This window comes from Thalia democratica, chromosome 9 (assembly GCF_965202585.1).
Source record: "Thalia democratica chromosome 9, ktThaDemo2.hap1.1, whole genome shotgun sequence".
NCBI lineage: Eukaryota > Metazoa > Chordata > Thaliacea > Salpida > Salpidae > Thalia > Thalia democratica.
In genome coordinates, this window is record NC_139173.1 from 19,051,199 (window position 1) to 19,123,287 (window position 72,089).

Below are 72,089 nucleotides of genomic sequence, written 5' to 3' on the forward strand. Positions count from 1 at the left end.
CCACAAACTATAAAATTAATATTTTATTTTTTTAAAACGTTTTTGCAAATGAAAACCAAAATTTATCCAGTCTTAGAACTTGAGGTTAATTAAATATAAGGTTAAATGAAGTTTAAGTTTATGAGAATAGTAAAAAACTTTTACTTAACAGCGTTTAGAGTTGTTCATAAAAGCAAAATTATGAATAAGTCTTAGGCTAAAAAGTCATTAATTTTTGTAAAATATAAATAGTTTAAAGCTTACTAAACATTAATAAATTTTACATAAAATAGTACATAAATAATTTATGTAAACACTTTTACATGTATTAGTAATAAAGCTACAATATTTTATCAATACAATTTAAGATAGTTTATAAATAATCTTTAAAAACCTATTGAAGTAACTTTAAAAACCTGCAAAGGTTTAACATTTAAAAACTTTTATCTAAACAACTTTTAGTAACCCATCATATTAAAGGTTTTATCTTAAATACAGAGTTCTAGTTTACAGTAGTTATAGTTACAAAGTGACCATTATTTACTTTTAATTTATAAACCAGACTATAATCATGTAAGTTTCGACAATTTATGGTTAAGCAGACCAGATGTACATGCTCGCTGGTCGCACTTGGGTAGTTTACCGACCCTTGATTTAGTAACAACACGTCCACAAGTTTTAATACTTTAAAAATTGCAGTTCATGTATACTTTAAGTTTAAAGAAATTTATAAATATTTATTCGTTGATATAAAACTAAAAACGGTTAATGAAAAGTTCTAAGGTAATTTTTTAACTGGGACTTTATTGGAATATATACTCTTATTTTGGATTTATAAAAGTATAGAAGCAGAACTTGGGCGCGTAAGCTTATTCAAAACAACTAAGATTAAGCTTGTAGATACAAATGGTTTTAAATGTTCTAGCAATATAGTTTGCCGTACACCCTAATGCATACAAAGTAATAACTTAAATACAACTCAACGTTTTAAGATCTAAAATAATTTTGTAGTATGATTTTTAGAAATTACTCAGTCCGCCCGGATTTAAGTTATAAAATTTCCGTCCCACAAACCACTTTTCTGGTAAATCAGGCCAATTGGCTTGAAAAATTGCTTTCCTCTTTTATAGGTTGCAAACGAATAAAAAACTGTACTTTAATATGTAATTTAGCATTAGTAGGTTATATTTTTAAACTGACTGGTGTAAAAATAATCGATTTTTTAAGGGTGATCTGTATTTCTACAGATTTTTATTTTATATGATATAAGTTACAAATTCTAAATAAAAGCTGTTAACTATATAAATAGCTATTTTATCATTCAAATAAAATGTTTGTTGTGATTTTTTGTAAATTCTTTTAGTATTAAATTACTCTTGATGCTGTTTATATGAAAGACATAAAAAGAAAATTCTTTTTTTTTTTGTGTTTTTAAATTATTGTTTAAGATTATATAGTGTAAACTAAATAATGAAAGAAAATATCGGTGAAAGTCTACAAAGCCTTAGCCTTGAATTTCTTATGCAGTGAGACAAGCTCAACATTAACATATAGTTTGATCTAACAATTCTATCATCAGACCACAAGCTTTCGGAAGACTGAGGACCAAGGTCTCAGTCTACTGCAGGGTTTCCCAAACTCATTTTCTAAATCGCCCCCTTTTTAGAAATTTGAAAAATAATCGCCCCCCAATTTTACAAAGTAGTTTTTCTCTTGAGTACAAACTTTTGAGCCGAAAAAGTTGTGTTCAAAATGTTATTTAGTCTGGTACTTCTTATGCACGAACTTTTGGGCTGTGTTCAAAGTAGTTTACAGGGCTTGAGAAAATAAGTTACATTTGTTTTCTTATAAGCCAAGTAAAGTGTATTAAAATACTTAATTTTTAAAAAGCCTTGTGTAATCTGTAATCAATTTAGTTTAGATATGAATTGTTTTGAAACTAATGAAACTTTTAGGGTAGTCGTGGACAAATTTTGTAGTCAGCAATTCATGTTTACTAAAAAATATTTTCTAATTTCAACTCGTTAAAAAAATGTAATTGCGGGCTGTATAATAACATATAAGAAAACTAAAAAACTCGAGCAAAATTATTATAAAATGATTTAGTATTATTGTGATCTAGGAAATACTATTGTCAACTGAAAACCAAATTAAAAGTGTATTTCAAAATATTAAGTATCAAAAACCTAAATTTGTTCATTTTGCACAAATAGTTTTCAAGTTTTTTAGCGGGTCGAAATGTGACTGGATCTTAACCGTACGTTACCCATCTGAAATCTTAACTGAAACCTGAAATTATAATAATATCTCATATAACGAATTTCGGACATTTAGAAGTTAATACTAAGTAACTTTTTTAAGCCGCAAAAAATACTTAGATTATTTTATAAATAGGCATATTCTAAAACTACTATATTAGTGATTTGAAAACTATAAAAGAATGAACAGTTTATTTTATACATAATAAAATGAATATTAAAAAACAATTTCTGATCTAGTTTGAAAAGTTTGACCGACTGGTTGATTATATCACATGAAAAGCTGTTTCATCAACAGCTTCAGTTAATGCAGTAAAATTATTAATTTCAATGCTAAGATATATTATAAGCAAGTTAGTTGTGAAGTTAAAAACTTAATCTTAAACTTTTTAAACCATAACAATAGTAGTTAAAAAAGACTACAAAAATACAATACAAACCAGGTTAAATGAGAAGTATTTTAAAAGATCAAATAAAATAAAAATACTTTCATAAAATAATGTCTGCTACTGAAGTCTAATATAATGTGAAGGATGAGGTTCATGTCTGCTTGCAATTTTTTCTGATCTGATTCTTAATCAGTAAAATAAAGCCTCCTTTACAAATATATAGATTAGATCTTTTGCTCAAGATGTTTATAACTGAACTAAAAGCTTTCTCAACAACATAGCTAGAAGGAAAAACTATAAACAACAATCTAAATTCCTCTTAAATGATTGGATTCTTTTGCCTTAGTTTTTGTTGAGTCCAAAAGCTCTCATATCGTTCTTTGGATTTAAAAAAAAATTACTTTAAGTTTAAGGCCAGTTTGTAAGTCTGAGAAGGTTTCCTGTAAGTCGTTTACTTCAAAAAGATCTGCCTCGAAGGAATCCATATTTTTACCTATATGATAGCTTTTTTGTGTCAAATCGAAGTTTTACTACTTAATATGTTGAAATTGTTAAAAATTCCAGATTTTTTAGGTTTGTTTTTGCCTAAATTGTCAAATTCCAGGTTTATCCAGGTTTCTAGGTAAATTGGCAACCCTGTATAGTTTTATTTCTTAGTCTAACTTAGTGACTTTTCAAAAGACAATTTGAAATATCATGAGGTGATGGTTAATAATATATAACATATATTTTTACAAACCATTTATGATCCCAAATAACAAATATGTCAGGTTATAAAATGGTGAGAGGGATTCCGATCGTCTATTAGCTATGTAGTTGTAAAAAAAGAAAATATGTAAATGAAAATATGTAATTTACTTGAAAGTAGAAGTCATAAGTACTTGATTTTTTTCTCTATATTTTACATAAACAAAATAAAAATTTTTTTGTTTAAGTTTTACCTCAGGGTAAAACATTTAATAGCAAGCTAAAATTAGTAAAATAGCAAGATAAAAAACCAAATTTTTTTGACAGCTCAAAATTTTAAAATCGCCCCCTTTTCGCCCTCTTACTAGTTATAGCCCACCCTTTCGCCCCCTTACTAATTATCGCCCCCCGACTTACTAAAATCGCCCCCAGGGAGCGATATCGCCTACTTTGGGAAACCCTGGTCTACTGAATGCTCATGTTCTAATGATTGAATTGGTATGATCAAACTATATGTAAATCATGTAGTAAGCTTTTTATTTTATTTATTCTATAGATAAAATTTTATGCAAAAGCACAACAGTGGTTAAATATGATCTATGAGTTAAATATTTTATTACTAACCATATGAAAAAATATAAACACTGTTGATTTTAAATACGTTTTTCAAGTTTAGTAAACTTATTTAGAACTTTAAAAAGTTTTAAATCATAAAAAGTATTTTAAAAGTAAACTTGAATACTTGTAAACTGTAGAAATAAAAAAAGTAAGTTTACTAAAAATAGATAACATGAACGCGCTTAAAATAATTAAAACATTTAGTTGTATATATTGTAAAATATCAAACAAGAAATATTTAGATTACTTAAGAAAACCTAAAACACTTTAAAAATGGAAAAATCCTTTTTTTTTCTATATATTTTTGTTTGGAAATAATTTCGTAATTAAAAAAAATCTCAAGTATAAAACTACTATTTTTTATGACCATCTTTCTTATTTTCATTTATCAAAGGGTGGTAAACTTTTTTAGTCGATGGGCAAAATTTACAAGAAAAGCCTTTTGATTGTTCGAAAAATTTGTCACTACGCGCAACTTTTGAAAATTGTCAATTAGCTTTTTAAAGTCTTTAACTACAAAATTGTATTAAAATAATTGTTTTTAAGTACCACAGTATCTGGAAAACAAAAAATTTATATGACATTTGAAAACCATTTTTGTTACAAAAATCTCAGTGTTAGTTTGTGTATTTAACGACAAAAAGTGCGCTCGAAATATTTGGTCTCAGGACCTGGTGCACGAAAAAACCTTTTGCTTATCGAGTCGTACACTACGGATACCTTTTAACGTCTTGCCCAGGACAAGTAGTAGTTGTTTTGCACAAGTATTTTTCGAGCTAAAAAGTTTGTCGCACGCCATATGTTTCTACTTGGCGGGCAAGATCTAGTCTACAAGCCAAACTACCGATTTCTAACTAATGACATGTTCTAGTTAAAAATTTAATTATTTAGAAAAATTACTTCTAGTTTATTAATTATAAAGTAAGCGCAGAAACTTTGAAAATTTTTATGTGAAATTATATTTATAATTTGCTATTAAGTATATTATCTATATTTTTTTCTATCTTTAAGACACTTATGTACATAGTTTGTATATGTTTTAAACAATTTTGCTTATTTTTATCTGTAACAGTATATGATTTCAAAATAAATTTATAAATTTTTTGATATCTGAATAAGAAAAGCCCTACTCATCATCCATTCTAATACAAGCTGTATTAACAAAAAACTAAACTAATGAATTCATGAAGAAACCTTGTTCAGTGTTCTACATTATCTGTCCTTGACAAGACGTTAAAACGATCTTGGGTATGCGACTCGATAAACAAAAGGTTTATCGTGCACCAGATCCTAGAACCATATACTTTGAGCGTTTTTTTTTTGTCTTTAAATTAATTATATATGTTAATATACATTTGAACTAAAATTAGATGTGATTTAAACTCATTTGGTTTTTGAACTTCTGTGATGTGTGATTGTTGCTTTGATATGGCGTGCTTTCTGAATTCAAATTTCAAATACAAAACACATAATTTAGAAACATGTACTTTTTAGAAACAAAGTCTAACTTATAAGTCTAACTTATTAGTCTAACTTGAAGTATACTTAATATATACGCAATATATATTGTTTACTGAACAAAACAAACGCTCAAAATATTTGGTCCTAAGACCTGGTGTATGAAAAACCTTTCGGTTATCGAGTCGCACACCATTTGGACACCTTTTAACGTCTTGTCTAGAACAAAGTACTTTTGTAAGTGTATACTTTGGCTAAAGTTTATACTTTTGTCAAAGTTTTTATTTTTAAGCAGAATAACATCTACATTAAGTAACATTATTTTTTATGCGTATTTTGTAATGTTTTGTTTGTATTTTGGTTGTATACTTTTACTTCCTTTGAAATTAAAGTTATTCAATATTAAAAATTTCTTTAGTTTATATATTTTAAAATAGATCAATTTAGTAAGTAGTATTTAGATTAATGACCTAAATATTTCAAAATATAAAATCAAAATATGTACTCAACTATTTATAAATTTTAATATATGGTCTATTAAACAAAAAATAATATCGCTAAAATCTTTGGTTCAAAGAACTGATGTACGAAAAAACCTTTTAGGTATCGAATCATATACCACGGACACATTTTTTTGCCCTGTCTAGGACAATATATGTTGTAGGTTTTAAAATAGTTTCTATTTTTTAATTATTGCTTACTTACTGAATACAAGCATCAATCACATAAAAAATTAGTAGTAATTTTTTATGCATTAATAAATTTGAAGCATGACTTTTTATAAGGCCTCCTTTCAAGAAATTAAATATACTATGGTGTCCTTCAATACTATTTCTAAAATAGGCATTAGACCTTTTTTTTGCTCTTCACCATGAGCTACAGATTAACTAAGTTTCCATGTAGCCCACTTTTGGAAACCCTGGTTTTAAGCACATATAAGTGGTATTGTTTATGTGCACCATAAGTGCTTTATTTTTGTTTTAAAGGTCAGTTTATCAAATGGGAACCAGATAACAAAATAAAACAAAAAAAAATTGATAAAGTTTTATTTGAATTCTAAATTGAAGTCTTTAAATGTAAATAGCTGTCCATTAAGTTTTGTAAAATTTTTCATTTTAAACATTGCCTAAGCGAAAAATGATGAGTGTTATTATAAACTCTAAGTTTAGTTGTTCTTTTTTTGGGTTCTTATTTGTAGAGTTTTTTTGCACATAATTTACTTAAAAAGTTACTTAGTAAAAGCAAAGCGTTCCGCAAAAGTCTATGTCAAATAAATCCTGCCTATAGTCTACAAAACGCTGCCATTTCAGGTCCACCAACTATAGAAGTTAATATGGTCCAAAAATACCAGCCTACACATTTAAAAAACCTTGTTCTATTTTTATATAAACTTTTGTATAATAAAAATTGTAGACTAATAAACTTCAAGTTTAAAAAAGGACTTTGTTAAACTTAAAGTTTGTATAAACTTTATAATGTTATAATATAACTTCATTGCTCTTATAGTAAATTATATATTCTCTTAGCTCTAAAGCAAACATAAAGATTTTTTAAACACAAAAAATGCAGTTTTTCTTTAGTTTCATTTTAACAGTGTGTAAAATATGCAGTGATGGTTAACTTATTCTAAAAGAATCTAAAAACTTCTAAAATACTAAAATCTATTTCTAAATGTTTTAAAATACTTCATGAGCAAAAACAACATTTGTGAATAGTGCTACAATAGGGGTGGGCAACGTACGGCCCACGGGCCGGATCCGGCCCCCGGAGTCAAAATGACCGGTTCCCAAACCTTTTTTTAGTTTAAATGGAATCCGGCCCGCGGACAAAATTTATCCGGCCCGCTAGGCATTTTCAAAATTTATATGAAATCCTACAAGCCAATGTAAATATTACAAAATTTGTACAAAACCTTTTTTAAATTAGTTTCACAAAACAAACTGTAAAACTTTAATCTGAAAACGTTTTTAAAAATGGCTTTAAATTTTTGTAGTAATAAAAACACTCTTTTTTTATAGTACCTTGTTCTTTTTTAAGTCAGTTGAATTAATTCTTTCTCAAATTATCCAAAAAAATTGTTTGCTTAACTTACTTTGATGATCTTACCTATCATAATGATTTTCATAAAAAATAACATGTAAAAAATTGATGTCTTTCCCAGATGTGTAGTGAGTTGTTCTTATAAATGTTAAGAAAAGTAGTTTTTTATAAGATTGACACCTACCTTGAGTAAAACTGCTCAACTTTTCAGTTTAGTAGAACATTCTAAGTTGAGACTACAGTTTGCACTCTTTTCTGCTATTGATATTTTAATTAAGGATTTTTTGATTAATTAAATGGTTAAGTTTAATGATGACCAACTGATGACAATATTTCAAAACAATATCTCAATAACTTTAAGTATGATTTGTTTAAGAAACTTGTTTGTGTATGTTTGTAATAACAGTTTATAATCTAATAAAATTTTAAATGAATTTTTATAAGTTTTTTAAACTAAAAGATAGTAGTTTAATATTGTAATGTTAGTTAACTTCTGAATAATAATATTAATGTAGCCTCGAGCCAAGGATTACCAAAATTAGATTATTTCGAATAGTTAAATTTTTTTATGTTTTTGTTTGAAATCTTAGGCTCGAGTAACTTGAAGTAAGTAAATTATTGTTTTTATAAAACGAACTAGTATTAATTCGGTCCAGAGTTGTAATAAATATAGAATTATGAGCAAATAAAAATTAACTTAAAATTTTGTACTTGAAAACCTTGGTATTTAATAAATTGATTCAAAATTTTAAAACACCAGATCAATTAGCATCCAGCCGGATCCAAGTCTTTTGAAATTAGTTTCAATTCGGGTACGAAACCTTGTCTAAAACTAGTATTAGCCGGATCCGGATAACATTTTTGAATAAAGATCCGGACCTAAAAAAGGATCACTTACACGAAATACTCCGGCCCGCTGAGGACTAATTTTTTTTTGGATCCGGCCCGTCAATTATTTACGTTGCCCACCTCTATGCTACAACTTACCAAGTAATTGCTCGGCTGAAATTAAAAATTTGCTTAAAATAATCTCGATTTTTTAAAGGGAAATTAAGAGTTTTTTGCAATGAAAGCTGCAACAAAAAGTTCATTATTTTTAATAAAATCTTCGAAATTTTGACACTGATTAGAATAAGCAAAACATGAATTAACTTTCCGCTTGTAAATCAGGTTGGTCGTTATACACTAATATTTATATCTTCAGTTTATACAATACGTAGCTTACTTTTATATAAAACTAAAATTTACTTTACTCAAAAACAGCGGTGATAAAATTTAGCCTGTTCAAAAAATACATTTATTTTTAGTATAACGCAATTAATTCATCAAATTTTGAAAAATGGTTAAATTTAAAAAAGCCTACTAAGTAATATAGAAATTAAATGTAAAATTTACTTATTTTTTGAAGTAAATTGAAATTATTCTAAAAGTGTTTAAATATGTACTTGTTTTTACTTTATAGACAATTTGTCTTAAATGTATGAACCTTTGTAAAATATTTAAAGATTAAACTAATCTTATTTTTTCTGAATTAAAGATTAGCTTTATTACACAAAAAATTGTATCAAACAGCTTTTTACTCAAACGATTTCATTTCTATTTAATCTAAATAAGTCAACGTAAAACATCGAAAAACTTTTTTTAATTGTTTCTAGTTTATAAATTGTAACAGCAACAATATAAAATATACATCAATTTAATAAACTGAATTCAATATAAATGATAATGTGACACAGTTTTTCAGAATTTTTTTTACAGGATTTAAAGGTTAAGTGCTATATTAAAAAGCAAAATATAAAATTAGCTATACTTGAATCAAATAGATTTTTGCACATTTATAAATATTACATTATTATATAATTTACATTTTCCTTTTAAAAACACAAGTTATGCTACAATTCATAATTACAACAAGGGCTCAACAAAATAAAACGCGTACACACGCGATAATTTGAAAACACAAAGTGATATTTCAGATAAAAATACTTTCTAGTTGTTTTCAAAAGGCTTTATTATAAAAATTGATAAAAAGCATAGTAATACAACGAAGAAATATTAAAATTATTAATTATTAAAAAGTTTAAGTTCTGTCTAAATTGCGTAAGTCGAAAAATAAAACGGTTCTAATATTACTTATAATATCACAATAAGTTTAACAGTAACATAAAAATATTATAATACTGCTCATACAATTAAACCAACATAATATACTTTGGGTAATAAAACATTTTCCTTTAATAAAACAGAATTAAAACATTTAAAAAACAAGAAGTTAATAATAAACTAGATATAATAAAAACTAAATTTATATGACATCAATTACAAAATGTAAAATGTTGGCGATTTGAATACATATTTCAATTGATTTTTTATGGAAACAGAAATTTATGTATAAATCCAAACATCTTCAATGCGTAACAAAAAACGATGTTTAAAACTGGACCAGCTGGACACTAATCTGAAATTTAAATTTTTCAGTTTTAAATTTGAAAATTACGTATCAATTTAAACTAAAAAAAATTAACTGCTCATACATTAATAAGTATTTTATTATGTGAAAAACATCTTAAAAAAAAAAAAACTATTTGGTTTAAGTATTATTGATTACGTTAGTACATCTTATAAACTTCATCAGAGTGACACAACAACATACTGTTTTTTCACCTTAAAATTTTAATCATGAAACAATTAATTTTATCAACCACCTTGACCCAGCGATGACGTGGCACTTGCGAAGGGGTCGATCGATGACGAGTTGTTGTTGTTCGTGTTGCTGTTCTGCTTCAACTTGCCTATGACGTCACTGAGCGATGATTTGCGCGAGTTCTTGTTCATGTTGAGGTTCTTGCTCTGCTGCTGCTGCGACATGCCGTTCACCATTTGAGAGCTTTTCTGAAAAATTTCAATTGTTGAGCGAGCCGATCAACGTTCGTTGCAAAATTATAACTAATTTAAAATGTTCTAAAAAAATGCTTACATAGTTTATATATATTTTAGTTAAATTAGGCAACTTCACTATTTTTTCTATATGCTTTCAAACTAAAAGAAAGCCTCGCTCGACAAGTTTAAAAGAAGCACAAGGTATTTTACAAAGTTTTTTCCAAACTATCACGATCATGAACAAAAAATGAATGACAAATATTGACAGTTAGACATTTTGCCTTAACAAAAAAACAGGTTATTTGAACTTTTCTTTATAACAAAGCTCTTATGTCTTATTTTTCTCACTTACTATAGAAGTGGAAAATTCGCTTCATCTCCATAAACACTTGTAAAAAACGCAATTGAAAATTTCGCCGATTTTTTTCCTAAAACACTAACATTCAGTTGACTTCCGGCGTAGCTCTTGCTGTTCTTCTGGTTGACTCCGATCTGGTTGTTGGAAATCTTCTTCTTGTTGTTCATCTCGTTCTGCTGGTTGATGTAGTTGCTGAACCACGTGTTGCTGTTGGCGTTCCCGCCGCCAGGCATGAAGTTCATCTGGTTGGGCATTGAGGCGTTTCCTGTTGAAACAAAGATATTTAAAATATGATACTTAAATCTGTCCAGCACACAGCCAATGTTGTTTTGTGTTTTTTTTTCACTGGCACCAAATAGAAAGTTTAGTCTGTTCAGGTTTATTGATAATGATAGTTAAGCTTTTCAAACTTATAATGTTATAAAAATTTGTAGATATTTTTAATTTAGAATCATTAAACTAGTTATCTGTTGAAATATAGAGTTTTTGATGGTTGATAAAGAAATAAAAATCAGTTTAAACTACCTTGGGACTTCATGGACAGGTTCATGTCCTGCTGCTGGTGATTTTGCTGCGAGGATTTCTTTCCCACCGCCCAAGAGTCTTCGATCTTGCGGATGACCAGCCTGCTGCCCTCAGATTCTTGCAGCGTCGGCGCCTCTTTTTTGCGTTTCGCTGTTGAAGCAAGGTTAATAGTTGTGTTTGTAACACAGGGTGAACGGCTAATAAAATTCTGATGATGTTAAGTTATTATTTTGAATTACTTTTTTTCATGACTGTCATAATTTGTTTTTATTGGAACATCTGATACATTATTTGTATTTTTCGATTTTAAAATATTTTTTAGCAAGGAGTAAAATAAAATCTTAAAATATGAAAAATTTTAACAATTATCAGTTATCTATTTTAGTAACTATTCTTTAAAATAACTTATACCTTCATAAGCTTTATTTATAAGCCCTTCTGGTAAGTTTTAACTTTCTTAAGTTCAAGTTAAATTTTTAAGGTTTTCAATTTGGTAAAAACATGTGATTTGTTAGAATTTAAACTGTTTAAATTTGAAATGCCATGTAACCATAAACACATTAGAACAAAATCAATAAAAATTCTAACCGCCATAATCTTTTTTAGTATCAGTTGAAGGAGGTCTTCCCCGCTTTCTTACTGGTTGTGCTTCTCCCTTCTTTGAAGCTTTTCCTTTTTTCGAGTCTTGCTTACTCTAAAAAAGCGTAACATGAAGAACACATTTAAATAAGGTAAACAAAACGTGTTTTGTATTATGTATAATATTCGTTTAATTTTTATGTACAACAGTTTACATTCTTGAGAAGCAGTGTGAAGAATTGAAATTTATTATTTGTATAATTAAAATAGTTCTCGCATATTTATACAAAATTCATTTTATTTTGAGAATTTACTTTAGTTTTTACTGTAACGGATACTACTGAATTCTGTTTGAAGATAAAAGAAAACACGAATGTATAAGAGTTTGAGCTACTACATTTTGAATGAAATTTATCTACAACTATTTAAAGTGTACGATCAAGTTTATTAATAAAGTTAGCATTGCATTATTAAAACCTATATCGTTTTTTAACTTTATTATAACTTTTGATAGGTTAATAAATTTACAATAGTACTTACACAAACTATAATTAAAATCTTATTTGCTTAGGTTAGTAAAATTTCGTGAATAAGTTAAAATAACAAAGTTTTATTCACAAAGTGGTTACCAACCAGTGTGTTGCTTTTCCCTCCAGAGCTGCCACTCAAGCTCTTGCTGTGCCCGAATGAAGTTTGCCTGCTCAGCAACTTCGAACTTTGACCTTCCTGCGATGAAGTGGAACTTTTTCGGGAGCCTGTAAATCATCCATGTTTAATATACTTGGTATAACAATTTTATTGTAATAAACATTTTCTTACTGTATCAAAAGTTTACTGAAATTTTAACAATCACGGTTTTCTCATTTTTTATTAAAGATGTATTATAGTAACACGTTAAAATATTTACTTATTATTATAGCTATTATAGTTACACCCCTTTTGTTAGATATTATGAAATATTAGATAATAATGAAAATAAATTTTAATTCATATGATATTTAATGTTGTTTTATTTATTATAGTATGATATTTTAGATATTACAAACCTTAAAGTTCATTTTACTTAAAAAAGGTACCTTATATAAAAGTTAACTGTTTGAAAATTACTTAACTTATTGTTTTTACAAACATACGTTTTAGTATCTTTCCTGAAAAAGTATAACTAGCTACCTATATTTAAGAAAATAAAAAATATATATTTAAATAAGATCAAGGATATTCAAGGACGTTTATAATCAAAAAATTAAAAAAACTATCCATTTTAGAATCATTAAACAGTTGAGATTTAGAGTTACACATGATTACAATTACAAGGAAAAAAACTTTACTAATTGACTTTGTAGTACAAATAACCAACTTTTAAAACTGTAAGTTAACACTAAAAAATTTTATATACTTTATTAGATAGAATAAGATGCATAAATTTTTCTATAATATTTGAAAAAAAATGTAAATAACACATATTACCGGCCAGATATTTATGAAAACATATTAGTAAAATTTAAGTTAAAAAAACAAATATAATAAAACACGTTATTATCTAACGTACTTTCTACTGAATAAATCTAAAAATAAAACACCATACAAAAAACACGAAATGTTAGTATAAAACAAGCAAATGGCACAAGCAACTAAAAAAGCTCACTAGTGTTCGAGTTAATAGCGCTACTTTGCATTTTGCTTTGCTTTTGCAGCTTGCTGTAGTTGGGCGAATCCCTGGTGAGCACGCTCATCAGGCTGGGGCTGGACTGAAACAAACCCTTTAAGGTGCTGTCCGAAGCCGAAGAGCTGCCCGACGCTGAAAAGTTTCAAGCAGTTAGATGAGGCGCAGCGCGTATGACTACGGCAGGGTTGCCGCCCTTGAAAGCGAAATCACCGAAACTAACCTGTGAGTCACTGTTAAGTAGGCCTCAGAAGTTGTAAGCACTGAGAAGTTCGACTATTCGGGTTATGACTTTCAAAGACATTTGATTTTATGGTGTATTAGTAAAGGTGCTTGTTGTTTTTTGTTACATATTATATAAAATGATTAAAACTTTTATTAAATTAAATTATTAACGACTGTTGTTTAGAGAGTTATTAAAGTTAACGAAAACTTTTTACTTGTAACACTCCAAATATGTAAAAAGAAATTATTACGGTTCAGTACTACAAAATGAACAGAAACAAAATAGTAGACTTTGGTTGGTTAGAAATTTTAAAACTTTTTCAAAGAAAGATTCTTAATGTAGATGAAACAAAAATAAACCTGACTTTGATCAAAAATTAGTAAAACTAGCTTTAGTCATACATATTTAAATAACTTGAGTTCAAAATAAAAAAACTACTTTTAATGAGTGGCAACCATGTAATAAACTGTGAAATGTTTTTGGATGTTATATGACTTTCCTAAAAGGTTTATTTATTCAACTCTACACTAAAATTATAACAGCTACTAAGATCCTTTATATCTCCAAAGACTTAAAATATGTCTTTAGTTTTATAAAAAGCAGCACTTTTAAATTAGTTTTGTTAGTTTGTAGTTAGCTTATAAATGACTATGGTAAAACATATACTATAATTTTTGTAACAACTTTTAAAAACTATGAACATATATTTTAAAATCAACATTTATCTGTTTATCTTGCAAGTCAACTTTATCAAAATCACATTTTTATAGTTATAAAGCATACTCAAAAAAGAATAAGAGACTTAAAAACGGAATTTAAGAAACAATCACACCAACTCACAAACTTTAAAATATAAAAGAACACAATACTTTCAGTTTACAAATATATTTTTAAACAGTAAACAGTTTTTATTGACTGAATAAAACATTTATATACAACAACTTTGCAACATAGTCCTACTTTAACAAAAAGACCCTTTTCACCTTTAAAAAGTTTAATACAAAAATTCTCAATGTGTTTTATTGATACGTTGTAGCCAAACTTAAGTTTTAGTAATAATAAAACATATTTTTCAAACTTTTTCAAAGACAAATAAACTTATAAATCTGATTTAAAAAATAAACATTTTCAAAAAAAAAACTTTATAAAAACAAGTTGTTTTTGCTAAAAAAGTCTAGCCTTTTTTTTTCATTTATTTTAAATATACTTGTTTAACAAACTCCTTATTAGTTAGTTACTAAAATCACTAGACATAAAAATATATTTTACAAATACAAAAGTATAGAAAACAACAAGAAGAAGTAATTATTAATAAAAATAAAGCAAAAACTATTATATTTATTTTTAATTAGTAAAAACAAACATTTATATTCTTAAAACTTATTGAAGTATTAAAATGTCTTATACCAGATAAAAACTGTATACGCTTATCATTAGGTTTTTAAAAATCGCTTGATGATATCTTTTTCTAGTGTGATTTGTTTTGAAAAATTTTAGTTTTAATAGTTAGGATAAATAAGTAGATTTATACTATTCGAAATTTAAAAAAGCTAATGGTGTAGCAAGTTTGGAAATTATTTACTGAAATGTCTTAATGGTTATAATCTTCAGAAAACCATAACTTAAAATAAACTTCCACATTTGAAATACATTTACAAACTAAATTTACTTATAGAAGGCGCATTCACAAAACTCAGATAATCATTAGTTCTTAATCTATTTAATTTTTCCAATTTTTCATTGTTGTACCCGTGTTGTTTCTAAATAGTCAACCGATGTCGAAACTTCTAATCTATTAAGCACTAGAAGCATTACAAAACAAAATCATACACTTTTTGATTAGAATGGACAAAATAGGTTTTAAGATCTATACTAAATAATAAATATTTTAAATCAAACTTGTATTAATGAAACCTCAAGGTAAAACCATAAAGAAAATCAAAGAATAATAAAGTATTAATAAAAATTATAAGTTTTATATTAAAAAAAATTAAAGTATTTGATAAAATAGTAAGGATTATAATACGAAAACCTATAAGCTCTATTAAGAAAGTATACTAGTAACTATCATTTTAAAAACAAGCGTGAATAAAAACAAAACGACTGATTTTTCTTTTAATTTCAAGGGAAATATTTTGAAAACAAAGCGACGACAAGTACACACTAAAATTTCTTAACATTTAATTATCCTGTTAGTAAAATTCATACAAACATGAAAATTCACAGCCAATAAGTTAACTTGCACGATAAATCTAATGCCCAATAATTCCGTAAAAATAAAAACAAACCACCACCTTTTCAAATAACTATATTAATAATTCTAAGTTACCATGCACTTTAGTTTTTCTAAATATATGAAAACAGCTAAAACTACCTTGAAATTTATTTTGTCCACTATTTTGTTGCATGAGCTTCGTTCTACTATTCAACGATATTTTTCCTGAGGAGTCGACACTTTCTCTAATAAAAAAAAAATTACAAAAAGTAGAGTTTATTTGAAATACCCAAACTAAAAAGCGCTTAAACAATAAACATGAAAGTAACAATTTTTAAATTAAAGAACAAATTCTTTAAGAAAAATATTGTTTGTAAAAAAACAAGTTTCACAACTTGTACCTGGACTCTTCGATAAAATCGTATATTCCGTTTCGATCAGTTTGTATATTGTTGTTTGACGAGTTGACACCGCTTTGGTTTGGCTGTTCATCCAAGTATGGTGGCAACTGACCCTACGATGTAGTTTATTAGGTATGTTTTATAAAATATTAGGCTTTTAGGTATTTTGAACTGATAATAAATTTAAATAAAAAAGAAGTATAGTCTAACTTGATTGTCAGGAAATCCTTTGCCTTGACTTTGGGGCACGTTAGCTTGGTGTGGATTGTTTCTAAAATGATGTTCCACACTTTGTAAAAACTTTTAGAGTAAATTGTAATAAGTATGAATATAAATTTAAATTAAAAACTAGACTCAAGTTAAAAACTAGGTTAATTGCTTTTTATCATCAACTAAAACAACTGACTTCATGTAACTTTTAGATGTTTTTTTACTAATCAGTCACGAAAAAATGCTTAATAAACTATAATCTAAGAGGGAAGGCCTGTATTATTAAACATGCAGGCAAAAAATTAATAAGTTCAATCTTATAAAACTGTCTATAACTTTTAAATATTTATGCTTTGAATACTTTTTATGTTTCCAAACTATGAAAACATTTTTTAACTTTCAAAAAATAAGTACAACCACTGCGTTTAATACTAGGTTTTATGTTGAAGTAAAAAAAAAACCTGTCAAAAACCTATACTTTTTATTATTTTTAAAATACCTATAAACTTTATCTTAACAAACTTTTGAGCAGATGGATTGTTGTTCATGTTTTGAAAATGTTTCATTTTATTATTATCATGCTGCATCGAGCCGTATACTGGCATCGAACTTTGTTGGTGGGTCTTCATTTGCTGCACGTCATTTTGCATCAGCCTATTTACACCTGAGTCATGAAGAATAGTATATTTTAAAAATATCAGGTTCATCTTTTTGATGATATACTGGTATACTTTAGCATTTTAAGTAAAAATACTTCGAGCTAGGTAAAAATATGTTTTATTTAGTTGTTTAAAATGTTTTGTTATAAAATATGTTAATAGAATTTGTTCATAAAAATAACTTACTTCTTTAATATCAGATAATAAGTAGTTCTTTAGTATGCAATTTTTATTAATTAAAAATACAACTGTTATTATCCAATTAACTAGTGTAATTGATGATAAAAAAAAATAGTTAAAAATCATTGAAAAAATACTAGATAAAATATTAAACAAAGAGTACAAGTTATAAAATTGATTAAACAACTTTACGTGTTATTTAAAAATTTTCAGTACAGTATGAATCAAATAGCTTGAAACACAAATTACAAAAAAAAAAAGCAACTACTTTATAAAATGAAAAATTTTAAACTTTTGTATATTTATTTTTCATGTTTTCACACTAAAATTACAATTTATTACATTTACATATTACAAACATTTAAATGATAAGAGTTTTTTTTTAATGTCATAAAGTTTTAGTTAAGTTTTTTGTGCCAAAGAAAATATTAGCATGATTAATCCCTAATATGTTTTCAGTTTGTACAAGACGTTCTTCCTATTTTTCATTTCTATCAAGTTATACTTATCACGGTCAGGTTAAATTTTAAAAAAAAACTAAAATATTAGTTATAAATAAACAACAATTTGTATACTATAAGGACCTAAAAAAGCTTTTTTGTAACTACAATTAAGGGAGAAGGGTCATTTTTGCACGAAGGGTCACTTTTACACGAGTGACAATTTCGCACAAGAGTAAAAAAAAAGTTAAATAAAATTAAATTTTATAAAAAATAGCAATAATAATGATAACAAAATTACCGACCTAGGGTAAGGAGTAATAGAAAAAGTAAAAAAAAAAGTAAACAAACGCTAATAAGAAAAAAACGACCAAAGGTAAGGTTTAGGGGTAGCAGTGATAGCATAAAAAAAAGAAGAAAATAGTTACCGAACAAGGGTAACAGTAAAAGTGAAAAATTTATTGTAATAATAAAATTTCTTAATAAAAATAATAATTTGAAAAAAAAAGTAACCGACCAATGGTAAGTGTTATGGGTAACAATAATAGTAAAAAAAAGAAAACTAGTAAAATAAAGTAATTTTAACACAAGTAAAAGTGTCTTGGTGCAAAAGTGACCTCTCGTGAAAAGTGTCCCTTTGTGCATTTAAAACACCAACCCACAATTAAGAACCTTAAAATTTTTATACTTAAATGGTAATCAAAAGTGAACGAGAAAGACTGCTAGGTTATTTTGTGTTTTTGAATACACATTCGAGAAACAGCTTCCCATGTGGTTTCGCTGACTTAAAAACATGAACAAACGAGTATTAAAATATGTTTTAAAAAATCCATGCACTCTAAATACTTGATTTTGTGAAGGCACGATGCATTGACAAAACAATCACAAAATTAAATTGGCCGGTTTTAATTTGACAAAAAAACGATGACATGAAATCTTTTATAAAAGTGCTTACAATTCAGCTTTTAACAAAAATTAATATAATTTTTAAACTGCTATTTATCAAAAATTTCATTGTGAGATACAAAAGTTATTGTTTAGTCAGACTAGGGAGTAATAAAAATAATACATTATGCTTTTCTAAAACATTTATTATAAAATGTGTTCTTAGTTTAATTTTTAGTACTAAGTATTTCTTAAAGATTGATATTTCATTACAGATTTGCTTTAATTTTTTTTTAGTATAACTTTTCAAAATTACGCGGCCAAGAAAGTTATATTTTAACAAGTCGGGTCCGCAAACATTTTACTAGAAACCTGTCCCACTGATAAGCATCGTTAAAATTTATTTTAATTCAAAATTAATACTTTTAAGAGGCCATCTACTACAATGTCTAAAGCAGCGCTCTTAACCTGGGGTAAGTTCCTTTGTTTTAAGGGTAAATTTTATTGAATACAAGTTATGTAAATTACGTTTCTTTTTTTTCATTCATTTATGACTTAGTAGTTAACTGAAATTTTTTAGCTAAATAAAAACTTTATCTTTTTATATTTTGTGACCTAAATATTTAAAGATCTAGCTTTTTCTTCTTAAAATTAATTAAAATATGTTTGTTGGGTGTAAATCTGAAAAAAAACATGAAAAATAATGGTCACGAATCGCTGGTCTAAAGTTATAAAGATTATGATTATAAAATAAAATTTAACTAAAAGAGATTATTTTAAACTGCTTATTAAGTTTGAAAGTTCATTTTGGGTATATCTCAAAAATAAGTATAAAAGCACAAGAAAGTTTAACGAAAAAAGATCATGATGGTAAAAAAATGGTAATAATATCTTTAAAAATATAGTTCACAACCGCTGAGAATTTTAAATATCGTGAATGTGGTTGTAGCACACAAGGTATGCCCTTAAAACCCATTTTATTTTTTTATGCATTTTAAATATATTCTTTCTTTACTATAAATATTTTCGATAAAAAAATTATGAGAGTCGGGCCGGACTTGCTGAAAATAGTTGTTTCTGGACCACATATAAAGTAAAATTTCTTTGCAGGTGAGTATTTTTGAAAGACTTGACTTAGAAAAGGTACATAATAGCACATGTGTAAAAAATAAAATAAGCAGCAATTTATTCACCACAAATAAAAATATCATACTTTATTTTTGTAAATTTTTATTATAAAAAATTCTGAACTTATTTCTACTTCATTAGTTATTTCTTAGCTTAAAACAATGTGACCCGCAGTTTGCTTACCCCAGACTGTTGTAAATAAGTATTTTTATGTTATTCTATTTTTTATACCTCGTTTACTATATTTTGAATTTAAAATAATTTCATAGAGTAAATACACTACTTTTAAGTATAAAATAATACATTTAAATAATTCGGATTTTTTAATAAAACAAACATTTTCACAGATTGTTATTCCTAAACGTAAACGAGCCCGTTTTTAACGACCGAAATTTATCACAGAATATGCGTTTTTATCGAACTAAAACAATTTCAGAAAGCTAGCATAGTTTTTTAGTTTAGTATTTTAGGTGTGCCTTAAAATAATAGTTAATTTTATTTTTATCTTTGCTGATCATTTTGAAAAATAACTTCACTAAATCTTTATGGTAGGTAAAAAGTAGGAGTAAGCCCGCAAAGTTTGCTATAGGTTTTTTTTGGAAGTTAAAGCAGATTTTTTTAACAATATGTAACCGATTAACATAGAAGAAAGAAAATACTCGTAATGATTTCGATTGTACAAAACACTAAATGAAAAATGATTGTCAGTAAAAGAGAATAGTCTTTTTTAGAACTTATTTTATCATATTAAAGTCATGCATTTATTATTAAATTTCAGTTAATTCAAAATGTTATCTATTTATTTCAATTAGATGTTTTGTTAATTTTTTTTATGTTACAAAGTTTTACTTAGTCTTTACCTTGTGATAATAACTTTAGGAAACGATAATCCGATTTTATTTTTAGTAAATATATCTAAAACATAAGTTGCTTTAGCATTTAAAACGCTTTTTACTATTAACTCATAAACATCAATAAAACTTTCTATCTTTCATTAGAAACAAGTTTTTTTAAAAATGTTTTTTTAATTTAGAACTAAAGTTGACAATTATTAGCTTATAACTAAAATCAAATTTGTTAATGATTGCAAAATATGATTCAAATTAGACACCGTAAAGTGAAATCATGCAGTTAGCAAGTTAGTTTTATGCAAACTTTACACTTTCTAACAATCTATTGCTACAACACCCATGCGGCTAAGAAACCTGTTATTTGTTGCGGTTTATTGATAAAGTAGCTTGGATGGCTCGGATCCGTGGCAACCTTTTTGTAAAAACAAGTTTTAATAAATTTAGTATAAAAAAAAAGTTTTAAGTATCTTAAAATGGTTACACATCACAGCTAAAAAATAGCAAATATAAATATGTATTATGTTTAAAAGTATCATTTACAATAAGTTTCAAAATAATTTTTTATCATCTAATAAAGCTACGCCACGAGTTGATTGGATAATATTTGAGTGTTTACGCACAATAAATAAAAAACAATTGCTTTGTGTAAAATAAGTAACAACCAATTATGTATCATTAATAGTTTATTATATAATAAATTTGTTGTGATTATAAATACTCATTCTTATTACTTTACATTTTTACGTAGTTTTTCAATTAAAACACTATAAGCAGCTTAAATAAACTAGCTACAAACTTTCAAAGCTAAGTGAGCCTACAACAAAATAAATGCAAATAAAATTCTTAGCATTGTTTGAAAAAATTAGAGTTAAAACTTTTATTTAGATCATGTTTTTTCAATAATTAAAATCACTGTTTTAATCGTTTATTTGAACTAACTTGTATTATTACATAAGCAAAAATTGGTCCTTATCATTCGGATAGACAAAAAAAAAATCAATAACAATTTTTTAAAAGGTTAGCTCACGTTTAATAACCTAGTTTACTAACTATAGTTTATATTTTTTAAGAAAGTACTAGGGATAATCAATTTTAATTGGTACAAATAAATTTATGCTTAAAACAAAAGTTAAGAAAAAAATGTTTATTAAGACAGGGTTGCCCACTAGTTTTTGATAAATTTCTTCTAGGCTTTCTGAGTTTCTTCCAGGTTTATGAAAGTACACGTTTTTAGTCTATATTTAATTTTAAGTTAAGTTTATTTTTCAAAACTGAGTTAAATAATTTAACAAATTTGAAAAGATATTGTATAGCTACTTTAAATGCTTTTTTAATAATAACAATATTTAATGATGCCAAATTTTTCTATCTATATGAGACATTTTTCGTGTCAAATCTAAATTTTACTACTTAACATGTAAAAATTATTTTTAATTCCAGGTATTTTAGCGATTTTTGTTGAAAATTCCAGGTTATCCGGATTTTTTAGCCTAAATTGTCAAATTCCAGGTTTTGTGGCAACCCTGTTAAGACCAAGTAAAATTACTTTTAAGTTTTTTAAACAAATTGTTCGAAGGAAAATTAAGATTATTTAAACATTTTCTAGCATTTTTTTTAAAGCAATACATAATAGTAGGGTTGAAATTAAATTGATCAAGTTGTAGGTTAACCCTTTATTTTATGTTTTTATCTACCGTTTTCCATTTATTCGAATAGAGAACTAAGCGTCTACTTATCAAATTTTAGATCAATTTTAGATAATTAAGTTCTTAACTAATTTGCTGCCCAAGATTATATCTTAACCAGACTAAGCATTTAAATATTAATTCATATGACTGTATTTCGAATTACTTCTTTAAATAAGTTGCCTTCTCAAATATAGTTTTATCAGTTTGTTTACCAAACTTTAGCTAATTGTTAGAAAAATTTAATATAAACTATACTACTAAAATATAAAAATACATTAAACAATGATAAAGAATTTACATACACTGTTTTAAAACCAAGTCTAACTACAGCATGAGTGTTTATCATAAACTTGATGATTCTTTTAAGTATAAAAGGTATAATAATTTATATACAACTCTAATAAATCTAATACTTACAGTAAAAATGAAGCATAAACTACTTATTGGTAGACTTTAAATAACTTTAAATGAATAAAAATATAAAATTTATAAGCACATTTTGCATAGACTTTTATTTACTATCGATATTTAAACGTACTATAAAACTTAAACAAGAGGTGAACAGAATTCAAAAAGTACAAACTAGAAACTAAGAACAAAAAAATTACAAACATAAAAACACTAATTTACTTAACCAGGGTTTTTTGACTTTGGAGTCTGGTTTCTTTGCATAGTATTTAAAACATAAGTCTACTTATAAATATAAAACTAAATGATCAGTCGATGTTTGGATTTGATGATATTTAGAGTTTTATTGGATAACCTTTACAGTCTAGACTCTAGAAGAACAACACTTATACATTTTACATTGTTTAACTATTTCCTGGACATCATCCAAAATTTTTGAGAAACAGAACGATTTTACAGCTTTGTTTTTCAACAAATTTCTATAAAAAAAGTTGAGAGCAGCTAAACACAATTGTCTTGATAAGAATGCTACTTGCATCTTGTTTGTTCAACGACCTCACAAAATATTCCGGTGCAAATAGAGTTATAAAACTTTGTATTCTTTTAAAACAAGTAACTTAGATTTTAACCGAAGCGATATTTCGGAAAGAATGTACTGGGTTGACGGTTAATTTTCAGGATATTATGTAGAACGACTTCTAATGGGTTTGTTATGAATCGGGTGCACTTGGGTGGCGACGGTTGCTGAGAGTGCGAATGCATCGGCTTGTGGGAATTTCGAGGGTTGTTATAAACAAATTGCGGCAATAACTTTTTTACACTCTAATTGCTGATGTCGTTTAGCTTGCTTGTTCGGTTTTAATACTTATGAGTGCCAGAAATTTCTTCTTTGCCGCTTTTCTGGAAAAGTTTGATGTCGTAATATTTGGTTGTTGAAGTTGTATATATCTAGGTCACTTATTGATCTCCTTTTTATCCCTCTTTGTCCTATCAATCGCTAACATATGCGTACAAAAATATTTGATTAAATAACGATTTCTTTAACTAATTTATTAAAATATTTTGAATTACATAACGCTGAGTAGGGTTTTATTTAACTGCATGCTTTAAAACTAAACTAAACTTAGCATTATATTATGATAGTTTAAGATAAGCTTATTTTATAAATGTTTACAGTTTTACCTAATGTCTTTTTTTAATTTTTTTATAAGCTTTTACAAATTAAGCTTTCAAAATTTCAACACAAACCTTAAATTATTAATCAAAAACTTTTCTAAGATAGTTCCATACAGTATATAAACTTACCTAATGGTTTATACTCTCTAAAGCAAAATTAATAATTTGTAGTATCAAACACTACCTCGAGCCAGCCTAAGCTAAGAAAAAACTTTTAAAGCGTTATATACTTCATTTTAAGCATCTATAAAATTACAAAAAATAGTTATTAAGTATAATGTTTAATTAATATACTAAGTACAGGTTACACTTGACTTACTTTAAAAAAAAGCTATTAAACCTTAACGCTAATAAAAAGGACTAATTTCACGATTATAAAAATGGATTTAAAAAATAACAAATATATTTAACTGCAGGATTTAAAAGTAAACACTTGGTAGATTTTTATGTATAGCATAAATTTTTTTAGGAATTTAAATTAATTAATAACTGTATCCTAACTGAGTTAATTGTATTGAGCTCATGGAATCTCGTCTTGTTTGATATAATCATTAAAATTTATTTAAAAAATTATAAGTGCAATTCATTAGTAGTGGCTTAAAAGTAAAAACGCTAACGATTATTAACCTCACTTATATCAAACAAACAGACATTTAATAATTGACTTATTTTCACTGAAACTAAATAAGGTCAGCTTAAGTTAGCCTGAGCGAATTTTAACCTTGTTACAGATATATTCCAAAACTAAACTCATAGAACAAATTACCTTTCAAAGTACAAACTTCAAAAACTATTTATGATCAAAAAAAGTTTACAAATCCACTCTACGCAACAAAATAAAAATCGACTCACAATCGGTTCTATGTGGTCCGACTGGCTGAAATCGAACTGGTCCGGCTGCTGATTGGGCATCTGGCGACCCGGGACCCTGGCAGCGTTTCTCGGGTTGGGGGACATTCCTATGTGGGGCGGAATGTGGTGGGGCGAAGGCTGGATCTGGGGGTGGACGGGCGATTGGTGGCTGAGCGGCTGGTACTTGGGCGAGTTGCTGTACATGGGCGACTGCTGCGGGGCGAACTGTTGGTATGGCGACGGTTGCTGGGCGGGCGAGTGCATCATGGCGGCGGCGGGGGAATTTTGCTGGTTGTAGAACTGCTGCTGGTGGTGCGGGGAGAAGTTGCTGATAAGCTGCTTCTGATTGGTCATGCGCTGCGACATGGCCGCGTCGTAGCTGGGCGGAGGTGGCATCGCCTGGTCCGAGTTCTGCTGGGGAGGGTAATCCCCTTGCTGGGGTTGAATCATCTGCTGGCTACTGTAAGGCGAGTTCATTATCTTGTTGCCACCCTGCAAGTTTTAATATGACAAATGTTATGATAGTCAAAACTTTTTTTAAAGGGTTTGACTTTAAAATTATAATCACTGTTTTAAAACTTTAAATCTACTTCTTTTAATTTAATACGTTAGTTTTTTTTTTGGGTACAAGTCATTTTATATATGTATATTTTTTCTGTTACGCTTTTCTCTTTCTAAAGTAATTAAACTAAATCATCGGTGAGTATTATTTTTTGATTTTAAGATCACAAAGCTTACTGAAAACATATCTTCAGCAGAATATTTTTAACTTCACAACCTAATTTGTTTGTAAACATATATTCAGTTTAATGTTTAATACGTGTTATTTAAATATTGCCACCGAAAATGATGTTTAAATGTAAGGCTGCAGCTAAAAATTCTAAATCTATAAAACCATTTCACCTGCGGGTTCATCATCATGTGATTTGGCTTTTTAATATTCGAAGGTTTGGACGCGGCGGGATGCATGTTTTGCATGGTAGCCGGCAGTATCTTGGGGTTAGTCCCTTGCTGCTTTCCGATGACCGGTGACGTCACGTTCAGCAAATCCACAAGCATGGGGTGTTTCTGTTGAATATTTAAAAAAATTTAAAAGAAATAAAATTTTGCAAACTAGACTATAAGAAAATTAAATTATTATTTGAACACATCATTTATTTTTTTATAAACAATGTGTTAAGAAATGTTAATTCTGGGATGTTTCTGTTACACGTTAAATTAATATTTCTACCTTTGTGTGAAGCATGAATCGCAATTGTTTGCACTAAAACAAGCATATATCAGCTTGAAGTTTGAATATAGCTAGAATTTTCAATTAAAACTGCAAGGTTATAATACATATTTGAGTTAATTCTTTGAATTAAGGAAAATAATCAATTACTTTTAACTTATTATAATTTAATGAATTCATTTGAAACTAAATAACTCATTATATAAAAATAAACTAGATATAAGATATAAGTTGTTCCTTAAAACTGTTTTAGTACTTTTTCTAGCTGAATTGATTTTATAATGACAGTAAATAAAAAAACAGGGTCTTATACTTTATCAGCTTATTTAATGTTAGTTAAATATGTTTGAAAAAATATGATAATTATTTTTAAAGCTAGAAAACATCACATCGGTATATAATCATGAGAATTTTCGCCGTTTGAATATTTATTACAATGTAATTCAATGTAAATAATACTGTGTGAGTAACCTATCCACTCAGGTTTTTAAAGCACATGTAGATAAACTTTTGTTCAAATTAAGATAAGTAACACTAATCCCAGTAATATGTCTTTTGAATAACAACGATGATAAAAACAAAAAATGATCATACAGTTTCTTTGATGTTTCAAAGTACATTTTAACCTTAGTTTTAAGTTAACAAAAACTACTATCGTAAAGGTCAGTGGTTCAAATTTTTCAAATTCTATTGTTCAAAATTGTGCACAGCAATTACGGAAAAAAATTGTGCACACTAGATTATAAGATATTTTAATTAATATTAAAAAACATTATTTATTATCTTTTGTTTAGTGTGTAATATAAAAAATGTGTTAAAAACTGTTAAATAAAGTTATAATAATCTTTTCCTAATGGAAAACGACAAAATAGTTGTCTTAATTTTCATTTTACTAAACTTTCTGTTTAAAGTAAAATAATATAAGTAAAATGTACCACTGATTTAGGTAATTAGAAAAGATATGTTTATATAAATATACAAAGTTGCCTCTCGTTTTTTCAAAAATTTTTCCAGGTTTTTCAAATTTCTTCCAGGTTTTTATAAGTACACGTTTTTGGATCTATTTTTAGTTTAAAGTTAAATTTAAGGTAAGAAACTGTGTTAAATAGTATAAAAAGATTGAAAAGGTACTGTAAAGCTACTTAAAACGTGTTTTTTAATAAAAAGATTTATGGTGATGACAAAATATTTTTATCTATATGATAAATTTTTTGAGTCAAACTGAAATTTTTCTATTGAACATGTTAAAATTCAGAAAAATTCCAGGTTTTTCCAGGTTATTTTTGCTTAAAATCTTAAATTCCAGGTTTTTCCAGGATTCCAGGTAAAGTGGCAACCCTGAATATAATATTACTCTTTTTATTTTTAAATTAAATTTAAACATTTAAAAATTTTTAATTCAAAAGACCAAAACAAGGCAATTTTTTTGTTGTGAATATTGTTTACAGTCGAAAAATAGTATATTTTATAACCAAAAAGTTTTACATTATGGAATGTTTCTCAACGTTCGCAAAAATTTTAAATATTGAAAACTAGAACCAAAATAAAAAACTTAAAAATAATACTTAAAAAGCAACTTATTGTTTTGCAAATATTTAAGGATTTAAATAATCGAAAACAACAACAACTTACAAAGTATTTAAACTATTGCAAGCTGAAGCACGTTTCTCTGTGTTAATTTAATAACATATTTTCACATAGTTTTTCGATAAAAATGCAAGTATTTGACCGAGTACATGCATCTACTTAAAAATAGCACTGTAGTAGAATTATCAAGCTGTAATTCATTTTAGTTTATATGTTTATACTTGTTTTGTTTCAGATATTTACATTGTTATTAAATTCACTTATAACAACAAAGAGTTATTCTTCAACAGTAAAATTGTGTTATTAGTTCTACATAGAGAAACTGAGTCAACGTTCACTTTTGAAAATTGTTGTTCTACATTCAAACGGGGTTGTTTTCCAATTCTCAAACAGCATTAGCAAGTAACAATATTTGAACATTTGTAATCGTGCACAAAAAATAAACTCTTACTAACTTGAGATTGTAATTTCGAGGCAGACTGTTGCACTTTGGAGCTTTCACTTTTAGGCAGAAGCAGCGTTGAGAGTATTGGATGCTGCTGCATTTTCTCTTGCGTCCCTGAAAACATAGTAGCTTAACTTAGTTGGTTTTAAATGAAAACTAACAAAAAAACTAGTTTTTAAAATATGTCAAAAATTGTCAAAATTCGTTGAAAAATAAACACTTAGCAAGACACCTTTCGTTTATATATAGTTATAACGTTTAAAAAAAAGGTTTATTTCAAGAACTTGTTTTGAAGCTGATGAGTGCATAGTTATAACGTTTATATATATATATAAATATATATCAAATGAAAGATATAATGATAAAAGCTTTTGTTTAAAGAAGTGAGACAGTTTTTCAAATGCTTTTTCAACGAATTAAAATTGTTAAACTACTTAAAGTTGTCTGAAAAAGAAGACTACTTGCACAAAATTCATCTTAATGAAAACTGGTTCAAACCAGAAATTTTGTAGCTGCTGTTCTTCTGATCTTGTGCTTGAGGAGCTTGAGACTGCTGGAGAGGAGCGAAATTGTTCTGTTCGGCAACCCGCTGCTGAGGGATGTTGGGTCGCTGCAACGCGTTGTTGCTCGGCGGCTTCATCTGAGGATGGCTGATGTTCCTCATGGAGTACTTGCTGTACTTCAAGCTGGGAGGGCTGACTTGGTGCTGGCTCAACTGGTTCTGCGTCTTTATGTTTCGCGCCCTTTTTATCACTCTCCTGAATAAAGAAATAGTTCAAAGCAACAAAAAAAAATGAAAATTTATAATTATGAAGTCATTGATTCTTTAGTACTCAAAAAAATGTTTACATCGAAAAGGCGAGCTATTTTTATAGTTAACAAAAAATATGAAAACAACTTATATTTACCTTACAGTGATAGGAAGAGAACACGTCGTTTGCAGAACTTTCAACGAATGCTCGCTTTCGGCTGCCAAGTCGATCAAACCATCGCAACCTCGAGCTGCCAACTTGCAATGCTCGTATCCACTCGATGAAACTTGAATCTCAACTAAAAAACAGTTTCGTTCTGCTCGTTACTTCTTAGATACTTTAAAATCATATTCATTTGTATTTGTTCCAATTAAAAAGAGTTACAGTAACCTCTCGCGAATCTACACACTCGCTTGATTACGCACTCTCGTTTAGTTACGAATTTAATAACTTTCAAAAAAACAAAAAAAACAATATTTTTGAAAACTTTTAACATTGAACAAATTAAAATTATTGTATATATTGAGTTAAGAATGTATTCACTTTTATATAGGAAATGTATTAATGTTTATTACATTTAATATTTCATTATAGTTATATTTGCTACCTCTCGTTTAATTACGCATTTTTGATGTAGACACAATGTGCGTAGATTGTGAGATGTTACTGTATAGAAAAAAAAAATTATTTAGAACAGTTACACTAACCAACGGCCAAATATTGTGATAATGGATATTTGAAATGAACAAAAACTACATTTCTAATGGCTTCTTGCATAGGACATTCAACTTCAAACAAAACTTCTTTATCACTTTTTACATTTTCTTTTTTGCTCTTACTGCTTACTTGACCTAAAATAAATACAATTTTTGGTGATTCACTAAAATTTTCAAAATAAAATAATTTTTGACTTCAGATAAATTGCAAATTATAAACGAAATACTTTTTGAGTGCTAAAAATATTAACCTAAATACAAATTTTAAATACTAAAATCTAAAGCGAGCTATTTTTATTTATAATTTACTTGAAAACTTAGAACATATTTTGAACCTATTACATTTAAATTGATTGAAGATAGTGGTTTTTTTTGTTCTTCTATTGATTTATTCTATTACTCTAAAATTTAACTTATTTTCATATAACTAAGTCAAAACTGCTTATACTAAAAACTTTTATCTGTTACCAACGTTTCAAACTAACATTTCCACACACGAAACTAACCAGGCGTTGAAGACTTGCAACACTTTTTGATGAGGTGGTTGAAATAGGCTTGAGTTCGCAGGATTCTAAGCACGTCGACCAGCTGCTTCGGGTGGTTGAACAGGATTCTCTCCACCAAGAAACCGCGAAGGTTGTCGATGCTCAACCTGAAGTTCAAGATGTCTCCCTCGTGCTCGTACTGTTTATACTTGTTTGTTGTTTTTTTCAAGTTATATTTTTTACAATAGAGCTTACAGACAATTGTTTTTTTACAGCTAAGAAGTTTTATAATAACATATTAACTTCACTGAAAGTATAGCTAGAAAAATAAAGTTGATTTACTGGGAGTGTTTACTAGAAAAACTTGCATTATGACTGATAATAAATTTGAATAAATCAAAACTATTTTTTGTTATTATATATTGTTGTTTTTATAAATAATAAGTTTTTTTTTAAGAATCAGACCTTATACATATACATAACTAGTTTAATAGTAAACAGAAAAATATTAAATCATTAAATGCTTTAAGACCCTTATGGTATCAAAACCTAGAAAGAACATGATTATGTAAAGTCTTCGGTTTTTTTAAACTATCTAACATTTCAAAGATAAATTAAACTTTGTTTTAATTCAATTGGTTATTTTTAGTATTTATTATTCCAAGATTGCCAAACTTTTTTTGATTTTTTTCCAAGTTTTTTAAGTTTTTTTTTCAGGTTTTTGAAAGTACTTTTTTTTTGTACTTTTAGCTCAATATACTAAACCTGGCGTGAAGTCTAATGTCTCAATATAGAGGCGCTTATGGATAATAGGTAATACAACGGGCATAGTAGAAGATATTTAAAATTGATATACAAATTGAATGAAAACTATTTTTTTATTTACATGAACTAAAAAAGCACAAAGATAAATTATAACTACATCACACTATACTAAAACTACAGTTGAACACAAATGATCAAAGAAATACTAATATGTATCTTAGAACTTAAGTAAAAGAAGCATCTAATTCTTAAATCTAACGTGTTTATAGCACAACTTAGTAGCACACCAACTACTACCAAATACCCAAAAACTTTCGAAATGTTGTCTATTTTATATCAAAAGCAATGAAAATAAAATTTTTTTACATAATTATTGGAAATGAATATTCAATGTTTTTTTGGAAATTGAGAAAATTGTTTTGAGAAAGCTTAAAGAATGTTTATTTTTACAAAAATCCCATATATATTCACACGCTTTAAAAACTATAAAATTAAATGCTGATATATTATACTTTTTTAGTATAAAATTAAATTTAAGGTAAAAACTTTATTAAACAGTATAAAAATATTGAAAAGATACTGTAATACTACTTTAAATCTGTTTGATAACAAAATTCTAAAAGATACCAAAAAAAATTATTCTATAAAGATTTTTGTGAACTATCAAAATTTTATCATTTTACATGTAAAAGTTATAAGGGTCTAGATTTTTCCAGGTTTTTAATGATTTTGTTTGTAAACTCACGATTTTTTCTAAATTTTTCTAAAATATAGGTTTTTTTGCCTAAAATCTCAAATTCCAAGTTTTTCAAGGTTTTTTAGCAGCCCTGATGTTTGTAATACAACTTTTTTGACAGTTAACAAAAAAAACATTTCAGGTAGTTTATCAAGGTATCGTATTAATCTACCAACACAACATAAGCAAACATACTTATTGTGATCAAAGTAAAGTTTATATCAATTATAGTATATAATTATTAATCAAATAATATAAATGATAATTTTGACTAAAAGTGTTTATACTATTTTTTTAAGATATGGATTTAGCTACGCCTTCTTAGATAAGTCATTTTCGAAATTAATAAAAGAAAATACCTTGTAATTAATATTTCTTAAAGGTAACATAGTCACAAGTTAAATATTCTTTTAGCTACTATAAGTACTAAGTACTATACAAAATCTTAAACTAAATATTTACTTTAGTTTATTTAAATTCTGTATATTATAATACTTTAAAGTATCAAAAACGAAACAAATAAAAAGGAGTATAATCTTACCTTACAAACGTCAGTTTTAGATTTTAGAAGCTTGACAAATGGCTCAGGTTTACTTCCTTCTTTTACTATTTCGATCCCTTTAAATTTATTTAATTATAATACTTGACTAAAAGCTTACCTAAGACTCTTGCTTATAACAGTTTAGTTTCAAAAATATCAAAAATCACATCATGTATAAAAAGCTATAAACATAAAGCTTTACCATTTGTTATTTAAAGTCAATTCTAAGCACGGATTTATTATTATACTATTCACTATAAAATATATTTTTTAATGATATATGAAACATTTTTTTTAGTTTAATGTTTACAAGTCTTATAAGTTAGAAAAATTAAAAAAACTATTTATATATTTTAACATTGTTTAAAAAAAAGGCAATAAAGCTGAGTTTTTTTTTTGTTGCTTTTTCATCATAAATTAACTATATTAAAAGCTATGTATGTAATTATTTTTAATAATTTTAAAAACTTTGGTGATATAAACTTGTATGGTACATTAAAGCTATATAACGAAAATGATGTCCATACCTAAACAATTTTTTTTTGAAATTATTATAAAATACTTTTATTTTTTTAAATTATTAAAAACTAAACTACTTACTTAATTTTTTTTTAAGCTTTTCCAAACGAATTATAACAATAGATAACGAAAACCCAAAATTGAAACATTTCAACTTCGATATTTACGATCAGGATAGTTACAAAATAAAAAGACAAAAATATTCAAATATTTTTAAAATGCACCAAACTAATAACCTAAAACATTCGAAAGTTCTTCAATGTTGTGAAGTAGCATAGGAACAGCAGGTTTTAGTTCTAAATAGAAACTACCTTTAACCAAAACAGTGTTTGTTGGAGTAGTATCAGAAAACCTGGCAAGCCTGAACAAAAATGTATATTTGTTATTCTAGCTTTAAATAAAACAATATTACAGCAAAATATGTAACAAATTCATAAATATTTTTTTGCATCATACTTACTTTTTTGATTCCTCACTACAATTTATAAAAGAGTATTTAAATTAAAACAGTAAATGCAAATAAAGATTATAAAACATTAGTTTTTTAGCTAATTTAACAAACTTTTTCTAATGACATCACAATAATAAAATACTATAACATCTACCATTAAATAATAGCTACGCATTTAATAACTTACTTAAAAACAATCATAATTTGTTTATAATATTAAAAATTAACAAAAATTCTATAACTCTACAGTCGAATGGTTTTTTTACACTTATTATACAGTGAGCAAACATATAACTGACTATTACTAAAAATTGAAATAGTACGTGATATGTTTGTTTAACCATAAATATGATATGTAGATAAGTAAACTTTAATTTAAAATTAAAAAGATTTTGTTTGTTACAGCAGTTTAATTTATTTGTAAGTAGCTAAAAACATACTTTTTTTTTACTTTTCGTTTTTGTTTTCAACAACCAATAAAAAATATCATTTGGTGTCAAATTTTTTAGTATTTAAATTTTAAAATTCTATAAATAAACCGTACCCGGATGAATCTTTAGGTCTGTTATGACCAATCAGTGGAATCATTTGCAGCCTGAAACTTCTTTCGCAAGAAGTGACACCCACTTCACACTGCATTCCCAAATCTCTCTCTTCTGTGAATGAGTAAAAATTGTTCATGTTAAATAATGTTATGAAATTATGTTTTTAGACATGAGTAAGCTCCAAATAACTTATATAGGCTCACTGCCAAAAACAAATATAAGCTAAGTATGTACCTGAGCAAAGATCAAAACTGTTCCTTGGAATCAAAAATATTCTTGAATATATAGTTAAAGAATAAAAACGGATTTATACCATACTTTTGAGTTTGTTAGCAATGAGCTTAAACACATTTTTGATCAATAGTTACAATTATTTGTTGTAATTACTAAAATCTATCTTAAGTTTATATTTTTGCGCTAGAAGCATAAAATTTAAGAAATGTTTCTTACAATATTTAGAAAAATTTGTTAGAAAAAAATTTCAAAAACCTGAAAATAAAAAATTTATGACTCAAAGATTAAAAAATGTCTTTATTTTTTGTTTATAAAAAATAACTAAGTTTTAGGTTAAAGTTTTTAAATTTCTTCTAACATTTATTTTCAACTTTATAAACATAAGACAGAGAAAATTTAAAAATTATTTATTTTTAAAATGTAGGAAATATAATCTTGTTAATTTTTTATTGCCTTTTTGGCTTGCACTTTTTATCAGGAACCTATGAAAATCTCAGTTACTGATGGCTTTTTTTCAAAAATTACCTAGACTTTTAATATTGGTAAATTGCAAAAATATTATACTATTATACTAAATAAGAATATTACTCTACACTCAAGTCTTTAATTGAAAATCTAATATAATCTAAAAATTTTATACTTTTAGCGTAGAGTCAGGATGTAGTTTAATTTAATTTGTAGACACTGTTTCAAAAAAAATTAAACAAATATAAACCATTTGAAATAACTCTTTCTATGTAAAATTAACACTAAAACATTTAATACATCCACTAAATAATACACATTTGTTCAGTTAACTTAGTATTGTTTAAATCATAGAAAGTTAATTTAGCACATTTATTAATCTTAGTTGTTGTAAAGAACATTTTTTGATTAAAATATATGAACAGTATTAATACAGAAAATTAATTGCCTACACAAAAAAAGATTTAAAGCTTTTAAAACTGGAAAGTAAAACAAAAAAGTTCCACAACTTTACACAAATTGCATCATAAGAAATACAAGAACAAAAATAGTTAATTTTTGCCTTTAATTAAAGTTTGTACATTAATTCTTACAAACATGTACAGTTAAAAAACTAAAAATCAAAACATTTATAACCAACCTGGGTTGTAATCATCATCTAATTTTTTGGTTCTTTTGTTATATAGCTCGTTTGGAGTTATAAAATAAATAATTTTTAATGGCTTAGAAACTTCACCCAAACTAGGAAGACCAAATAGTCCACGTTGTGCAAGATCAACATTGCTGCATCTTAACTGTTTTTCAAGTTGTGATTCCCTGACAATATATTGTTGTAACATAATTTAGACAACTCTATTTTAGAAAACAGTTTTAAACATAGTTATATATTAATGGTTAGTATCTTTAATACATTTTTAAGCATTTGATATAAAACTAGAAACAGGGTTACCACTTGTTTTTGAGAAATTTCTTCCATATTCTCTGAATTTCTGAATCTTAGTTCAAAGTCAAGTTTAAGTTAAAAAACTGTGGTAAGAAGCATAATTATATTAAAAAGATACTGTATGGCAACTTTAAAGGTATTTTTTAATAATAAAATCATTTGATGACAACAAAAAATTTTTATCTATATGATAGATACTTCATGTCAATTCAAAATTTTACAACTTAAATAAATTGTAAATTTTTTTTTTAATTCAAGGTTTTGTGGCAACCCTGTAGAAAAAATAATTTAGTCTAATATAAAACATGAGTCTAAAATATTTTGTCTTACTTGTTAATATTAGCTGCACGCTGAATATCCATATACATAGACTGTAAAGCCAGTAGCAAGTTTTTTTTACTATTAATATCCATGCTTTTAGGATAAACATTGTTGAAATCAGATATTTTCTCAGAAAAGCTTATAAAGTCTGCTGACCTAGAATTGATTATATTAAAAAGTGTTTCATGAAAACAATCATTTAAAGTAATAAAAGTTTAAAAAATAATAATTAAGACGGTCTTTAATATTGGCATATTGATAGAATAAAAATACTAATTTTGTTTAGTTTTATGAGAATATGAATTCTATTAAGTTTGAATAGCAATCAACTAACTGTATGAGATTCAACAACTTAGGCGAAACAACTTTTACGTCCATGTGATGTATTAATACATTCTTTATTTCTGGAAGTTGTGATACTGCATCTAAATTTCTAAACATAATTTGAACTTTAAATTTGTCTTCAACAATTAAAACTTCAAATATTGTATCACTAGGGTCATTCAACTGCTCTATTTTATATTCTAACCTGTAAATTATTTAGTTATTTAAGTAGTTTAGTTTTTGAAAAATTTTAAGAAATGATTTTCAAAATATTTATTTTATTTATAAAAAATTAAATTTAATTATTTTCCATAAATTGAAACAGCTTATTATCAATTGATACTCATTTATAAAAATATCACTTTGTTTGAGTTTATGCTCAAAATTTTTTTTTTTTTTGAAACATGAAAAACAAAAGAGTACTGTATCAAAATTTTAAAAAACTACTAAAACTTGTTTTTAATCTTAATTATTTTAAAAGAGGTCAACAGTTTTAAATAAAACAATTCAAAATACACATATATTACAAACTTGTTTAAATCAGCAACAGCACATAGTTTTTGTAAGAGGTCATTGCCACTTTTAATTTTTCTAATACTGATAAGAAGATACCTTTCCAACTCTTTATTTTTTCTATGATCAATTTGCAGCTGTAAGAAATATTTACATTTAAAAGATTTTTTTTTGAGAGTTACTAACATAACTTGCACAAAATTATATTTAAAAAATTAAATTGATTGATACTAAAACTTATTTTAAATAAAAAATAAAATTTCTATGATGTTTACATATTTTTTAATATATCTGGCCAACTATATTACAGGGTTGCCACTTGTTTTTTCAAAAATTCTTCCAGGTTTTCTAAATTTCTTCCAAGTTTTTAAAAGTACACACTTTTTGGTCTATTTATAGTTTAGAGTTAAGTTAAAGGTGAGAAACTGTGTTAAATAGTATAAAAAATTGTTACTGTAAAGCTACTTTAAATATGTTTTTTAATAAAAAAAAATTTGATGATGACAATTTTTTTTTTTTTGTTTGATAGATTTTTTGAGTCAAATCGAAATTTTTCTTTTGAACATGTTTAAATTGTTCAAATTCCAGGTTTTTCCAGGTTTTTTTACCCAAGTTGTCAAATTCCAGGTTTTTTTAAGGTTTTTCCAGGTTTCCAGGTAAAGTGGTAACCCTGATATTATGGTGAATTTTACTTAAGAACTAGAAAAGTTTCATACCCTATAAATAACAAGCAAATAAAACAATATTTTGAAGTTTAATGTATCTACAGAATTTAGAAAATTTTTAATTAACTGGATGCAGATTAAATTCTAGTCTGATTTCATTATGTAAAACAGATCCAGATCCAGCTAGATCTTAATTTGAAAAAAAAGTTGGATGTGGACAAATTCTAAAATGTGGATATGGTAGATCATTACCTCAAATGTGTTTTATAGTAAAACAAATTTATATAGTACATAATGTTTTTATTGATAATGATAGTTTTTTTATTAATTAAAAACTTAAATTATTTTCCACATAAAAACTATTAAAATTTTTAGTCTTTCTATAATTATAGTTCGAAATTTTTAGGTGTTTTATGAAATTCACAAATTTCAGGTTTTTTCTTTCCTAAACTTTAAAATTTCTAGTTTTCAAGAAAAATAGCTATCCTCTTTAATCTTAAAAAAACTAAAAAACTATTGTTTTGAGCTGTTGATAGCTATAGGTATAAACCATATTTGCTACCAACTCGTTTTGTTTTCTGCATTATTCCTGATTGTACTTATAAAAAGCAAAGATAATATGAGCATAGCTTGTTCAAAAAATTAAACTTAGGGGTTTAAATTGTCTAATACCCAATTCCCATGGTAGATTATAGCTTTTTTTTTCATCAACATCAATGCTTTAAAAAGTAGTACCATATTACAAAAACTAATAAAAACTTACTTTTTATTTATTTTTACTTAGTACTTGAAAAAAGTATTATAAATGAGTAGTATATAAATTTTCTTCAATCTTAATATATACTTATTTTTTAATTAGAACTATAAAACTGTTTAAAAATATAATTAGATATACAATAACTTTTTAGTAAGTGTAAAAATTTCAAGAAATTTTTAATAAAAGTGTTACAATATCAGGATATAGCACGGTTTTTAAAAAAAAAGCTTCTACTTTTTGAGGCAAAAAACTCAGTATAATTTTTGATAAATTTTTTGGAAAATTTTCTCCAGTGTTTAAAAACTACATATTTTAGAGTCTATTTTTATTTCAAAATTAAGTTTAAGGTAAAAAACTGCTTTTAATAGTAAAACAACATTAAAAAGATATCAAAAAGCTTTAAATGTGTTTTTTGTTTTTAATTTTGATGTTGACCAAAAAAATTATTTGTACAATATATTTTTTTAATAAAATTGAAATTTAACTACTAAACATGTAAAATTTGATTAAAGTTTTAGGTTTTTTGGTGATTTTTGTATAATAGAAATCCAGCTTTTTTAAGGAATTTTGTTCATAGTTCAAGGTTTTTATTTCAAATCACAAATTCAAAGTTTTTCCAGATTTTTTCAGCCTAAATTGTCAAACTCCAGGTTTTTCCCGGAATTCCAGGTTTTTTGGCAACCCTGTCAGTAGTCAGTTTAAATGACAAAAAACAAACCTGAGTTACATCAAGCTAGTCTGAGTTGGTTTATGTTTATATGAATTTATATTATTATTTTTTCTAGTAAAAAATATCAGTCTTAAACTCCACCCCTTGCAACAATGAACTTTTCTGGGTTTATAAACTTTTCATAACCAAAAATTAATAAAAAACTATTAATTAAGCTTAAATGTGTACATAGCAAAATATATTAACAAAAAGACTTAATAAAAACATAATTAAAAAAAAAAAAACTCATAAAAACTAGCTTAAGAAACATGAAAAATATCCAAACTAGCCTGATTTTTGCAAAAAATAATTCAAAATACACTCAGTTAGCTTTAGTTAGCATTCTTACTGTCTATTATCTCTAGTTTTAATAGCACTTACCTAAGCAGCATGTAGCAATGGTTCATATTGCTTTATTTGAAATTAAATAGTGTATTATAAATTAAACTAAAGTTTATAAATTACAACAAATATTTCACTTTATAAAATTGATTATCAAACTACATTTTTAAAATCTCTTTTAGATAGCTCTTCCCAGGTTGCAACTTCACCTCTATTATCTTGCCATCTCAACCACTGCATAAGGCTTTCACTTTCATCCTCAGTTTCTTTTGAAGAATTTTTCATTTTTTATCATTAAAACATCTAAATGTTCATATTTTTTTACTATAGATTATTTAATAAAAACAATAATTTTAATGTAATTTAATTTGAAGAAAAAACAATTTGTACATAATTAATGATAGTATCAATATAATATGTAAATTGATACATTTTCTTCTTTTTTCTAAGACATTTTACAAACTTATAGTAAACTGTATTCGTTTTAGGGGATTCTTTAAATTATCACCAGCAGAGCACAATTTATAAATGATCACAAAAAGTAACATATACAAATTGTGATTACAGAAATAAGGATCACATCACTAATTTTCTATATTTATCACTGACGCAAATCACAATAAATTCAGCATTTCATGACTTCTTATCTTGATATTTTTTTAGATTAAAAAAACAAACTAAACACAACGTGTATAAACCAAAAAGTAATATAAGCTCATACTTAATTTTATTGAAGTCAAAATAAGTTTAAGTTTTGAAATTTTCAGAACTAAAAAGGCAAGAAATGTTTTTATATTTGGTTTTAGTTTCGAATACAATAAAGTATTGATAAATTATTTCATTTTAAATTCATGTTGATTGTCTGAAATTGTAATGGCAACGTACGGCTCGCAGGTCGTATCTAGTCTTCAAAATCAAAATTATCGGAGTCTGGAGTCTGGACTACTGAAGATTAAAACATTATGTGGAATTCGGCCCACAACAAGTAAAACTACGGTTCGCGAGCATGTAAATTTGGCCAACTAAACTAAATTTAAAAATTAAAACTAGATTTTAGGTCGAAAACTGCAGCTTATGTAGAGCAAACATGATGCGAGCTATGAAAGGTATAACCTGCAAGCAGTCATGTTATAATCAAGATGCCAGTTAATTACAGCTGTTAATATCAGCTGTTTACTATAGCAACTAAAATGCTAAAGTAACAATTTGTAGCTAACTTTTTCACATTTTTTACCTTATATTAAAATTTCATTAGTTATTTTTTTTTTACTTTTGTTTTAATAAAATTAGTAAAAAGTTAACTTTTAAAGTTTTTAATTTACATTGTACTTTATTATTATAACATTTTGTTTGTAAAATTAAAACAGTATATCATATTAATTTTATACATAAGCTCTTTCTTTTATAACAAAAATAAAGTTCTTTAGCTTAATGCTTTAAAAAAAAAAACTTATAAAGTACAAAAAAAAATTTTCTGTGATTTTAAGTTTTAATTAACATTTTTGTTTATTGACTATAATTTTTTGTATCATGTGTTTAAAAAAAATACATAATTTCTTCAAGGTACCACAAGTTTAAATGTTTCAACATCTTAATATATTTATAAAAGTTTTTAAATTTTAAAAATTTTCAGGAAAAGTTTTTTGAAATATTAATGATATGGTTATACTTAATAAAAAAAACAAATTAATATCAAAATGTTAAAAAATATATTCATCCTCCTATGATCTTAAAAATCAATTTTTTTTTTCTTTTATTTCTCATTAACAACAATTTTTAATGGGCCATAATAATTTTGGTTAAATTCAATCTATAAAAATAGAACAATTAAACCAACGCCAGGCTTTAAAAACAAGTTTATTGTTAATGAAAAATTGTTTTTAGATTTTTAAATGTAGTTAAAATTTAATAATATATATTATTTTTATGAATAAAATTTTCAATATAATGGTGAAACTATTTTTCATCCTTGTTATTAGTGCAACATAAACCTTGGCAAATTATTATTTTTTAATTTAAATTAATTTATTTTTAAACTACATTTTAAAATCTAGAACAGTTCTATTTATTAGAGAAAAGATTAAACATTGCATGTAACATATTGAGGTGAATATTTTACCCTTATTTATGTAAAAATATTAAAAGAAAGCTATTCTACAACATACTACAAATAATTAAACTTAACTATGAAATTCACCTGTTTTATATTTTTTTTTTTAAATATAAACAATTTTGAAAAAATTATAAACAGGTAAATTATACACATAAACTTATTACCTAAAACACTAAACCTAGTGTTAAATTAAAATGAAATAATTCATTCACCTAAAAAAAACATTTAAATTTTAAAATATGCTAGATAAACTTATGTGTATTATCAGTGTTTTACTAAGAAATGCTACAGATTATCAAACTGCATACAAAAACTGCTTGTTCAAGTAGGGTAGTTTTAGAATATTTTAATAGAAACATTTAGCAGTTTTATAAAGGATATTCATTTAATTTTACAAGATGAAGGCATTGATAATTAAGTAATGTTGTAAAATTCTTGGAAATTTTTTCAATTTTAATCACACTTTAAAGAATTTTAATTAACCTTTTACCATTCAAAGACTTGTTTTTAAATATAAGGAATTTAGTAAATTTAAACTGACAAAATCTGGTATTTTTTTTTAATTTAGTCAAATTTCCTGACTGTTTTCAAAAAAAGATTTACTTTACTATTCCTGTTACTTGTTTTTATTTTTGCTTTTCCTGAGTTTTCTGACTTTTCCTGACCTTGTTGCAAGTCTGCTTAATTTACAAAACTAGTTGTGGAACCTTGAGTTGTATACTAAAACTTTCAAATATATTTTTTTTTTTAATAAATTACCTAATTATAATAAAAAAAGACTCAATGAATTTGCCATATCAAAAAATTAAAATAGAATTCATCTAAGCAAATAGTAGTTTCAAGTTTGTTAATAAAAATATTAAATTATATTAATAAAAGGAATTAATAAAGCTTTCAATTTTATATTTCATCTTATCAATAATTATAAAATTAGTAGTAAATATTTTACCCTTATTTATGTAAAAAATATTTAAAAACAACTATTCTACAATAAACTATAAATAATTAAACTTAACCATGAAATTCACCTCTTTTATAATTTATTTAAAAAATTTAAACAATTTTGAAAAAATTGTAATGAGGTAAATTATAAACATAAACTTAATACCCAAAACACTAAACCTAGTGTTTAATTATAATGAAATTATTTATTTACTTAAACAAAAAACAATTCAATTCTAAAGTATGCTAGATAAACTCTTGTGTATTATCATTGTTTTACTAAAAAATGCTACAGATTATCATACTGCCTACAAAAACTGTCTGTTCAAGTAGGGTAGTTTAACAAAATTTTAATAGAAACATTTTGCAGTTTTATAAAGGATATTCATTTAATTTTACAAGATGAAGGCATTGATAATTAAGTAATTTTGTAAAATTCTTGGAAATTTTTTCAATTTTAATCACACTTTAAAGAATTTTAATTAATTCTTTACCATTCAAAGACTTGTTTTTGAATATAAGGAATTCAGTAAATTTAAACTGACAAAATCTGGTATTTTTTAATATTTAGTTAAACTTCCTGACTGTTAAAAAAAAACCTTACTATTCTTGTTATTTGTCTTTTTTTCTGCTTTTCCTGAGTTTTCTGACTTTTCCTGACCTTGTTTCAACTCTGCTTAATTTACAAAACTAGTTGTAAAAACCTTGAGTTGTACACTAAAACTTTCAGGTATAATTTTTTTTTAGATAAATTACCTAATTATAATAAAAAAAGACTCAATAAATTTGCCACATTAAAATTTAAAAATTTTAAATAGATTTCTACTTAGCAAATAGTAGTTTCAAATTTGTAAACAAAAATAATAAATTATATTCAAATTACTTTTAAGTGAAATCTATGTCTTAATAAAATAATTTATAATGAATCTTAAAAAATTATAATAATCAAACTTTATTTTCAAGTTTAAAAATTCAAATAATTTGATAACAGTAGGATATAAGAAAAAAAAATTTGTCTATTTCATCTAATTTTTGGAAAAAAAAATCAAATAATAAATTAACTTAACATCAATTAGTTCCAAAGCTACAATGTTTTTAGTTTATTAACCATTTAAATAAGTGGAAGATACTTTTCTTTAGTTTTTCTAACCAAACATTACCTACAACTATAAGGTTAAAAGGTAGTTATGATTAAATTAACAATAAAGTGACTAAAATTAACCTTATGAAAATAAAAAACATAAACTTACATTTAAGGCATTCATATTTATAAAAACAATATGGTTTTAAATATGTTGGTGTAATTGAATATATGAAACTTTTATGTTCTCAACTTGTAAAATACAGCTTTTTCTTTCATAAGAAATTTTAATTCTATTGCCGGGGATTTTATTTTTTTATTCTACTGCGGGGATTTTGTGCTCTGCGATTTAACATCTCTGCCTGCAAGTTATAAATTTTCAAATTTACACTAGATTTTTTGGGATAGTTTGCAAAACTTAAAGACAGTTTGCATAAACCTACAAACCATTCGCATATTTGCTGGTTCAGCAATAAAAATTGTTTTTTCATGTTACTTTTAACTTTATTTTACAGTTGTTTTAAAATGTTTTGGTAAGGTGGGTAATTGAACGACAAAAAACACACTTAAATATTTAGTCCTAGGACCTGGTTAGGTTAAAGATACGAAAGGTATTAACGTATTATAAAGTATCCGTGGTGTGCGACTCGATAACCGAAAGGTTCTTCGTGGACGAGTTCCTAGGACCAAATATTTTGAGCGTTTTTTTTTGTCGTTCAACAAATCATACTAAAAAAATTAAAAATCTTATTTTAAAAAATATAATTAATCAGCAAATATTCAAAGTTTTGCACTATTTTCAAGTTTTTCAGCCACCCAATATTTTGGCTAGCTTGTAGCAAAAAGCTTGAAGATAAGAGCAAATAAAACTGTGCGAAATTACTTAAGTTTAAATCTCCATGCAAGTATTGCTTGATGCTGTAAAAATAAATCAACAATCAAATCACTTCCACCAAAATGGGCCTAAAATAAGTGAGGCCCTAAGAAAAAATTTTCAGGAAAATTGTACAATTATTTATTAAAGTCTGCCAACCTCTGAGTCAGGTTAAGGGTTAAAAAAATAAGATTTATGATTAAAATTTTAAACAAATCTGCAGATTTCTACAATTTTAACTTTTTCAGTTAACATAATAAATATTAATTACACCAACTTATTTTTTTAGATTTAAGTGTAATTATATAGGCCATCAGCAAAATATATACAAAATTTCATATAAAGACGTACAGAAACTTTAAAGTAACATTTTTATTCATTAGAATTTGTGTTTTGTCCTCAGAAGTTTATAAAAGCATGGGGTGTCCTTAAATTTTAAACGTCATATATTTGAAAAATCTTTTTAGTTTTGACTTTTTAATGTCATTGTTTCTAAAAATTTAGTTTATTGTTTAACTGTAAGACCCATGGAAGGAATTACCAAGTCTTTAAAGTTGGTCTTAATTTAAAAGTTTTTATCTATGCTCTACTTTCACTTTCAAACAAAGTTGAATTTAATACATGAAATTTAAAGATAAATAAATCAGGGGTGCCACAAAGTCAGGAAAAAAAAAAGTCGGGATAAAAAAGGAGTTTTTGAAAAAAAGTCAGGAAATTTGATATCAACATGCTCTCAATAAGAAAACTTGTCATCACTAAAAACTGCATTTTGCTAATGTTATTTTCTAAAAAATTGTCTTTGCAATTAATCTTCTTTCAGGGTCTAATTGAATTTTTAGTATACACTAGTATCTTATATGATCTCAGGTAAAGACAAAATGTTTGATGTTTAAAAAAACTGCAAAAAAAGTGTTTTTGGTGTTAAGATAAACAGTTTTTTGATTTAGCAGAGTGAAAATATTGAAAACCTAGGTGTGGTATTAGATAAAAAGTTGAATTGGATAGCACAATTAATTCCTTTAATATAAACTTTTGAGAGGTTGTTTTATGATGTAAAAATTGAGATGTTATTTGGATACAAGTTCTAATTTTTTGCTTGTATGTTATATATATCAGAGTTGCCACAAAACCTGAAACCCTAGAAAAACATGAAATTTGACAATCTAGGCCAGGGTTTCCCAAACTCATTCACCAAATCGCCCTCTTTTCAGTAACTTGAAAAAAAAATCGCCCCCCACGATTTTACAAAGTAGTTTTTCTTTTGAGTACAAACTTTTGAGCTAAAAAAGTTGTGTTCGAAATGTAATTGAGTCTTGTACTTCTTATGCACGCACTTTTGTGTTCAAAGTAGTTTACAGGGCTTGAGAAAATAATTTACAGTTATTTTCTTAGAAGCCCAGTAAAGTGTATTAAAATACTTAATTATTTAAAAAGCCTTGAGTAATCTGTAATCAATCCTGTTTAAATATGATCTGTTTTGAAACTTTTAGGTCAGTGGTGGACAACTTTTGTAGTCAGCAATTCATATTTACTAAAAAATATTTTCTATTTTCAACTCGTTTGAAAATGTAATTGCGGGCTGCATGATTTAGAAAAATTACAAATAAAAAAAATTAAAAAAACTCGAGCAAAATTGTAATAAAATGATTTAGTATTATTGTGATCTAGGAAATACTTTTGTGAACTGAAAACGAAATGAAAGCGTATATCAAAATATTAAATATCAAAAAACTAAATTTTATTTGTTTTGCACAAGTAGTTTTCAATTTACTTAGCGGGTCGAAATTCTGGATCTGCGACTGGATTTGAGCCGTACGTTACCCACCTGAAATCTTAACTTAAACCTGAAATTTTAATAATATCTCATATAACAAATTTCGGAAATTTAGAAGTTAATACTAAGCAACTTATTTAAGCCGCACAAAATACTTAAAATACTTTATAAATAGGCTTTTTTAAAATATCTATACCAGAGATTAAAAAATTATAAAAGAATTAACAGTTTATTTTACACATAATGAAATGAATATTAAAACATTATTTCTGATCTAGTTAAAGGAAGTTTGACCGACTGGTTGATTATCTCACATGAAAAGTGGTTTCATCAACAGCTTCAGTTAATGCAGTAAATTTACTAACTTCAATGCTAAGATATATTGTAAGCAAGTTAGTTGTAAAGTTAAAAATTTAACTTTTAACTTTTTAAACTACTTGTTTCGTAGTAGAATACCATGAAATAGCATTTGACTTGGAATAATCTTTAGGGAACTAAACCTTAATTCTAAAAATTATTTTTCTTTATTTAAATTCAAAAAAAATCCAATGTTTTACAGTTAATTCTGTGAACAAAAAGTAATCAACTAAAAAAAACTTTTAACTAGGTTTAAATTTTGTTTTGTAACTTTTGTAATTTTTGATGGCTTATTTAATTCTATTTAAAAAGTTTGTTTTTCTAGCTATTAGCCTACAATAATTTAACAGAGGAAAATAGTGAAAAACTAAAAGCTAGTGTTGAAGTATTTAAATAAACTAAGTATATTCTAATTGCTAATATATTGAATTCAGATAAAACAAAAAAAGTTGTATTAATAGTTTAAAACTCCTTATATTATAATCAACTTTTGAACAATAATAAATCAAGTTAGAAAATAACATTGTGTTTAAGAAACTTTTAAATAAAAAAGTAGAAGTCATTTCAAATAGAGACCTCAAATTTATACCCTTTTAAAACCAAAAAAATCTTTTTAGAAATAAAAACTTTAATGGGTGTCAAAATATTACAATCAGATAATAGTTTTATAGTGATATAAGTTGTACACAGATTAAACTAGTAATAACAAAAACCTGTCAAATAAAGGTCTTTCAAACAAATATTTTAATCACTATGCTATAAAAACTTTTAGTGTAATGTAAAACAACGAATATCAACTACAAAATTAACCAGGTCAAAATAAAATTATTAAAATCGTTAAAACATAAACCATTTAATAAATATAGTAGACCTCCGCTTGAGTTTGCACTTTGAAAAAAATCAAAAAGTGCAAACTCAAAAAATTATTACCATATTTTTTTTCACAAAATGACAAATTTCATTATGTTATATGCAATGATGTTATGAATAAACATGAAATCCACTAAAACATAAAACAAACTTTCATTAAAAAAAAATAGATCTGTATAAGCTATTAAATATTATATATATTTTGTTTTAATATTATTTAGTTAGTAATAGACTTTACTAAAGTTAAATTTAAGAAAATATAAGTTTGCACTTTTTTTGGGTAAAAAGTGCTAACTCAAGAGGAAGTCTACCTTAAATAATATTTATTAGGCATTATGCAAACCTGTTGTAGAATAAATAGCTTAATAAAGTTGTTATTATAAAAAGACTACTTAAATACAATACAAACCTGGTTAAATAAGAAATACTTCAAAAGATAAAACAAAATTAAAAATTTTTCATAAAATAATGTTTGCTACTGAAGTCTAATATAATGTGAAGGATGAGGAACATGACTGCTTGCAAGTTTTTCTAATCTGATTCTTAATTAGTAAAATAGAGCCTTAAGTCACCTCCTTTATAAATATCTAGATTAGACCTTTTGCTCAAGATGTTGATAACTGAAATGAAAGCTTTCTCAACAACATAGCTAGAAGGAAAAGCTATAAACACTAATCTAAATTCCTCTAACATGATTGAATACTTTTGCCTTAGTTTTTGTTGAGTCCAAAAGCTTTCATATCGTTCTTTGGAAGAATTTACTTTAAGTTCAAGGTCAGTTTGTAAGTCTGAGAAGGTTTCCTGTAAGTCGTTTACTTCAAAATAATTTGCCGCAAAGAAATCCATACTTTTATCTATATGATAGCTTTTTTGTGTCAAATCTAAATTTTACTACTTAATATGTTAAAATTGTTTAAATTCCAGAATTTTTTCAGGTTTTTTTTTGCTTAAATTGTCAAATTCTAGGTTTTTCCAGGTTTTTAGGTAAATTGGCAACCCTGTATAGTTTTATTTCTTAGTCTAACTTAGTGACTTTTCAAAAGGCAACTGGAAATATCATGAGGTGATAGTTAGTAATAAATAACATAGATTTTTACAAACCATTTATAACTCCAAATAACATATATGTCAGGTTATAAAATAGTGAGAGGGATTCCAATCGTCTATGATATATGTGATTGCTAAATATGGAAATACATAAATGAAAATATAGTATTTACTTGAAAGTAGGAGTCATAAGCACTAGATTTTTTTCTTTTTTTTCATAAATAAAATAAACTTTTTTGTTTAAGTTTTACCTCAGGGTCAAATAATTAATAGCAAGCTAAAAATAGGAAAATAGCAAGAAAAAAAGTAAAAATCTTATGACAACCCAAAATTTTAAAATCGCCCCCTTTTCGCCCCCTTACTAGTTATCGCCCACCCTTTCGCCCCCTTACTAATTATCGCCCCCCAAAATACTAAAATCGCCCCTAGGGGGGCGATATCGCCCACTTTGGAAAACCCTGATCTAGGCTAAAAAAACCTGTAATTTGAGAAACTTTGATAAAAAACTGAAACAACCTGTAATTTTGAACTAAAACCAAGGAACATTCAGTTTATAGTTTCAAGGAATTTGAATGTGGCAATTTTAAGACTATGACAAATATAAATTTTAGTTAAAAATTTTTTTTTAGATTTAGTCTTATTTTCTACACTTGTTAAAATTCAAAGTACTTTTGAGATATAAGTGGTCAAAGTAAGAGCTTTCAACAAGTTCTTTATGGGAGGCAACTAAAAGGAAAAACATAGACTACTTCACTAAAAATCGTATCTCTTCCTTCAGTTTTTCGGCAGTTATTTAAAAACCTTTTCAGAGTAATCTTTTATAAATTTTAAACAACTTGAAAGAAACAGATTTTTAAAATATTGTAAATAATTTTTTTTTAATAAATATTAAACAAAAAAAAAAGTTATGATTTTGGTCATAACATTTTTATTTGGCTTTTTTTCAAAAATCCGCTTCTTACATTTGTTTTTAATATTAATAACTAAACTTCCTGAAAATTTGAAATAAATTGCTAAAAAATTGAAGGAGCAGAAGATTTGTTGTAAATTTTCAAAATTCCAAGAAAATTGTACTTGAAAATTTTTGATTCAATACCGTGGAATTTTTTACAAAACTTGTCATATATTAAAAGTTAATTGAAATTTTTCTGTTCTATTAAAATTATTTGTAGTATATACTCTAAGCCAGTGGTTCCTAACCTATTTGATGCCCCACAGCCCTAAAATATTTTAATTTCTTTTTTGCACCCTTTGAAGTACATGAAATGGTTTTTTTAACAATAAATTGAGATAGAACAATGAAGATTTGTTTATAATTTTTTTTGGTAGTGTTCTATGTCAAGAAAAATCAAATATATGGAAAATTACAAATACAACAAAATTACAAATACAACAAACTGTATTCAAACAAGTTTTTTTTAATGGTAGAAAAAATCAGAACTCACTCATCTCTCTGCAACAACAAACGTTTTCTGAAAGTCAAGCAAGTGAGTTTTGAATATCTTATTTTAACAAATCAGAAGCAATAAATTGGTTGTATAGGTCATGTTTTGCAAAAAAAAAATTCTTACATTTGAAGATGTCTTTTGCTTTGGTGGTTCTCTTCAGATCTTCACAAAATTAGAAATCTTCCATTGTGGTACCACCATGAATATTTCTCACTAATGAAATCAATTGACTGTAATTTTTTACAAAGTTGTTTCGCCCAACTGAAGAGAGATTTTCAAGGAACCAGCTTTGATATTAGTGATAATTGCATCCAAAATATCCAAACTTAATCACTAATTTGACTGTGAATGACATTATTTCATAAAGACACTAATTCAAGCTTTTTGAAGTTTCTTTTCCCAGAAAAACTTTTTTTATTTGTAATACACATGGCTTTATCACCTCTTCAGCAATTGTATGGAGCTCCTTGGATTTTGCTACATTATACGCCACATGGTATGAAGCCATTAAAGTAGTTTGTCAGCAAATAAAAAATGCAACTTTTGAAGTGTTCCTTGTGATTAAAAGCGGATCCTTTTTGTTTTCAACGATTCAACACCCCGACCTAAAACCTCTGCTCCACCATGTAGATTGTTTAAGTGTTCTTGCAATTTAGATGGCTTCAAACTTGCTTTTGAAAAAACAATATTACAAAACAGGCATTGCGGTTTTTGCAGGCCTTCAGTTGTTTCAGTGCAAGTAAAACCAAATTGTTTATAACTATCATTTCTCATTATTTTCTTTGACATAATAAAGGGTTCAGTACTAACTGAAAAAAATTATTCTAAGAAGTGTAAAAAAGCTAATTACTAGGACATTTACCTTTTAAAAGATTTATTAAACAAAAACAATGCTTCTGTCTATGACCTCAACAGTTTGTTTTTTAAGATCTGAAAAGAATCTTAAGAAGTGGGGAAAAGTACTAAAAGAATAAATAACAATTAGGCTTAAACTTGAAACAAAAATTTTTGTACATTTTAATATGAATTAGCTACTAAAAAAATATAAAATCAACTGTGCTAGGTTAAGCCAAAGTTGTATTTTCAATTGAAAACTATACACTGACATTAGTCTAAAACTTGTAAAAAAACTTTGGTAATTAAAATATATATCTAACTATTACAAGCTTGAGATTCAGGTATTGGTAGTAATTTTTTTTTGTAAACCAACAACTAAAATCTAGATAACAACTGAATTAGTATTGAGTTTGAAAGCTCCATTAGAATTATGCAATCAGAGTATGACATAATAATCAAAATTTTAATTGTTTTATATGATTTGAACTGCTTGTTAGCTTTAAAAATCAATAGTAATGTTTTGTTTAGTGAAATAAATTTAGGCTTAAAGTCGCCCAAGTTAAAGAAAAATCTCTTTATTCATCAAACAAAAATGAAAAGCCATCTCCCACCCCCTGGAATGTTGCAAGCACCCCTGGTTTGAAAATCCTGCTCCAAGCATTGAAATAAGTGTAAATGTTAATTTTTGTAAAAAAAATGTTGGGGCCCCCCTCTTCCTTTAAAAGTTTAAATTACATTAATTGTCGCAGTTAAATATTATACATTACTAAAAGCAATCGAAAATAAATTTGTTTTTTAGTTCTGGAAAAGAAGGAAAATGGGATCTAAACATTTCCTGTGAAAAGTTAAAAATTTTATTGAACAACTGCATCCTTAATTATGTAGTAACTCAGTTTTATTATTATACCTTACACAATAAAAGTAGTTGTTACCAATACACTAAGCTGCTGATGCTTTACTGATTTTTGAAAATTTATTATCAAAAGTGTTTTAAATAAAAAGCTTCTAGTTTAGTCATAATTTAAAAACGTTAGCAGAAGTATGCAAATTGAATGAAGTTTGACTTGACAAGGATTTGAAGAACTTGAAATATTATTATATAGGATGTAGTGGACAAAAAAATATCATAAATCCTGTACAGAATTTAGAAAACATAGATTAAAATAAGAAATTCTGGAGCACATCTAAAAGTAAACCATTAATGTTTATTATGTTATGTAGGAGTAATATACGTAATAATAATTATACTTCAGAAATTTAATTTTTATTTTTTTAATGTAAAAATAGCAAAAAAACGCCTTTTTTTTTGTCCTGGACAAGGCATAAAAAGATATCAGTGGTGTGCGACTCGATAACCAAATGGTTCTTCGTTCACCAGGTCCTAGGACCAAATATTTTGAGCGTCTTTTTTTCATTCAATAAACCATGATGATTCATACTTTTTTATGCACAAAACGTTGTGAACAGAAATATATTTTATATTCAAACTTTGTAAAACAGGTTTTGCCACATTGTTCTTTAAGTAGCTCAATAACAAGCTGAAATATTCTTAATATAGCATCAAAAAGCTTTTGTGACCTGAATTATTTTATAAAGTTATATTTTTTTTGATTTTATAAATAGCAAACAATTTGTACTAAAATATCTAAAAGTTACAAATTATTTATTTCATGCACATCAGCTTGATGTTCGATTTGAAATTCTAAATAAAGAAATTTTTCAATAGTTTTATATGTTTGTTGATTGTTATTTAGTTTATAGTTAATTTACATGAATGGTGTCTGACTCAGTAACAGTAAGGTTCTTTCATTCACCAGCTCCTTAGACCAAACTTTTTGTGCACTTTTTTTTTATTGTTCAATAAACAAAATATTACAGAAATAAACAAATAAAAATGGATCAAAGTGTCTTGCCCAAGTTTCCAACTACCAAAATCAAAACTATAATGAAAAGCTCACAAAATGTTGATCAAGTTGGATCAGTTGGTGTTTTTGCAATGACAAGATCAGCTGTAAGTTTACTTCTGAATTTTTATTAATTAATATAGTTTGTTTTATTAATCTGATTCTAATGCAAATAAGTCTTTTGTATGTGTTATTTTGTAATTTACTATGAAAAGTTTTCATTGGCTTTACGCCTTCAAATAGTTTAATATGTAATTACAATATCTTTAATTAAGCATTTTTAAACTAATTATTACCTAAATTTTTATGTTGACACTTTTGCTAATTATTTTAACAAACTGAAGCTAACTTGAATTTTTTATAACTCAGGCTGCTTTTTATTTTGCTTAAAAGAGTGGCAATCCTGATAAAGTACTAGAATTAAGTAGTTTTTATTTTTTATTTAAATTAAAGTTATTTCAACATAATTTGTTTATGTCCAATGAAATTTCTGATAAAAGTTTAACTGTTTTATTTTAATCAACAAATAAAAACAGTTTGAATTAAATTAAATGAAGTTGTAGTGCTAACCTAGTTGTAAATTAATACTTTTAAATGGTATTGTTGTATTTAAAATTTACAGGAAGCGTTTGTGAAATTGTTGATGAAAACAGTGAAGGAAAACAGCAATAACAAAAATGAAACTTCTTATAGTGACATTGCCAATCTTGTATCAGAAAACTCTATGTTTGACTTTCTTGAAGGTTATTTATATTATACAATTAATAACCCTGTTTTATTGCATCTTACATCCTATCTACTCATTAAGTTTTTGTTACTTTAGTTTTTCAAAGTATTAATTAAGGTAACAAAAACAGCTTTTATAATCAAAAGGTCCCACTTACTTATATTTTTGCATTTTTTCGGAAAAATCATTAGATTTACCTAGATAAAATTAAAATATTTGTGAAAATCCCTAGATTTCCTTTTTATTTTTTCTTAGTAATAGAAACTTGTAATATTCTTTACCTAACAATTTTTGTTTGTTTTAAAAACGTAAAAAAACTCAAACGACTATTGGTATTTTTCCATAATCTCAGACTTAATTTTTTTAATTTTTTCATTCTTATGAATAATATTTTTACTAATTACTTTTATTTTCAAAATGATGTTTTAGGTATTTAAGCTTGATTAACAGTAACTTTTTTTGAATTTTAGATTATATTGTAATTTTTATTTAAGTTTTCTTATAAACTCAAGCAGACTCAGCCTAGTTTGATACAACTTAGATTAGCTTCTGTTTACTAGGGCTAACTTTTTTGCCTCGAAGAAAGGTAACTTTATTTTTGTAAATAAGTTTTTTCTTTTATTTTAAGTTTAACAAATTATACAAAACAGTTTAAAAGTCTAGAAAAAAATAACAAATTTATAACAATTCCTTTGTTGAACATTTTTGACCAGTCTTGACATTTTTGTTTAACTTGAAATTATTTTATGAATATACTATTTGTAAATTAGCTGCTAAGGTCAGTACCATAGTAAATATATATTTTTAATAAAGAAAAAATAAATTATGATTTTTAATTTTTAATATTTTAGTCAGAAATCGATCAATTCAATATGAGAGATTTTTCTAAATAATGCAAGGAATATTTTCTAAAATTTTAAAGTAATTTTTCTCTAAATTCAAAACGGAAGATATAATTTTTGTAAAATAGTTTTTTTTTAATTTGCGCCTCCAATAGGAAACCTATTGTATTTCAGTTCTTCTGTGACTTTTACATATCTCAAAAACAAGTTTGAGTATTAAAAATCAGTAAAAAGTTTCTTGTAGCTCTAAAAAATAAGATTTAAGTTGTAAAAAAAGTTATTTACCCCCATGCATATGTCTTGAATAGTTTTTAAAATATTGGAGGGCTTCAAAAAATATTTTCTTAATTAATTAATTAAATTCTTAACTAATGTGTTAATAAATAAAACAAGTATAAAAAACAAGCTGGGCTTCTAAAATAAAATAAAAATTTGTTTAACAACTTTTTTGAGTATGTTTCATAAGTTATAAAAGTTTTAGTTTATTTTGTATTTGGCTCTTAAATTTTCAAATAGGCTAAAAATCAAAGTTATTGTTAAAAGGACGCTTTTAAACATAATAATAAAGTATAAAGAAGTGTTTATTATAGCCTAAAGTATAATGAAATAAAAATTGGTTTTTGAAAAGGATTAGTATTAAAATAATTAAACTTGACACAGATGTAATTTTAAACTAATTTTATTTTCTTTAAAAAAATGAGTACTTTTTTAATATCATTTTTTTCAGAGATGAATGATTCACAACATATTTTTTGTTGTTGGTTTTAGCCTGTCTAAAATAGATTTCTTGTTTAAATATCATAGTTTGTAGAACTGGATCCTTTTTTTGATGTCAAACTATTTTTTGAATAACTTAATCAAACTTTCAATTACATAGTTCACTTTACATTGTAAAACTCTAAACAAATGCATATCTACAAAATAACATATAAATACACTAGAAAACATTGAAACTTATTACTTTTGGATAAAAAACGTACAAGTCAATTTATTTTTGCGCTTCTCAATGTAGTTTAATTGCTTTTTTCACAATTTGGTCTATTTTATAGAGTTTTAGTTAAGCTACAAAGTAATTTTTACAGATTTTAAAAGTTAAAAATGTTTTTGAGATATAACAGGTCAAAGTCGGAGGCAACAATAGGTTCCTTATGGGAGTCGCAAACTAAAATGTTTCACTAAAAAAAACACTGTTTCACTAAAAATCTATCTTTTACGTTTTTTGAGATATATACCTCAAACTTTCAGGAAATGTTCCTTGCAGTATTTAGAAAGTTCTGTCGGAAAAAATTTAAATAAGTTAGAAAATAAAAACTTTATAAAACAAAAAAAAAAGTTCTTTAAATTTTTTTTTTTTTTTAAGTTTTGTTCCAACAGCATTTTCTAAATATTGCAAGGAACATTTCCTAAAAGTTTGAGGTAGCTATCTCAAAAAAAGTAGGAAGGATAGATTTTTAGTGATTTCTAATTATTTGCCGTTTTAGTTTGCGCCTCCCATAAGGAACCTGTTGTAGTCTCTGACTTTGACCGGCTATATCTTAAATATTTTGAGTTATAAAAATATGTAAGTAGAAACGTGTGGATTAGTTAAACTCGATAAAATAAGACTAAATTGTGAAAAAGTTGATTCACCTCCCTAACAACTAAAGTTAAGTTAAAATTTAATAAATTGTTACTTGCAGATTCCATACCGAAAAAGATAAAAGTGAGTGAGTGGAGAAAATTGATGGAAGAGAAAAGAAACAGAGACGAGCTTGAATCGTCAGATGAGAGCGAGGAAGAAGTGTCTGAGGAGGAAAGATGAATTTGAAGTTTTTATTTTTACCACATTTGAACTAGTTGCTTGTTGACTGTTTGTAGTTTAGTTTTTTGTATAAATTGGATTTGAAAGCTCGAGTTTAAGATTTTGCTTTGCTTCTGTGGAGCATGATCTCTGTTAGTTGTATTTCGACTAGTGTTTAGTATTCTCTTAAAAAATAACTTTTTGAAAGTATATTGAGACGGATCCACTATAGGCTATTGTTAATAACCTGTTTTTAACGATTTTAAATATATATTTTTTAAATATAATTATGTATTTGTTTGAATTTAGTGTTAACTTGACTATTACATTCAAATTATAAATTTTAAAGATTTACCTTTTTTAGCATGTTTTTAATTTCAATAAATGACTAGTTTTTGTTGTTTTCTTAGTTGGTATTACTTTATATCTCAAATTTACTACCAAATAATTTAAATATAGTGATGTACAGATTTAACTACTTAGATTGTACTAGAGCTAACTCGGGCTTATTTTAAGTTGTAGAATGTAAAAAACTCAGATTAGATTTTATTTTAAATTTAAGTATGTATTTTGATATTTTTTAAAGCACCTTCTTGCTTTTTTATAATTTTAAAACTCAATTGTCACTCAAAATTTCAGTTTTAAGTTGAAACTATACATACAATTAATCAATTACATTTTATTATCTGAACTCACTTTAGTTTTTTGCTTTAAAAACATGGCATACCTAGTAATGCTATTAGGACCTATTTAGGTTAAAGTTATAAAAAATTCTAACACTATTTAGCTCCTGTTAAACTTCAAATAATACTGAAAAAGTTGTAATTTATGTAATAATTCTACACATGATAAAGGCATGTATAACTTAGGTCTGGGTTTTTGCTAATTTGAAGAAAATGAAAACTTCACGTTTATTTTTATTAAGCTTGTATTTTGTATATAAAATGAGTTTTAGATCTTAGGAAATGGTTTAAACTTAGGATATTAAGTTTCTTTATTTAAAAATTACAGTACAATAATAAACAAACATTAGTCAAGTGTCAATTTAGTAAAGAAAAAATACAATAACATTAAATATAAGATAATTAAAAATTTCTTATTCAGAAATTATATTTTAATCCTAAATAATATAAGAAAATTAAATGTAGTTTTTAATAAAATGTTTTTGAAATAAAAAAAATTTTACACAAATCAAAAAAAATAGTTGATATTTAAAAGCTATATTCAATGCAATTTCTGCAAAAGAACAGTTATTGTTAAATTATATCGTGTAAACATTTAAACTGCTACAATTAGTTTAATTTTTTCCAGTACGTTACATAATTGTGAAAACTTAAAGTAACTAGAATATTAAAAAGGTGGATTAAGATTATGGGTATCAATATTCACTCTTGACATACTTGAGGTAGATAAATAGTTTAGGTAGCCCTTCAAATGAGTACGGGTCACTTTTGCACGGAGGGTTAATTTTACACACAGGGTCGATTGTGCACGGCGTCACTTTTGCATGCAAACCGATTAAATCTTTCTACTTAAACTGTAACAAAAAAAAAATGAAAACTAAAACTTTATAATAGACTCATATCAAAGATTTAAAAACTTAAATAGTAAAACTTTATGTTAAAAACTAGCAAAAAAATAAAAGGTATAATAAATTTGTTTTTAAATAATCCACACCAGGGACAAAAATTAAAATATTTAATTTATTAAGAAACTAAAATAAAATATACTAAAAGTGTAAGTAAGTTGTCATAAACTATTTTGTATTCTAGTTAATTAATCAACAATTATATTTTTTAGATAATTAGTTCTTTGATTAAAAAAAAATCATAATTAAATGAATAAGAAAAATAAAACAAAATTTAAAAAGTTTGGTTAAAACTAGTTGTTGAAAGTTTTGAATTAAAAACTACTATTTTGCTGAAAAATGTGAATAATTTTTTTAGTATTAATAATAAATAGTTAAATTAAGCAAACGCTTTTATTAAATAAGTTCTAGTTTTTATTTGTGTAAAAAACAAATTTAAGCAAAATGAAACGGGAAAGTTACCACCGTTTTAATTATTAGGTATATTTGGTGTGTATATTTTATATATACTACTTATTATTTTTGCTCTTTTTCTCTAATATTTTGTATAAAAAACATTACAAAACACATTTCTTTTTTTCTTAAATTTACTTGAGTGCTTTCGAAGTCGGTCTTGTCAAAAACTGTATCTTACTAAAATAAACTGAATTAAAATTATACGGTAGTTTAAAATATAAAATGACGTAATACTCAAGTGTAAAAATTAACTTAATGCTAATACTAAAAAACATTTCTGTACTAATAAAACTTGTTGATAAAGATCAAACTAAAACAAAACAACGATAAAATATTAAAATAAAACAATATTTTTTAAAAATGTTTGAGAAATCAGTTACTTAGTATAGACTTTAAAAAGTCTATTTTGGTATACGATCTTTTTCTACTTACATATCAAGGCCTTAAAGATTGAATTTATAAGGCTTCTAGAATATGTAGATGAAAAGATTTCTCCGCCCTTACTAAAACTAAAAAGCTCTCTTCTTTATAACTTTTTCCGTACTCATGATGATTGTTCAACAACTGTTGTCCAGTCGTAGAGAAGTATTTTTTGCAAATTTCTCCGAGCGACTATCAAACCAGCTTTTCAAGATATACGGAGCATGCTGATCAATTCTTACGTGAAACTTTTGAGATGTTTTTCCCACGTAGTCACTACTAAGTGACAACTAAATCTATATGTGATGTTACTTTTTTCTTCGGTAGGAGAAACATTTTTGTAAATTCCACTTATAGGTCGATCAGTATAAAATATTGTTCTTAAACGAACAGAGCTGAAAATCTAGTTTACTTCCTTACCGACCAAGTAAAACCATTTACTTTAATCCCCCTTTCTGCCAATCTGTAAAAACTAATATCAGCAAAGCATTTTTCGAAATTACTAATAAACACTGTAAACAAAACGAAATACTAAACAAAATATTAAACAAATAAGCTGTAAACTGTCTTACAGTTGTATGAGCAATATTAAGGTAATAATACAAAAAAAAATAACAAAAAAACTTTAAATAAAACCAACAAAACCGAAGAACAAAACAACACCACTAATATCCCATCCTGAAACTGCCGATCAAAGAATCGATGCCCTCTGGATAACAATTGTTTAATAAAAAATTTAATTTACAAAGCTACGATAACATCTGCAAAGGAAATAAAATATTATATAGGTTAAACCGAAAACACTTTTCAAAGTAGATGGTACAGTCACAATAACAGTTTCAAAAGTTATATAGACAACGGGACCGAACTAGCAAAATATATTTGGCATTTGAAACACAGCAAAATCATTTACGACATAAAATGGAGCATCCTCCACCACATCGGGGAAATTAAAAGCATATACAGCATCTGCAAGACTTTTATTTTATAAAAAGGGAGATAGCCACTGCTAACAAAAAAATCAACTCAAATAAGAGATACGAGCTGTTTGCAATCTGTCCACATTTTCAGAAAATCTGCTTTAAAACTTAAACTAGCACCCGTTAATTAGTAAGTTAAGTTATTTGTAATTATAAGGAGTTTTTTTCGCCTTTAAAAAATATTTACATTAAAATACGATCCCAAATTAAAACTTTTGATTACATAAACCTTATCCAATAAGACAATTTAGCAAAATTTTCTAAATAGCAAAAACCTATTAACTCAATTTGTATACTAACTTAAACAAAAAGATAAGTACGTTATAAAGCTAAGTTTAAAAGTTTTGATCTTTAATTTTTGACAGTCTATGTAAAACCTTATCAATTGCAAACTTTGTGTTTATTACTATATTTCTATTTTTGGCAACTAACTATTTCTGTTTATGAGTTATGAGTCCTGTTTATTACTTTTTAAACTTATTAAATATTTTCATTTTAGTCTATAGTACCGATAAAATTCTTAAAAATGTTATCTAAATATTAAACATTTACTTAAGTTTAACATCAGTAAGTTTTATTTTTTGTTGTTAAACCATAAGTTCAATACTTTGTTTTTAATTTTGTTTTATTTAATATTTTTACATAACTTCCTTTTATTTTGTTCAAAAACTTTTTTTAGATTTGTTTATTACGACTGATGACCTCCTATATGCCAATCTCACACAACTATAGCTACTTTTTTTAAAGTATTTGTTTATATAAGTTTCTGTATTTGCAAAACTTTGAATTTACTAACTTAGTATTAAGACTTGACTAAGTAGTAATAAAAAACAAAAAAAAAAAGCAAGTAATTGAAAAAACGAGGATGTTAAAGTCTACTTAAAAAATACTTATCTAAAACAGCTATATCAGTTTATAAATAACAAAGTATATAAGATTTATCAGAATTAAAATCTAACTTCTTAAATTTCCTACAGGTATTAATATTTAACAATAAAAAATACTTGTAAAAATAGTGATGATTTTGTATAAAGTACGTTTATATTTTCAAAAACTTCAGTAAAACTAAAAAGTTAAGTTTAGTCAGACTTAGCTTTCATTACATAAAAATTAACAAATAATGCAAAAACTATATAAAAATTCGTTGTTTGCAAACTAAAAAAACTAAAGATGTAAAATAATCTTTAATTATTAAATCTTTATCATAAAATACTAATTTTAAACAACTAACATTTTCTTAAAATAAAAGATTTAGTTAAACGAAAGTTAACTTTAATATACAAATTTATAGAGTTATTTGTCTTAACTAAAAAAGACTGCTCAATTTACTGAAATGTAAATAGCTTATTTAAATAAAGATTTTTTGCAAATTAAACATTTTTTGTCACCGAAACATGGTTGTAAATAAAATATTTAATTTGCACGTCTCTATTCAATATACAAAGTTAACAAATAAGATAAAATCTATAAAATAGTACATCATTTGGCATGTTTTATAAATATTATAGCTAATCTATAAATTTAGGTCTAGTTATAATTTTTTTTTTTGTTTTTTTTTTTCGTGTATTATAATGATTTAAGTTTTTTTTGTGTTATACCATTTATCAGAACAACAATTGGATATTCAATGTGATTACTCAAAATGTCTTTATTTTTCTATACATATGGGGTTAATCTCTCCAGAACCTATAGTGGCATGCAGAAATTTGCAAAGAAATAAAAAAAAACTGATAAGGAAGACAGTGTAAGGACAGTCTCCCCTAGCTTTTAATATAGTATAAAAATAATATTATCTTTTAAGTGTGACATTTTTGCCGCCTTTTTAAAATATATGACACATTTCCACCTTTGGAAATTTTTCCATAAATACACGATTAATTTAAAGAAAGTTTCCGCAAAAATGGGATTTACTTTTGCCGAGAGAAAAGCCAATTCTCTACAATCACGTCTGCACATAACCTTAGTTTTGCTTAATGCAGGGGGCTTTCGAACTCTACGAATTAAAGTTAGTCAGCCCCTGACACGATTTCTTAAAAAGTTACAAAGTTACAAATAAATAACGTTTTTTTTTATAATAACAAAATAAAAAAGTTACAAGGTTACAAGAAACAATGTTTTTGGTTGTTTTATATAATAAAAAGTTACGAAGTTACAAGTTAAAAGCTTAGTCAAAAAGCTCTAAAAATTGGGCAGTGAACCCTTTGCCTGACACCAGCACTTTGTCCATCCTAAATCTTGAGGAATTTGCCCCAAAACGTTTCCTATTTTAAGTCCCTCGAGTAGTCAACTAAACTAATTCCAGAAATATCCAATCGTTTTTGAAATAGAGTTAGTGTAGTTTTGTGTGTTTTACAGATATAAAGTAGTTTTAAGTATTAGCGTATCTATATATACGTTAAGACTTAACTGTAAAGTAAATACTTTATTTAAGTTAAAATTTGCTTCTCTTATCAAGACCGAAACTAATTTTCTTAGTTTTCGAGTTTCAAATATTTAACAAGTTATTTAGTATACTTACTTTTAAAAGACTTTGGCGTTATTTAAATTTTGTTACATAACTTATAATATCAAATTATATATAATATTATATTATAATTTAAATTATCTAGTTACTAGTCTGTAATACCAAATATCAGTTTAAGTTGCATTATACAACTATTGCCATACTCAGTAGTGTAGTATAAATATTACAATATTAAGTTTATCAAATCATCCCCTTAATATACACTTTCTCGTTGTTGACCTTTTGTTGCCATGCAATTCTAAGAATACGATGAAGGCATCATAGGTGAAAGTGTTCATTTTGTATTCCTGCACGCTGGACAACGTCAATGTTTCTCTACCGTATGGCAGAGTACTGCATACACGGGAACGATAAACATTAGCCTTTATGAGAATGTTTAACTTTTAGTTATCCCAAATTCTTACAGTCAAGCGAGCAAAAGTGCCTGAAACCTTACCAATGTGAAGTTCAATTTTAATCAAACTAAGAGATAATAATTTTTATAATAACTTTCTCAAAGAAACGTATAAACTAATGTTTTGATTATATTTAAAATATATTTTTCTTTTAAACATATTATCAAAGTTTATTGCTACGTTCCTTGTATTATGGGAAAAAATCCTTTTGTAACAATAAAAATAACAATTTTACGACCAGCTCCACTAAAAAAAATGAAAAACTGTGCTTTTTGTTTTTTTTTTAATTTTAGAGTTTAAGTAGTTTTAATAGTACATACTACTTTATTAATAATTTTTATTCAACAACTCTTAGTGTACTATTTGGTGCACACCTTTCAAAATTACTTTTGTTTTCAATCAAATGTGTTTAAAAATGAGTAAATGAGTTTCTAAATACATAGTTTTGTAATAATTTGAATTCTGTTGATACTAATCTTCAAAATATGGTATAAAACTTGTAAATATTTATTAAGTTTTGACTTTTTCATTTATTAATGAATTAAGAGCATGTTATGTTAGGCTGTATGTTTCCTTGTCAGTTTTAAAGTGTAATACATTATGGCTTTATGACATTTGTTACAAAATCAACTTTTACTTTTAGCTTTTAGTATTTGTAAAAATTTTTAATCAGATTATTTGAACTTTAAAACTTGATATGCACTGCCATTTACCAGAGAAAAATTTCAAATTGTTTTACATAAAAGTTAATACACTAATTTGTTTTAAAATATATAACATCAATTTTATACTAAAATTTAAAGCAAGTTTTGAAAACCAAATACAGTTAACTAAATTTTAGCACTATTCAAAAATATTATCTAGTCTTCACTTCGTAAATCTCTTATGATTTTCACTGGCATTTGTTGACTAAAAATACTAAAAATATGTTTCATTCCTAACTATACTTAAAAGTATAAGTCAGTTTTTTATCGTGCAGTCTCTGTAATCTTTACAAAGTTACATTAGAAAACAATAAATTTTATTGCTGAAATTAGTATATAAAAACAAATTATACAGTAATCTTCCTTTATGAAATTAGTATATAAATTTTTTCTTATCGCAAACCAAAAGTCCAACGAGTTAATTTGGTCTGAGGGTTCTCTGAGACCATACTATCTGATACTAATTTTCTGATGTTTTTCAAGTTCGCTGATCGGTTACATGACAATTCAAATTCGGACAACTCAAATTCCGACAATTCAAATTCTTAAAAAAACATTTAAAAGACTATATCTTAAATAGTAATATAAACTTGAAAAAAAAAAAAAAAAAAACATACGTAGATCTTATTAAAATCTACAAGCTACTTTTTCTATTTTGCAAAATCTTAAACATTTTTAAAGATATTTTAAATTTTCTAAAACCAACTATGTTTTTTACTTTATTTAAGCCATATCTTAAAAAATATTTCATGTTTTGCAAAAAGAAAAAAATGGCTTGTAGATATTCATAGGACCTACATATTTATTTTTTATATTGTACAAATATACATTACTTTTTTAGTTATGGCCAAATCAATTTTTATTTAAGAATTTGAATTTTCGAAATTTGAATTGTCTGAATTTGAATAGTCGTGCACCCGCGCTGATCACATTAGTATAACACATGTCCTTGTAAAATTGGTTTAGTCTAGCCCAGGGGTCGGCAAACTGGGGTTCTCGAAGCACTTTTCTGCGGCACACGATGTATTTTTTCTAGCTAAAATCATACCTTTTTAAAACTAAAAATACAATTTTGTAGTAAAAACTTAAAACAAGGTTCTTACTTTCATAACTTATTATACTAGTGCTTTGTTACTAACAATGTGTGTTAATGCCAGTGGCGTCGCGTAGTATTTTTCTTAGGTGGTGCAGAAAAAAAAATCCGAGTTTAAGGTGATCGATTTGCCCCTACTTAAGTTGTCCCTGCTCGAGTTGCCTCTGCTAGAGTTGCTTCTGCTCGAATTCCTCTGCTCGAGTTGCTTCTGCTTGAGTTGCCTCTTCTCGAGTTGCCTCTTCTCGAGTTGCTTCTTCTCGAGTTGCCTCTTTTCGAGTTGCCTCTTCTCGAGTTGCTTCTTCTCGAGTTGCCTCTTCTCGAGTTGCCTCTTCTCGAGTTGCTTCTTCTCGAGTTGCCTCTTCTCGAGTTGCTTCTTCTCGAGCTGCTTCTGCTCGAGTTGCCTCTCCTGAGATGCTTTTGTTTAAGTTGCTTCTGCTCGAATCGCCTGTGCTCTAGTTAGCTTTGTTTTCATTTTTTGTTTATAATAACTTGTGGGATGATACTTAACTGTTTATCTGTTGTACTGTTGTACTGTTTCAGGGAATTTTCAAGCAAGATATTGATTTTGCGGTAATTCTTGAAGAAATTTTGCTGTTTTGAGTTCATTTGCGGCAGTGAAGTGAGCAAAATGGTCGTTTTCTATATAGAAGTTTTATAAGAGATTTTCTTCAAAAAAATAACGAAAACGTTATAGATACTTAATTTTTTCTTACAAAATTTTAAGGTGGTGCAATTGCGGCAGTGCAACACCCCACGCGACGCCCCTGGTTAATGCAATAATTTCTTTTGATTACCACAATTATTTTCAATAAATGCAGCCCTCGAAAAACATTTTCCAAATAGTGCGGCACACAAACATTTTTTTGTAGAAAATTTAGCCCACGATATATAAAATCCTTTCGACCTCTGATCTAGTTTAGATTAATAACTGTTATATTTTTGAATAATAATAAAATATAGTTATTTGTATAGTTTGGTTTTGGTACTGGTTTTAATTAAAAAGTTTAAACATAAATCACTAATTTTCGAAAAAAATTTATTAATTAATTTCCTTTAGCTCTCTTCAGAATAATATTGCTACAAACTATTAATATTATAAAGTAATTTTAGTTATAAACAATGAATTTGAAAAGCCTAGCTAAAAATAGTTACGTCATAAAGTATAAAAGTCTGTTTAGAAAAAGTTTGAAAAATAGAATTGCTTTTTTCCGGTGCATAACTTACTAAAAATATATAACAGAATGCATTTAATTTTGTTTAAATTTATTTAAGTACTTTCAAATAGGACTCGTCAGAAATTGTTTCCTACTGGATTGCAAAGAATACAAAATGAAATAAAATTATACTGCAGTTTAAAGTTTTAAGATATAAAATGACGTAATAATCAAAAGTTTAAAATTAAATAAGTTCTAATGCTAAACAAATTTGGTATACTAATAAAACTCGGTAGAATTAAAACAATCTAAATAAAGAAGTGATAAAAATTTTAAATTAAAACTATGCTTTAAAATAAAGTTTAACAAGAAACTAATTACTTTAAAATTACTAATATAAGGATTTAAAAAGTCTAGTTTGGTAAACGAACTTTTTCTGCTTACATAAACTGGGCCTTAAAGATTGAATACATAAGGCTTCCAGAATATGCAATTGAAAAGAGTTCTCCGCTCTCACTAAGACTGAAAAATTGTTCTTTTTATAATTTTTAACACACTCAGGATTGTCCAACAAATGTTGCCCAATCGCCGAGAAGTATTTTTTAGTTGGTTTCTCAGAACGGCCATCAAACCACTTTTTCAAGACTTTCGGAACATGTTGATCGATTCTTACATGGAACCTTTGAGATGTTTTTCCCACGTAGTCACTACCACAGTGACAACTAAATTTATAGATGATGTTACTTTTTTCATGGGTGGGAGAAACATCTTTGTAAATTCCATTTAGAGGTCGATCAGTATACAAAACTGTTCTTAAATGAACAGAGCTGAAAACTTGGCTTATTTCCTCTGAAATTTTCTTAGAAAACCTCTCAGAAATATTTCCAAGGTAAGGAAGTTTTAAGTATACTGGACACTTCTGAGGGCCAATCATTTTTAAAGCTGTTGAACTTCTAGCTCTTGTTATAACTCACAACGTACGAAACTGTATGGTCTTCCTAAAGTTCATAAAAATGATTGCCCTTTAAGGCCAATTTTATCAATGATAGGTTCGCCACAAAATGATTTGGCAAAATTCTTAGTAAAAACACTTGCACCAGTTTTACACAAATTTTCAAATTACTCTCTTAAAGATTCTTTCCAATTTATAGAAAAAATTAGTCTAATTCCTCGTTCCGAAGTCAAAAGTAGCTATATGATTTCATATGATATCAAAAGCTTGTTCACTAATATTCCAGTAGTGGAGGTTATTGAAATTTGCTTAAAGGTATTGTATCATTCCGATTTAAAACAACCTCAGATGCCGGAATTTGTGTGCAAAGAAATGTTACACATGGCTGTGCTAGGTGTTGAGTTTAGTTTTGATGGTAAAATGTATAAACAAATAGATGGGGTTGCAATGGGTTCACCTTTAGGTCCTATTTTGGCTAATATTTTTGTTGGTTACCTAGAAAGTAAGTTATTTTTGAACTGTAAAAGTCCTCTCATGTATCTTCAATACGTAGATGACACTTTTGTTATGTTTAAAAATAAACAAGAGAGCTCCAGTTTTCTTAATGATCTTAATAATCTTCACAAAAATCTTAGTTTTACAAAAGAAGAAGAACACAACAATTCGTTAAACTTTTTAGATGTTTGTGTCCAACGATCAGTTGAGGGGGAACTTTTAACTAAAATTCATCGTAAATTAAATTCAGAAGCATTACATGTTCCGTGGGCATCTTTTGGTCCAGTCAAACAGAAGTTAGGAGTTTTAACGGGTATGGTGAAGCGTTTCACCAGACTTTGTTCTCCTTGCTTTCTTGAAGGAGAGTTGAAAACACTTCAAAACACTTTCCTTTCGCTTGATTATCCAGGTAACTTAGTTTCAAAAGTTATAACAAGAGCTAGAAGTTCAACAGCTTTAAAAATGATTGGCCCTCAGAAGTGTCCAGTATACTTAAAACTTCCTTACCTTGGAAATATTTCTGAGAAGTTTTCTAAGAAAATTTCAGAGGAAATAAGCCAAGTTTTCAGCTCTGTTCATTTAAGAACAGTTTTGTATACTGATCGACCTCTAAATGGAATTTACAAAGATGTTTCTCCCACCCATGAAAAAAGTAACATCATCTATAAATTTAGTTGTCACTGTGGTAGTGACTACGTGGGAAAAACATCTCAAAGGTTCCATGTAAGAATCGATCAACATGTTCCGAAAGTCTTGAAAAAGTGGTTTGATGGCCGTTCTGAGAAACCAACTAAAAAATACTTCTCGGCGATTGGGCAACATTTGTTGGACAATCCTGAGTGTGTTAAAAATTATAAAAAGGACAATTTTTCAGTCTTAGTGAGAGCGGAGAACTCTTTTCAATTGCATATTCTGGAAGCCTTATGTATTCAATCTTTAAGGCCCAGTTTATGTAAGCAGAAAAAGTTCGTTTACCAAACTAGACTTTTTAAATCCTTATATTAGTAATTTTAAAGTAATTAGTTTCTTGTTAAACTTTATTTTTAAGCATAGTTTTAATTTAAAATTTTTATCGCTTCTTTATTTAGATTGTTTTAATTCTACCGAGTTTAATTAGTATACCAAATTTGTTTAGCATTAGAACTTATTTAATTTTAAACTTTTGATTATTACGTCATTTTATATCTTAAAACTTTAAATTGCAGTATAATTTTATTTCAATTTGTATTCTTTGCAATCCAGTAGGAAACAATTTCTGACGAGTCCTATTTGAAAGTACTTAAATAAATTTAAACAAAATGAAATGCATTCTGTTATATATTTTTAGTAAAAATAGAATTGAGTTGTACTGTACTAACTTGAAGTAATTTATAAGACAAAATTGCGAAAACAAAAACATTTAAAATTGTATAAATTTTTACCTGAAACCAGTGGCGTCGCGTGGTATTTTTTTTAGGTGGTGCAGAATTAAAAAAAAAATCCCCTACTTTAAAACTCTTTTTTATCTTAAATAAAGACTTTTTTCTATAACAATTACATTTAATTGCTAATGTGATTTCAGAAATTAAAAAAAAAAAAAAAACATTCATTTTTTTCGAAAAAAAAATTATTTAAGATAATAACTTTAAAAAAAGGTAAATACTTTGAAAATTAAAGTAAATATAGGAATATAAAAAAACAAATTAAGTAATTTAAAAGACTCAAAAAATGTTAGCTTACTTATGAATATTAATTTTTAAGAAGGCTTGAAAGTTTAAACTAACAGTATAAAATTTAAACAAAACAAATTTTTATTATATTAAAAAATACACCAACTTTATTAGTTCTTTTTTTGCCTCAACTTTATTTTAAAATTATTTGATTAAACATCATACTAAGAATGGTTATTTTACTATTATTTAACTTAACAAAATAATAAATGTCTTATTAGACTTGGCAAGAAAATTAAAAAGTCTACAAACAAAAAAAAAAGAAGTTTTTGTACAAACTCCAAGTTTATTTTAAGTAAAATTTATTTTATCAAGTAGAAAATAATTGCTTATTTACTGCTGAATATTGAAGAAAGTAAACGAGTATCAACTTATAACTAATTAAGATTTTTGATGTTTGAAAAAAAAAACAGCTTGACTACTAAGTTGAAAACACAAAAGTAAAATAAGCAAGCTCATAAATATCAAATTTTACGAAGTCTCTAACTTACAATTTAGATTAAACAGACTAATATTATAATAAGAAAATACAGCAAATGCAATAATATTTCTTTTAGCCTCAACTTTAGTTAAAAAATTTTAGATTAATTAAACATCAAACTATTTATAATTATTCTACTAACATTTAATTTAAATAAAAATTTAATTATACTTGGCAAGTAAATTAAAAAGTCTACAAACAAATAAAATGTTATGTACAAATTAAAATTTTTTAAAGAATAACTTACATTACTCAGTAAAGAAATTTAAAATACAATTAAGATATAAAAAAAAAATTGACAAAGTAAAAAACTCAAAAGTAAAACAAGCAAACTAAAAAACATTAAGTTTTACAAAGGCTCTAAAGTTAAAACTTAAAGTAGCTTACAGTTTAGATATAACAAACTTATATTTTAATAGAAAACACAGCAAGTATAATAATATTTCATTTTAGCTTCAACTTTACTTGAAAAATATAGGATAAAATACCAAACTAAAAATAATATTCTTACTTATTTTTAACTAAACAAAAAAAGGAATGCATAATGAAGCTTGGCAAATAAATTAAAAAGTCTACAAACAAAGAAAATTTTATGTACAATTTACAATTTTTTAAAGAAAAACTAAACTTGCATGGTACAAAAAATGGTTACTACTGAATGTCTACCTAAAAAAATGAATCTAAAGTTTTAACTTTGCAAACATAAATACTTAAACTCTTACTTTTCACCTTTGTAACTAAAATTCATTCTTCTCTCCTTTTGGTTGATAAATAAATCCATCACCTCTTCCTTGAAACTAGTAAAGTTTTTAAGTAAGTCCCTACCAATCGAAATAACACTTAAAGAATTTAACCTTGACTGACCCATGGTGTTTCTCAAAAATGTTTTGATCCTTTTCAAAGATGAAAATGTTCTTTCAGCTTCTAAACTAGCCATGGGACTAGTTATCAAAACCTAAGAAGCTTTGCAGTTTCGTTAAATATTTTAGTCAGGTAATGTTCTTCAAAATATAACAGTATTTTTACTAAACCATCCTGATGCATTTCTTTACGTGAATAAAATGTTTTCAGTTCTCTTTCTAACTGTTTATATTCAACAACAGGATAACACTTCTTCACTGTTTCTATTAGCTTTAAAGGAAAATAAGATTTATAAACAGTAAAATATTTTGCCAGAAACAACTGCAAAATTCTTAAATGGCCTGAAAACTTGAACCTTTCAGTTATGTTGAAGCTGACACTATCACAGACTTCTTTTGCTGAAGAAGAAGGCCTTTTTTTTAACATTCTCTGTACTACTTGAATTTCTTATAATGTTGACTGCAGCTTGAAATGTTTCCAAATGCTGTTTGGGGTTGGTCTACTCTGTTTCAATATAAGCTTTTCAGCCTCTGTTAACTTTGATAACTGGCATGATTTAAGCTTAGAAACTGTCCAATTTACTTGACTAGTGTTTTTCTGCATTTTCCTAGTTATAAAATCTATAAAAATAGCAATTACCTTGTTCAACAAAAAATTGTTTTAACTATACAGAGTAAACTAATAAACAATTTCAATATTAAAAAATAAAAAGCAAGGTTGCCACTCTTTGAGTCAAAAAACTGTCCTGAGTGACCTTGAGTCGCCCTGGGTCACCCTGTGTTTTTAAGAAAAAATCAAAATACCCTGAGTTTCCCTGAGATTTTTTAGAATTTGAAAAATCATTAATTTTCACTGAATACCCAGAGTGTGTGGCAATCCTAAATATAGCTAAAAAAAGATTAAAATAATTTCAAAATCAATAACTTCAAGGACATTTAGATATTTTTATTGAAAATATATTTTTATTATCAAGTTTGAAAACAACTAAATTTTTGCTACACCTGAAGATAAGCTTTGCTTTTAAGGGCATAGGGAGGATGAAACACTTTCTTCACAATTTGATCTTATTTTATGTAGTTTTTACTAAGCTACAAGATGCTTTTTACAGATTTAAAAAATATTTCTTTAGATATAGCCGGTCAAAGTCAAAGGCAACAGAAGGTTCCTTATGGGAGGCACAAACTAAAACAGTATTTAAAAAGTTTTTAACCCATCCCCCCTTTTAAGCCCTTAAAATCTACTTTAAAATTATTTAACTGAATATATTTTATACAGTTTTAATTTAACTACAAGTCATCTTTTATCAATATAAAAAATTCATATTAATTTTTGAGATATGGTAATTCACAGTCAGAGGTACAAAAGAATCCTTATTAATATAATTTAAACTCAAACAACAAATAAATCAAATCACTATAATCATACCTTTTTTTTATAAGTTGGACTCAAAATGTTTAGATGTTTCTTTAATAAAACAATTTGCTAAAATAGATATTTAAAACACTAAGAAAAAAAAATTATAACAAAAGTAATTTTTTTTTGTATGTCTTAAAATATATATTTATACTTGAAAATTTAAAACTTCTCTTCAACAAAAGTATAAAATTTCATAAAAATTAGGATGAAAAAGTTCGATAAAAATTGCTTTAAAAATTATGGAGAATATAGGTTTTTAGTAAAATTGTATTTTTTTGCTGTTTTGGTTTGCTCCTTGTATAATAAATCATTGTACTCTCTGGCTTTGACTGGTTGTATCTAAAAGTTAAATTTGAAATTTCAAGTTTATTAAAGAGTAACTATTAGCCTTCTGAAAAATTTAAATAAGAACAACATGAAAAAGAGCCTATATACCCCCCTAACCCCTCACTATTTTGCACATTTTTTTTTTACAAACATTAAGATTTTTATCAACTATTTTTCTAAATTTAAAGTTTTTTTGTTGGAGGTTTAAAATTCAATAGTTCTTTCAAGGTATCTTTTCTTTATTTAAATTTAATTTGTTTTTCATTTTGATGACAGTATTTTTCTCAGGAGCTCAACTTTTTTAAGTTTAGTTGGTGAGACTGTTAACTTTTCAAGAAATTTAAAGATAAAATATAAATATGTAACCATTATAGCAGTAAAAAAATTGGTTAGTTAGTTTTCATGTGGCCAAAGGGTAAAACACTTATTTTTAAATTTTAAATAAGCTTGTTATTCTCAGAGTAAAAAACTAAAACTGCTTTAGTCAGCCTGAGTATTTTTATAATTTGGTCTGTTTTAATTTATTTTGGGTCGTCTTGAGTTTTTTTTAAATTTCTAAGTTATCCTGATTATGAGGCAAGGTAACCATGTTTCAACAATTTTATCTAAAGTTTTTGCTTTGTTTATGAAAAAATTAAACAAAAGTCATATAATTAAAGTAGACTAAATTTTCCTAAAGTGTTAAACTACTCTAAGTAATCAAAGTTTCTAAGTTAAAGCTATTTACTTTATTTAAATATGTGACTGTTTCAATAATACCAATTTTTTTTAATATAAATCTAAATTATTTTACTGTAAGAGTAAACTAGAAGTTTATAATAAACTTCTTAACATTTGTTTTCAGAACTCAAATTTTACATTTAAATATAATTTAATTAAATATTTTATTAACTTTATGATAACAATAATCAGGTATAGTTGAGTTTATTGCAGATTAAAATAAAAAATCAAATTTTTAAGACTTTGGTGATTTAGGTTTTTTATCTATCTTTTTCAAAATATGTAATTTATAACAAGTTTTGTTCTTTTATTGTTTCGTTTTAATAGAAGTGATTTCTTAAATTTAAAAAATCATGTGGGTACATAAACTTAAGTTCAATCCTTTGCACTTTGCAGTAGCTTAGCTTTGTTTTTACTTT

At 26.1% G+C, this 72,089-nt stretch overlaps 2 protein-coding genes across 5 annotated transcripts; one reads left to right on the forward strand and one right to left on the reverse strand.

Annotated features, from left to right (window-relative positions):
• Positions 1-9,350: 9,350 nt before the first annotated feature.
• Positions 9,351-39,102, reverse strand: LOC145843901 (uncharacterized). Of its 4 annotated transcripts, none has more exons than XM_082951169.1 (27): positions 38,962-39,102; positions 36,345-36,463; positions 35,824-36,018; positions 35,499-35,645; positions 34,866-35,041; positions 33,526-33,637; positions 32,767-32,891; positions 32,012-32,088; positions 29,991-30,168; positions 29,476-29,619; positions 28,925-29,066; positions 28,515-28,774; positions 28,027-28,130; positions 25,657-25,821; positions 24,754-25,245; positions 20,984-21,041; positions 17,009-17,150; positions 16,487-16,565; positions 16,277-16,389; positions 16,035-16,120; positions 13,417-13,569; positions 12,405-12,526; positions 11,781-11,886; positions 11,193-11,342; positions 10,751-10,932; positions 10,135-10,321; positions 9,351-9,887 (listed from the first exon to the last, which is right to left on the reverse strand). In XM_082951169.1, the coding sequence occupies exons 1-27, from the start codon at positions 39,082-39,084 to the stop codon at positions 9,883-9,885; spliced, it is 3,942 nt and encodes a 1,313-aa protein (XP_082807295.1). In that variant the 5' UTR covers positions 39,085-39,102; the 3' UTR covers positions 9,351-9,882. The 4 variants fall into 4 exon arrangements, with proteins under 4 accessions (XP_082807295.1, XP_082807296.1, XP_082807294.1 ...); XM_082951170.1 differs by having other exon boundaries at positions 16,487-16,547; positions 24,754-25,251; XM_082951168.1 differs by having other exon boundaries at positions 24,754-25,251.
• Positions 39,103-52,024: 12,922 nt separating this feature from the next.
• LOC145844500 (chromatin accessibility complex protein 1-like) lies at positions 52,025-55,788 on the forward strand. Its single transcript, XM_082951900.1, has 3 exons — positions 52,025-52,153; positions 52,669-52,789; positions 55,295-55,788. Exons 1-3 carry the CDS (start codon positions 52,037-52,039, stop codon positions 55,414-55,416), a joined length of 360 nt encoding a protein of 119 aa, XP_082808026.1. The 5' UTR covers positions 52,025-52,036; the 3' UTR covers positions 55,417-55,788.
• Positions 55,789-72,089: the final 16,301 nt, after the last annotated feature.

Excerpts from the sequence above, each read along its gene's own strand:
- LOC145843901 (XM_082951168.1), bottom strand. The coding sequence starts at position 39,084 with ATGAAAAATTCTTCAAAAGAAACTGAGGATGAAAGTGAAAGCCTTATG. Across the intron at positions 28,131-28,514 it reads CAGCAGCTACAAAATTTCTG|GGACGCAAGAGAAAATGCAG; the intron begins GTTTGAACCAGT and ends CTATGTTTTCAG. Across the intron at positions 16,121-16,276 it reads GATTTTATCGAAGAGTCCAG|AGAAAGTGTCGACTCCTCAG; the intron begins GTACAAGTTGTG and ends TTTTTTTATTAG.
- LOC145844500 (XM_082951900.1), top strand. The coding sequence starts at position 52,037 with ATGGATCAAAGTGTCTTGCCCAAGTTTCCAACTACCAAAATCAAAACT. Across the intron at positions 52,154-52,668 it reads TTGCAATGACAAGATCAGCT|GAAGCGTTTGTGAAATTGTT; the intron begins GTAAGTTTACTT and ends TAAAATTTACAG. Across the intron at positions 52,790-55,294 it reads TATGTTTGACTTTCTTGAAG|ATTCCATACCGAAAAAGATA; the intron begins GTTATTTATATT and ends TGTTACTTGCAG.